The sequence below is a fragment of the Crinia signifera genome, chromosome 6 (assembly GCF_055691185.1).
Source record: "Crinia signifera chromosome 6, ASM5569118v1, whole genome shotgun sequence".
In the NCBI taxonomy this organism is placed as follows: Eukaryota; Metazoa; Chordata; class Amphibia; order Anura; family Myobatrachidae; genus Crinia; species Crinia signifera.
In genome coordinates, this window is record NC_139222.1 from 100,540,850 (window position 1) to 100,612,938 (window position 72,089).

Below are 72,089 nucleotides of genomic sequence, written 5' to 3' on the forward strand. Positions count from 1 at the left end.
ATCGGACCTTCATACGGGACTGGTGCTCCCCAGGGATGTGTCCTTTCCCCCCCTGCTCTTCTCCCCCTACACTAATGAGTGCATCTCGAGTGACCAGTCAGTAAAAATCATAAAATTTGCTCACGACACCACCATCATCGGCCTAATCAAGGAGGCAGATGAGTCTGCATACAGACGGGAAGTGGACAGACTTTCACAGTGGTGCGGCAGAAACAACCTGGACCTAAACCCCATCAAAACAGTCGAGATGATAGTAGACTTCAGTAGAAAACCAAATGTCAAGGTCCCACTGGTAATTTCCAACAGAGTGGTGTCATGGGTAGAGACCTTCAAATTCCTTGGGACAAAAATCTCTCGCAACCCCAGATGGGAGTCCAACATAACTTCCGTTGTCAAAAAGGCTCAACAGCCGCTGTTCTTTCTGAGGCAACTGAAAAAATTCAACATTCCGCAGGAGCTGCTGCAGCTCTTTTACACTGCTATCGTGGAGTCTGTTCTATGCTCCTCTATTACAATCTGGTATGGAGGGGCCAATGAATCTGACAAACGAAGCCTGCAAAGAGTGGTGAGGACAGCAGAGAAGATTATTGGGACGACCTCCCCCCTGTAAGGGAACAATACTAAAGTAGGTTCAAGAAGCGAGCTGTGAAGATCGTGGCGGACAAACTCCACCCTGGCCATAACTTGTTTGATATTCTCCCATCAGGTAGACGCTTCAGGTCCATTCCTGCCAAGTCATCAAGAACCGCAAAAAGCTTCTTCCCGTTAGCTATTCAGCTATTGAACAATGTACTCTAAGATACTGCTAATCTAAACACCTACATGCTCTGTCTAACCTTGCAAATCCTAACATGTGAATTGTCATTTGTATGCGCAACTGATGCAATGTATGTATGTCCTGTCATCCCTCGTGTACCATGCTTGAAGCTGCACTGTAACCACAAAAAAATTCCTAGTATACGAGAGTATACATGGCCAATAAAGTGATTCTGATTCTGATCTTCCCATGTCCTGTGGCTCCAGTGTCTTCTGCATTTGAGACAGCGGCGTAGCTTTGTTTGGGGCGCCCCCCCTCCCCGCCCGTCCGGCCGGCCCCCCGTGCCCCCTCCCCCCATTGCCGCATGCTTACCTGTCCGCGTGTCCCGGCTCCCCTCCTGGCTTCAATAAATTCTATGCAGACGGACCACGATAAAATGGCTGCCCCCATACCGCAGACAGTTTCAGAGAACAGTCTGCTTTATGGGGTGGCCATTTTATCGTGGTCCGTCTCCATAGCATTGATTGAAGCCAGGAGGGGAGCCGGGACGCGCGGACAGGTAAGCATGCGGGAGATGGGGGGCGGGGGGATTACTATAGCACCGCAGCCCCCCCTGCGCCCCCATATGCACAGCGCCCCCCCCCCCCGCGACCGCGCGGGCTGCGGTGCTATAGTTACGACACTGATTTGAGAGTCCAATCTATACTGTGTTATGTGCTTCATGTACCAATTTAGTGGTTGATCCTAGTAAATACGAAGGGTGCAATGTGACTTTTGTGCAGCATTTAAATGCCGGTAATTGCACCAATCCCATACTCTTCGTGGGCTGGTTAGTACCTGAATTTGCACAAAATTGCAACAGACTGTAAATGCTTTTGGGGAGGAAGCCGAGTCCTGAACCACTGTTTGTAATGTGGGGTACACACCAGGACGACCACCGTCGTTCACGACCGATAGACGACCATGGAACGATTTCCCTTGGACTTCCCGGGAGCTCCCAGGCAGTCCCCAGCAAACGATTAGCAAAAATTGTGTTTTTTTGCGGAACGATCTAGATCCGATCCCGATGCGCCCGCGATGGTCGTTAAGACGGTCGGATCGCTGGTTTTTGTTTTTTTTGCAAGAACACATGCGACCGTCGTCAGATGGGCCTTTGAAATTTGAATGAAGGGGCTGGACTAGCAGAGGGGGAGGACTAGCAGAGGGGGATAGGAATAGCAGCAGCCATTTTAAACCAGTGTATTTCTGCTTTGTTACTAGTGAGGCTTGGTTTATACCTGCTGAACGCTGGACATAGCTATTTACACATTACTTTGTTTTGCCTGCCATTACAAAGTGTCTTTTAACCCTGCACTATGGAGAATGCAGTGATGGGTAGTCACCAGCAACAGTACCTGCTCTATTATGCAGTTTTGAAGCTCAGGCGTCAGAGAGCCCAGCGCAGGAGAGAAAGATCATGCTGGACAAAGCAGTGGCTACTTCAGCGTCAGACTCGTTCGCACATGCCACTGCTCAGGGACATCAGGGAGAATAACCCAGACGATTTCCGTAACTTCTTGAGGATGGATGATGCCACATTCCAGGAATTGCTGCGTCTGGTGACTCCCCACATCGAGAAGCAGGATACCAAGTATCGCATGGCTATCCCTGCTGAGGAACGGCTGGTGGTCACCCTGAGGTTTCTGGCGACAGGACGGTCTCTTGCTGACCTAAAGTTTGGATCCCTCATCTCCCCGCAAGCTTTGGGCCTCATCATCCCGGAGACCTGCAAAGCCATTGTGAAGGTGCTGCAGTACCAGTATTGCAAGGTAAGGATGAAATATACACTGTACACTTTATTGTGCAAACAAAATATTTTTATTTATAATTTAGGCCTAGGACAGAAACAGGTTTTTTAGGCCTTTCATGGTTAAAACATGTAAAATAGTAAATAGATTGTGTCAACAAAAATATATTATAATACCATATATAAAAGATATTGTACAAAAACACACACTATATATAAAGATTTAAGTATGTATGACCCAGTTTAAACTTTCCCAATAAGTACAGGCTACTGTGTGGCAGAGGATGTCTGCCGCAGATAAGTAAAGGCTGCGGCCCACATGGCGCATGGCGCAGATGCAATGGCCCCCGCCCCATTGATGTGCGCCATACGCCATGTGAGCAGTGGCCATCACATACCTGCAGCTGAGACCATGTCTGCCGCACAGTACCCCATACTATTGGTAAAGACAAAAGGGCAATAAATGGAGTTTGCTATCCAGATTGAGGAGAATCCTGTTCTCCCTCTGGTAATGCAGGTACAGGTAGCAGCATATAAAAAAACAAAAAACACACTCTGGTAACTTCTGGAACAGGCACTTACAACAGTAGGGATAAGGTACTGTGTGGCAGAGGATGTCTGCTGCAGATATGTAAAGGCTGCGGCCCACATGGCGCATGGCGCAGATGCAATGGCCCCCGCCCCATTGATGTGCGCCATACACCATGTGAGCAGTGGCCATCACATACCTGCAGCTGAGACCATGTCTTCGGCACAGTACCCCATACTATTGGCAAAGAAAAAAGGGCAATAAATGGAGTTTGCTATCCAGATTGAGGAGAATCCTGTTCTCCCTCTGGTAATGCAGGTACAGGTAGCAGCATATATGTAGAAAACCAAGACAAAAGACACTCTGGTAACTTCTGGAACATGCCCTTACAACAGTAGGGATAAGGTACTGTGCGGCAGAGGATGTCTGCTGCAGATATGTAAAGGCTGCGGCCCACATGGCGCATGGCGCAGATGCAATGGCCCCCGCCCCATTGATGTGCGCCATACGCCATGTGAGCAGTGGCCATCACATACCTGCAGCCGAGACCATGTCTGCCGCACAGTACCCCATACTATTGGCAAAGAAAAAAGGGCAATAAATGGAGTTTGCTATCCAGATTGAGGAGAATCCTGTTCTCCCTCTGGTAATGCAGGTACAGGTAGCAGCATATAAATAAACAAAAATACACACTGTGGCCCTTGTGTGGCAGAGGATGTCTGCTGCAGATATGTAAAGGCTGCGGCCCACATGGCGCATGGCGCAGATGCAATGGTCCCGGCCCCATTGATGTGCGCCATACGCCATGTGAGCAGTGGCCATCACATACCTGCAGCTGAGACCATGTCGATGGTAAATGATAAAGTAGCCTATTTTTTAAGACAGATCCTCAAAAACAGGACACTCTGGATCTTCTATCAGTAAAGAACTGTAGAATTGACGGTACTGGGGGGGTTGAGAAGGCTGTGTAGGTGTTGACTGGGTATGTGTTGGAATTGTGCTCGACTGGCCTGCTACGGTGGCAGGCGGAGTAGGCACTGGTGATTCTAATGACAGTGGTGTGTCTGGTGCACTACCAATGCCAACTATTTTAGTGCCACTGTTGAGATACCCTAAACTGCCATTATACACCAACTCCATGCATAACTTTTCAAAAGTAAGTTGCTGGTCAGGAGCCATGTTGCGAACACACTCTGCCACATAAGTGAAGTAGTTGTCATGTTTGTCCGGGTTTCTTTGCAGGACTTGATGTGCCCGCATCATAAATTCTTCATGTGCCGCTGCTTCTCCTTTTTTTCCTTTGCCACGCATTTTTTTGGCACGGGGGAGTGGTGGAGTGGGTTCCAGGGTGGGTGGCGGAGTGCGTGCCGGAGTAGGAACTTCGTTAGATGTGCATGCATTATCAGATAGGACAGATAGGTCTGGGGTTGCAGGTGGGTAGTCACCAAGCTGTAAAAAAATTGAACATGTTTACTAATCAATTCTATTTACTTCTAATTTCAGTTCCCTACCAGCGTGAATGAATGGAAAGTCATCGCAGAGGAGTTTGAACAGCGATGGAACTTCCCAAATTGCGGTGGAGCCATTGATGGCAAACATGTCCGCATAGCCCAGCCTATCAATAGTGGTTCCTACTATTTTAATTACAAGGGCTATTTTAGCATTGTACTAATGGCTGTGGTGAATGCCAACTATGAGTTTATCTTCCTGGATGTAGGAAGGAATGGCCGTGCATCGGATGGTGGCACTTTCAAGGACACAAAGTTCTACGAAAGGCTCATAGCGAACACCCTTCACTTGCCGTCTGTCCAGGAAACTAAACAGGGGCTTAACTTTGTTTTTGTGGCTGACGAGGCTTTTGGCCTGCACGAGCATGTCATGAAGCCATATGCGCAAAGGGGCCTGAACCATGACAAAAGGATCTTTAACTACAGGCTATCCAGGGCACGGCGTGTTGTGGAAAATGCTTTTGGCATCCTGGCAAGCCGGTTTCGCATTTTTCACACTGCCATTAACCTGAGGGTGGACAAAATTGACTGGGTTGTCACGGCGTGCTGTGTCCTGCACAATTTGCTCCGCAGAAAAGCCACACAGCAAAGGGCTACAGGCACAGCACTCCAAGAAGACCAAGAACTGCCAGAGGAGGTAGTGCAGATATCCTCCTTGCAAACCCCAACACAACGCTACACAGGGAGTGCACGAGCCAAACAGGTGAGGGAAGAGTACATGGCCTACTTTAATGGGGAGGGCGCTGTGGATTGGCAGGAGGAATCAATTAGATAGCCAAAAAAATAGACTCACCGATGCAGACTGCGAATTCTCCTCCTCCTCCTGCGCCGCGACTTCTTGGTTTTCCTGTTCGACCATAAGGACTACTCCTGTCCTCATCGACTCCTGGCTGAGGGTGAATGTCAACCGGTCATAGTACCAGAGCGATGTTTGATACATCTCGTCGACTCCAGCACCAGACTTCTTTGCAGCCTCCATCTTCTTGTGTTCCTTTAAGAACACCGTGCGCATATTCTGGATGCGTTTCCTCACCCATTCAACATTGGCCTCTGGGTGAAATGGAAGACTGTAGCGTGCCAACTCCTCCAAGGCTTGGTTTCTTTTCATTTTGTTTGAATACTCCTTGGATTTGGTTCTCCACAGGCATTCGTGTGTACGATATTTTTCAATAAACCCTTCCAAAAACTCTTGTTCCTTTGCGTTGGACATTGGGACTGTAAAAAGATAAAACCATTTTAGTTGTTATAGTTATACCCATGTTTTGTTTCATATTTAAATTTTTATAGTTATAGTTACCAGTTTACCTAGTTCTTATGTTTTAAGTATTTAAAATGTTAATAAACTTTTATGAAAACCACTATACATTTTATTGTGCAGATTGCTATTCACACACACAGGTGAATGGGGCCTAGCAGAGAGGAGTGCTTGGAATACTGCAATGGTGGACAATGGTTTATGTATATATATCTATATATACACAAACACACACACACAGGTGAATGGGGCCTAGCAGAGAGGAGTGCATGGAATACTGCAATGGTGGACAATGGTTTATGTATATATATCTATATATACACAAACACACACACACAGGTGAATGGGGCCTAGCAGAGAGGAGTGCTTGGAATACTGCAATGGTGGACAATGGTTTATGTATATATATCTATATATACACAAACACACACACACAGGTGAATGGGGCCTAGCAGAGAGGAGTGCTTGGAATACTGCAATGGTGGACAATGGTTTATGTATATATATCTATATATACACAAACACACACACACAGGTGAATGGGGCCTAGCAGAGAGGAGTGCATGGAATACTGCAATGGTGGACAATGGTTTATGTATATATATCTATATATACACAAACACACACACACAGGTGAATGGGGCCTAGCAGAGAGGAGTGCTTGGAATACTGCAATGGTGGACAATGGTTTATGTATATATATCTATATATACACAAACACACACACACAGGTGAATGGGGCCTAGCAGAGAGGAGTGCTTGGAATACTGCAATGGTGGACATTGGTTATATGTATACACACAGACATGGGGCCCACCCAAAAAAAACAGTGACATGGTCGGGTGCACGGTTGCCAAACCAGTGCTTTATACACACTATATACATTGGTGGCAACAGTGGGCATGCATAGAAGAGCATTGGGAGTGCAAACATACCAGGTTGTTGTTCTGGGAGATGAGACAAGAAGGAGAGTCCAACTGCTGCGCCAGCGCTGTTTGCTATGTGGAAAAACATGGCGCCGGGGGAGTGTTTAGGAAATGCCACTCAAATAGGCTGGATCAAACGACGGACGCACCGACGGACGGACGACGGAGGCGGCAAAAAACACTCACGATCTGCATACGATTGACGGTCGGTCGGCCTGGGATTGACGGATCCTACCTGCAGCACGTAGGACCAAAGATGCGACCAAACGAGCGGCGTGAACGCGCATTTGATCGGAATCGGATCAAATAAATGTCAAAAACGCACGATAGTACATACAATCTGCATACAACCGGTCGGAATTGGATCTAAATTGACAGAATCGTGCCCTAGTCGTCCTGGTGTGTACCCAGCATTAGTGGTTTGCAGAATTTCAGTGTGAGAAACAGTCCCTGGAAGATAAGGAGTGCCGTTCTTTGTTCCATCACCAAGGACAATGTAGCTATCTTAGTAACATAGTAACATATTAATTAAGATTGAAAAAAAGATGTTAGTCCATCGAGTTCAACCTATTTGACTTGTAATTACTAACCCTAACCCTAATATGGGCTGCCAGGGAGCATGGCATCATGATCATATTATTGTGGTCCTTCCCCCGCCATGCAGTTCCATAAATCAGTCACTGTATTGGGGTGGGATGGGCTATGATTATGTAAATTTGCATTATCAGGTTCCTCTACCACCGACGCAGCTGGAGACGAGGGGGAGGTCTGGGGGACTTGCATTGACAGTGGGATATTTGTCCACCTTTCTGGGGTCCGAAAATGCAACCTGATTTATGGGAGCCTTCTGGTTATTCTGGGAGGATAGACAAGTATACCCTGATCTAACTTTAAGGAGATGAATGAACATGTATCTACAGCAGCTCCTATTTCTTGTAAACAACAACATCTTCTAGGAAAAATGTTACTTAATAATCAGAACACAGAAGGTCATCGCTGTGGACTGCATAAAAATGGAAGTTCTCTGTGGTAAAAACAATATATTAACATACACATAATAGAAAAGGATAAAAACTAGTAATTTAAATGTCACCGTGTATACCCTCCATCCCTGCACTTCACCTTTAATAGCGCCAATGTAAGAAAAATCAGCCTATACATTTTTCATTTAAAGGCAGAAATGTATTAAGCACTTTATAATAAGGCTGCAAACTACATAGGGAGTTGGATCCTCCAGGGTGTGTGCACTAGTGTCAAGTGCAAGCAAGCACTAGCAGCAGAAAAGATAATAAAATAAACTGGGCTGGGGGCGTTGTATTCTGGGATATGTAGTCCAGCGCACATCGTTACTGCCCTACAGACAATAAACAGAACTACCTATCCCAGAATCCTTTGCAATAGTCGCGTTTCACAGCAGCAGGAGGATAAAGCAACTTTTCAGTCATTTACTCATTTCCCTCCCTCATTTACTGTATTTCTTTATATTCTCTTTGCGCGTATAGTGTGCATATTGCTAGTCTGCTGCTGGCGGTAATTCTGCACGCTAAATTGCTTCAAGCCCTCCAGCTGGAGTAGAGCTACAAGTCTCAGCATGTCCTGCCCAACCCAGATGGAGCGCGTCATGTCATACACAGTAAGTGCAACATGTTTTAAAAAAAATGTGTTAAATATGTGTGTTTGTGTGTGATATATATATATATATATATATATATATATATATATATATATATATATATATATATATATATATATATATTGTGTATTTTATTTGTAGTTTAATTATTTTAAATCGGTAATTTTGTCTAATAATGCCATTGCGGTGAAGGGCTGGTCGTTTTATTGCATTTGCATGGGGACTACAACTCCCATAATTCAGCGTGTGCTGTGTGTGTTTTGTGTTCCCAGGGAGGGCAGAGGGGGGCGGGGCTGGGGCTGAGTACAAAGCTTACAGCAATGTGTTAGCAGCAGCAGCCTGTATTATATAGCCGACACAGCTCAGACAAGGAGCAGAGCTGCCTCTGTACAGCTGGTGTATGGGATCCCTTGCAATTGTTTCCCTCGGCTTGATACCTGCTGTACACAAAGTTCCACCAACTACCTCATCAGCCATTGCTTCAGCAACTAGTCCTTTAACTGTTGCTAGGTTTTTTTATTGTTATTATTTAAAAAATTGTCTCTATGTTTTATCTATCAGTCAGCCTATGCAGCTGAGTTAAAGCTCTGAGAAGAGGCACCTCTGTGACACTTTGGATGTGTAATACGTGTTTGTGAAGAGCAGCCACCATGCACACGGTGCAGAAAGATACTACTTTCACCAAGATTTTCGTCGGGGGGCTTCCCTATCACACTACGGACTCATCCCTCAGGAAATATTTTGAGGTCTTTGGGGATATTGATGAAGCTGTGGTCATTACCGACAGGCAGACTGGCAAATCCAGGGGATATGGTTTTGTAAGTATCTATGATGGAATTAGGAGCTGCTTCTGTTATTTCATGATTACTTCTGTACAGAGATGTTGGACATAGTTGAAGTGTCCATACAACCGGCAGCAGGAGGGGGTTGGTTTCCAGCAGGTGAGGAAAGTGGTCCAGCATTGGCCTCAGCTGGATTCATCTTTGCAGACAATTCCTCTACTGTGTAAAATGCAGCGACAAAATCCCCCAGTGCATGTATTGTCTCAGTGCTGTGTGTGATTGTAGCCGGTGCCCCACCAGCCTGTGCTCCAGTCCAAGGTCAGTGTTCCCTCTGCTGATGGACTGGCCTAGCTGCTTTGTGTCACTGTGCTAAAAACACAAGTTTTGTTGCTAGTCTACACAACAGGTAGTTTCATAAAGAAACATGTTTAGTGTGATAACATCTCTAGAGAGCTGAGAGTACTTGCTGGAATGGCCATTGTGTAATGTTAACGACTGGTGTGACACTTATGATGGACAATGCCGGTGAGCCACCTGTGTTGTTTAATCTCCGGCTGCCTTGGAACTTTCATTAATAAATCTCCAGTAGGGCAGAGTGGGAATTTTAGTCCTTAACTTGTCTTTGCCTGAGTCTATTAGATTTTGTACGCTTATGTTTTAGGCTCTGTTATTGGTTTTATACTATAGCTAGTACTGTGATATAGACGGGAACTGGAATATGCTTTATAGTAGATTTCACATGATGGGTATTCCTTCCCAAAAAACCGGGGGCGGCTTGGTTGCTATACCTAAAGCTAAGGTACTGTAGGCGAGCTGTACTAAGCTTGGAAAGTGATAAAATGGAGAGTGATAAACCATCAGCAAATCAGCTCTTCAATTCCATGTCACAGGCTGTGTTTGAAAAATGGCAGGTAGGAGCTGATTGGTGGTTTATCACTCCATTTTATCACTTTTCTAGCTTAGTACATCTGGCTCTGTATGTGTCCTGTGTGGTGTATTTATTTATTTAAAAAAAAAAAATTATAATTTTTTTTTTTTTTTCTCTATCTGTTGCAAGATTGTAAGCTTGCGAGCAGGGCCCTCCTACCTTTGTCTGTTTGTTACTACCCAGTTTGTTTCCAATTCTAAATCGCAACGGAATATGCTGGCTATATAAGAAACTGTAAATAGATCTACTCGTGGTGGCTGCCATGTGCTGTTCTCGGTTAATTAAAATATTATTCTTTTACATCTAAAGGCACATGATCCACAATAGAGACCCCTATAGAACTTCATGAAAAGTATTTTATTTTTATCTCCATTATTTAATATCTGAGGACTGTGAGCACATTCCTTTTGTGGTGTTTCTGTGTCCCTGCTACCTGAAATATTAATTTAATTTTATAAATGTCAGTTCCGCAACAGCTGAAGAGCAGCAGGTTAGGTTGTGTCACTGTTAGTTACTCTTGTAGCTGTTGCGGGTTGTCTCCTAGGTTAGTTACCCACGCACGACAGTACAAGTACAAAGCACTCTGTTCTTCTACTGTGGCCTGAACTCTGCCGTTTAATATTCAGCAATGCTGCAATCCTTGTCTAATACCAGAAAACATAAGACTTCACTAGTAAAGACCGGGTGATGCACTGAAATCAGTAGCTGACTTCATGCCAAACTGGCACAAATGGCTGTTGGATCATTTAAGATTCTAGAAGGGGAGAAAAAAACTTCTTAACAGGAATAATGGCAGAGCGTGCCAAACTTGGGGGCACATCCTGTTCTCTCTGGGATCAAATGGCATTGTCATGGAGCTCTAGCTGCAGTCTCTTGTTTTGCATCAATGGAGGTTTCCGTTGTACAACAAAAATAAGGTTTTGGGGTGTGCCGGGTTTTTTTTTTTCTTCTGTTCTCTTGTTAGCAAATAATTTTGATTGACTTCAAAACCATTTGCCGTCCTGGTCTAGAACTAAAATAACTTTAGAAATTTTAATGTTTGACATAATGCAGTCTCTAGTTGTGTGGTCCAGTAACTTTATTAAACAGCACAGGGTAACTCTCTGGCCAAAACTCAATATTTCGGTTTCAATTTAAAAAAAAAAAAGTTACAGAAATTAAGATTTAAATTTTTACAGAAGATCTGTAGGTTTTCATTGAGTTGGAAGGGTGAGGATAGTGTGAATGAGAACTTTAGGCCATATTTACAAAGCCTCAAAAATTTTAAGCGGCACTAATTATGTTTAAAACTGCTGAGCCTTAAACCGGATGTAAGTAGCGCTTTAAATTTTCAGCCCAAACTTATGGGAAGTGGCAGCTTCTAAAATATATCCCTTGAAGAGTGTGGAAACAACAAATGGAAAAAAGTTAGATAACTAGGTTATCTAATGGAGGCGTAGAAGCTGGAGTTGCTTTGTCAAGCTGCAGTCTAATACCCCTTTTACACCAAGGAATAACCCAGGTCAGCTTTGGTGTAAAAGGGGTCAACCCAGGTCAAGTAACACTGGTCTCCTTCCCAGGTCCTGACCAGGGTTGAACACTGGTTGGACCTGGGTCGTGGGCGGTGTAAATGGTCGCAACCCAGGTTGGGACATCTGGGTAGTGCTGAAAGGATACCAGAAGTGCTGGACGCCTTTCCACAGTGCGCTGCAGTGGCAAAAGACAGCAGCCAGGAAGGATACAGGCAGTGCACACAGAAATCATAATTGGATATTTGGATGCAGTATCATTTATATTATTAATATATATATATTTGGGGGGGGGGGGGGGACATGGGAGATTCGGTCTGCTGCTGCAGTGGAAGGGGCTGGGGAGAGCACATGGGTGATGCTGCACTTTTATAACGCTATGTGTGCTTGAGCAGTGAATAAAACTTTTAGAAAAATATTTTACTAAATAATCAAACCAACATTTTTCAGTGCTAACTTGTCATGTCTTTTAATTTTATTTTAAATCATTGAGGGAAAGTTGTATGGCAGTTTATCCTAAAATGGACATTTTTAATGTCATCCATAGGGAAAAGCAGTGCTGACCCAGGTTCAGTGTAAACGACGCAGACCTGGGTCACAGTGCTGTGTAAATGGGGTATGAAGCTGGGTCCAACCTTGGAAACTCCCATGTTCAAAGACCAGGGTCCAAAAAGGGATTTTGGTGTAAAAGGGGTATAATATAGGGGGTGTCACTCCCTAATAAAGGTACAAAAAAGTGGTGAATGCGCTTAGATTAGGTGAATAATAAGTATTGCCTTGTCAATAATAGTTAATAAAATAGCTCTGAAGTTAGATACCAGGCCGCCCCTTGAGGGGTTCTGGTATCTACCTACAGAGCTAAACATCAGTGAGGCAAGAACGGAAATCTGACACAATATATCAAAGCCAGCTGGTTCATCAATACGGTACAGTATGGACTTTTGAAATCCATCACTACCCTATTTTTAATCCTTCCTATTTTTCGATATTTTTTTTTTTCCCCCCATAATACTGGTTTTTATTAATGTGGAGTTTACATGTGTTTTACTGATTCCATGTAAAAAAAAAAAATATTTTTGTATTTTATTATTATTGACAAGGCAACACGTTATTATTCACCTAATCTAAGCGCAGTCACCACTTTTCTCTTTTTTATTCCTTGAAGTACCTTTTTTTTTAAGTGGGGGCTGAGGTTTTGAGAGGTCAAGACATTCCAAGGTCATCCGGTGAATTTTGTAGGAGTAGACTATTTATTGTTGAGATTGGAAGTTTCAGTTGGGGCTTTAGATTTTTTGAAGAGACCTGTAGGCAAGGGTCATACTTTTTGTACGTACATACTTATTCTGCAGTATAAAGGGTTGTTGGCTAGAGACTGCAGATGAGGGGGTTTATTGATCATTTCCCAGAGAGTTAGTTTTGTCATTGTCAACCTAGACATAAGGCTATAGATTGCTAACTTGGTGGTGTCTTGTGTGGACATATTGGAGATTATTCTTGATTTTTACCATTAAGGACCTATCCTGGGTGTGCTGATGATGAAGGGGATTGTGTTTATCAGGTGCCTCATGTACTGAGGGATGAAGGAATTTAGAGTCGGACACAGGAAGTAACGCCCTGATTAGTAGGTGGGCAGATTCGCTCATTGATTTGGATGCGAGCAGGCAGCTTGAAGCTTATGTAAGCTCAGTTAATGTGGAGCATTTGGTATAAAAGCCTGCTTTAGACTGTCTAGTAATGTGTCAACAGTGAGGAGAAAATAACCAATGATCATCTGCAGTAAACATGGAACTAAAGTGAGGAAAGTTAAAAAAGGGAAATGGGTTTGAAGCTATTAATAGGGATGGGCTTTTTTAAATATGCCTTTCTTGAAAATGCGAGATGTTGGAAAATGTCACCGCAGGAGCCAATGAGGTGGAAGAAGGACAATGCAGGAGGTCCAAATAGATTAGCTTTAGTTGTGGGGGCAGATGACGACAAAAGTAATGCCTGATATATCATATTATTGGTTCTGTATATTTTATGTAGTCTGCTTCAGTCACTGAAGGCTATTGGGATAGGTTGAAGGAAAACCAGCAGCAAACACTTTAGGCTTGTAAGTTCTTCACATTCTAATTAGAATGTTTAGCCAAACTGAGGTCAGAGCAATGCAGAACGTTGAGGTTTATAGTGGAAGAAATAAGTTTAAACTGAAGTTCTTCTGTTTGTGTTCTACAAACTGTTTAAGGTATGTTTTGTGAGAGCAGTGTCAGGCTGTGGTATGGTGCGGTGTGTGTCGTTTGGACGAGCAGCGGACTCTACCTGTTTTATTGGGCGATCACTTGGTGTGGTCAGGCAGAATTTATAACAATATGGGTATTGATATTCAGTCACAAAATCTGAAATATTTTAACCATTTTGGCTGAATTACTCCCTTTATATTTAATATATATAACAATTTCTATAAAACCTACGGTAGATCTTTTAGTGTTTTTTTTTTTTTGTTTTTTTTTACTGCAGTTCTGCTGATTTGGTGTGGGGTGACTGGAGTTTATAGTATAATGCACTCTATTTCTGGGTTCTCTCCAGTAACGGAAAGCATACATCCCATTTAAGTGATTTAACAAAACTGCAGTTTACAGTACTGTGAAATATGCACCTGCTCAAACTATAAATTAGCTATAGCTCCGTAGACTGCTTTTCCCTTCACTGGAATAGTACTGTAAATTCTAATAAAGCATAAGTTTGACAGCTTTGTATACAGCTGGCATTGCATGCATTGTTTTACTAGAATCAAGCTTCTAATTGGTTTAGAGAGTTTCTGGCCAGTTTTTACCACTGATTCAGCAAATTTCTTTAATTCTCCATTCCAGTTCTTCTAAAGCAAACCATTTTCAGTCTGTATGTTGGAATGTAACGGTCAGACGTTCAGGGTTTGATAAGGTGGCCAGTTTGATAACAACATGTAGTATATATTACTCCTGCTGCTAGTCTGCTCTGCTGAGTCACTCAATTGAAGCGCATTTCCACACATATGTCACTTATAAAGTTCTGTTTGAGTACGGGTGATACAGGGACTTATTTTCCCTATTTGTAGTGCGCGACCATGATTAGTTGGTAGTTTTCGTAGTGCACCCAGATAAGAATAGTCTAACGTGGAATGAGCACAATAGTCCGTAGTTTCTTGATTGTTCACACTATCTCATAAATAGTAATAACTATCTTCTTTTTTTTTTTTTGCAGGTTACAATGTCAGACAGAGCAGCTGCTGACCGAGCTTGTAAGGACCCAAACCCTATTATTGATGGCCGAAAAGCAAATGTTAACCTTGCTTACTTAGGTGCTAAGCCAAGGAGCCTTCAAAGTGGTAAGAAGCCCCCACCAGGTTTTTTTTTTTTTTTTTTTTTCAGGTAGCATGCAGTTATTAGGTGGTTGGCTCTCAAATGGAATTAATCATTGGGTGTCCATACGTTCCAGGAAACTTGGTATCCTATTAGCCATGGTAAAGTACTGAGGTTAATTACAGCATCCAGGGCTATCCAATTAGGCAAAAACAGGTGCTACTTGGATAGCCTATTTTTTTGTGTGTGTGTGTATATAATCTAATACTAGATTTTGAAAATGTTTTAATTGGATCCCCCCCCCCCCCCCCCCCCCCCCATGTATACAAACAGTAATGTATTAGGGGTGACAGGACCGGAACTTCTTTCTAGTGGGTGATTATACCATGTCCTCTACAAATAGTAAGGCAGCAGATTTACAGGCTAAAGGGGGGGGGGGGTATGCAATCTGGGATCACGGCTGTCGATCCCCGCCGACAGCCATGATGCTGACCCGTTAATGACAGCATTGAATAAGGAGCCGCCGCTATTTCCCACATCGGAAATAGCGGCAGAACATTGCATACCCCCCTTAATGTAGATTAATACACCAGGAACTCAACTGAGGGTAAGAGGCTATCAGGGAGATGTACTATAGCGGCCATTTTCGTGCTGCTGTAGATCTTCCTGCTTATCAAGGTTATGCAGGAAGGAATATCGCAGATTTGTGTTACTCGGCCTCTGAAGTGCACGAGGTAGAACTCCCCTCTCTGGTGATCCCTGGTAGGTAGAACCACACTAGGCTGATGTGCTGTATCTTACCTCCCGGCCAGCTCTACTGGGGATCCTTGTCCTTGCAAGATTTCCCATGTGCAGCCTTACCTCAAGAAGCCACTGCAGGTTTGTACACATACAACAGGTAATCCCTGCCGATGTTTGAAAAATAAAAAAAATAAGCCATAAAAGTGCACTTATTTTTTTTAATTATAACACATTCTTTTTCTACTACTGTACGGCCACAGTAGAATTTTTTTTTTTTTTTGCAATTTCTTTTGGTGAGCCTAATGCAACTTCAACATGAACTGAGACGAAGCATAGAGAGAAGGGCTACTGCAGCCTACTTGCACATTTGATGCCATGATACTGTAGTAGTAGCACTGGTATTGTCATATAGGTTAGATATTTATTAAACTGCTCTTGTTTCCATAGGTTTGACGATTGGTGTCCAACAGTTACATCCCGCCTTCATACAGAGACCCATTGGGTAAGCCTATCTATTTTGTATTTAGAGTAATTACAACTATATTAATGATTGTGTGTGTGGTTTATTTTCCTTATTTATCCCTCCCCCCCCCCCCCCCAAAAGTTGGGCACTGACTGCTTTCAATAGCTTAGGAGCGCGGTGGTTATTACTGTGTCACTGTCAGTCCACCTCTAATGTAGGGTACACACCAGGACGACCACCGTCGTTCACGACCGATAGACGACCATGGAACGATTTCCCTTGGACTTCCCGGGAGCTCCCAGGCAGTCCCCAGCAAACGATTAGCAAAAATTGTGTTTTTTTGCGGAACGATCTAGATCCGATCCCGATGCGCCCGCGATGGTCGTTAAGACGGTCGGATCGCTGGTTTTTGTTTTTTTTGCAAGAACACATGCGACCGTCGTCAGATGGGCCTTTGAAATTTGAATGACGGGGCTGGACTAGCAGAGGGGGGAGGACTAGCAGAGGGGGATAGGAATAGCAGCAGCCATTTTAAACCAGTGTATTTCTGCTTTGTTACTAGTGAGGCTTGGTTTATACCTGCTGGACATAGCTATTTACACATTACTTTGTTTTGCCTGCCATTACAAAGTGTCTTTTAACCCTGCACTATGGAGAATGCAGTGATGGGTAGTCACCAGCAACAGTACCTGCTCTATTATGCAGTTTTGAAGCTCAGGCGTCAGAGAGCCCAGCGCAGGAGAGAAAGATCATGCTGGACAAAGCAGTGGCTACTTCAGCGTCAGACTCGTTCGCACATGCCACTGCTCAGGGACATCAGGGAGAATAACCCAGACGATTTTCGTAACTTCTTGAGGATGGATGATGCCACATTCCAGGAATTGCTGCGTCTGGTGACTCCCCACATCGAGAAGCAGGATACCAAGTATCGCATGGCTATCCCTGCTGAGGAACGGCTGGTGGTGACCCTGAGGTTTCTGGCGACAGGACGGTCTCTTGCTGACCTAAAGTTTGGATCCCTCATCTCCCCGCAAGCTTTGGGCCTCATCATCCCGGAGACCTGCAAAGCCATTGTGAAGGTGCTGCAGTACCAGTATTGCAAGGTAAGGATGAAATATACACTGTACACTTTATTGTGCAAACAAAATATTTTTATTTATAATTTAGGCCTAGGACAGAAACAGGTTTTTTAGGCCTTTCATGGTTAAAACATGTAAAATAGTAAATAGATTGTGTCAACACAAATATATTATAATACCATATATAAAAGATATTGTACAAAAACACACACTATATATAAAGATTTAAGTATGTATGACCCAGTTTAAACTTTCCCACTAAGTACGGGCTACTGTGTGGCAGAGGATGTCTGCCGCAGATAAGTAAAGGCTGCGGCCCACATAGCGCATGGCGCAGATGCAATGGTCCCGGCCCCATTGATGTGCGCCATACGCCATGTGAGCAGTGGCCATCACATACCTGCAGCTGAGACCATGTCTGCCGCACAGTACCCCATACTATTTGCAAAGACAAAAGGGTAATAAATGGAGTTTGCTCTCCAGATTGAGGAGAATCCTGTTCTCCCTCTGGTAATGCAGGTACAGGTAGCAGCATATAAAAAGAAAAAAAAGACACTCTGGTAACTTCTGAAACAGGCCCTTACAACAGTAGGGATAAGGTACTGTGTGGCAGAGGATGTCTGCTGCAGATATGTAAAGGCTGCGGCCCACATGGCGCATGGCGCAGATGCAATGGTCCCGGCCCCATTGATGTGCGCCATACGCCATGTGAGCAGTGGCCATCACATACCTGCAGCTGAGACCATGTCTGCCGCACAGTACCCCATACTATTGGCAAAGACAAAAGGGCAATAAATGGAGTTTGCTATCCAGATTGAGGAGAATTCTGTTCTCCCTCTGGTAATGCAGGTACAGGTAGCAGCATATAAATAAACAAAAAAAACACACTCTGGTAACTTCTGGAACATGCCCTTACAACAGTAGGGATAGGTACTGTGCGGCAGAGGATGTCTGCTGCAGATATGTAAAGGCTGCGGCCCACATGGCGCATGGCGCAGATGCAATGGTCCCGGCCCCATTGATGTGCGCCATACGCCATGTGAGCAGTGGCCATCACATACCTGCAGCTGAGACCATGTCTGCCGCACAGTACCCCATACTATTGGCAAAGACAAAAGGGCAATAAATGGAGTTTGCTATCCAGATTGAGGAGAATCCTGTTCTCCCTCTGGTAATGCAGGTACAGGTAGCAGCATATAAATAAACAAAAATACACACTGTGGCCCTTGTGTGGCAGAGGATGTCTGCTGCAGATATGTAAAGGCTGCGGCCCACATGGCGCATGGCGCAGATGCAATGGTCCCGGCCCCATTGATGTGCGCCATACGCCATGTGAGCAGTGGCCATCACATACCTGCAGCTGAGACCATGTCGATGGTAAATGATAAAGTAGCCTATTTTTTAAGACAGATCCTCAAAAACAGGACACTCTGGATCTTCTATCAGTAAAGAACTGTAGAATTGACTGTACTTGGGGGGTTGAGAAGGCTGTGTAGGTGTTGACTGGGTATGTGTTGGAATTGTGCTCGACTGGCCTGCTACGGTGGCAGGCGGAGTAGGCACTGGTGATTCTAATGACAGTGGTGTGTCTGGTGCACTACCAATGCCAACTATTTTAGTGCCACTGTTGAGATACCCTAAACTGCCATTATACACCAACTCCATGCATAACTTTTCAAAAGTAAGTTGCTGGTCAGGAGCCATGTTGCGAACACACTCTGCCACATAAGTGAAGTAGTTGTCATGTTTGTCCGGGTTTCTTTGCAGGACTTGATGTGCCCGCATCATAAATTCTTCATGTGCCGCTGCTTCTCCTTTTTTTCCTTTGCCACGCATTTTTTTGGCACGGGGGAGTGGTGGAGTGGGTTCCAGGGTGGGTGGCGGAGTGCGTGCCGGAGTAGGAACTTCGTTCGATGTGCATGCATTCTCAGATAGGACAGATAGGTCTGGGGTTGCAGGTGGGTAGTCACCAAGCTGTAAAAAAATTGAACATGTTTACTAATCAATTCTATTTACTTCTAATTTCAGTTCCCTACCAGCGTGAATGAATGGAAAGTCATCGCAGAGGAGTTTGAACAGCGATGGAACTTCCCAAATTGCGGTGGAGCCATTGATGGCAAACATGTCCGCATAGCCCAGCCTATCAATAGTGGTTCCTACTATTTTAATTACAAGGGCTATTTTAGCATTGTACTAATGGCTGTTGTTAATGCGAACTATGAGTTTATCTTCCTGGATGTAGGAAGGAATGGCCGTGCATCGGATGGTGGCACTTTCAAGGACACAAAGTTCTACGAAAGGCTCATAGCGAACACCCTTCACTTGCCGTCTGTCCAGGAAACTAAACAGGGGCTTAACTTTGTTTTTGTGGCTGACGAGGCTTTTGGCCTGCACGAGCATGTCATGAAGCCATATGCGCAAAGGGGGTTGAACCATGACAAAAGGATCTTTAACTACAGGCTATCCAGGGCACGGCGTGTTGTGGAAAATGCTTTTGGCATCCTGGCAAGCCGGTTTCACATTTTCCACACTGCCATTAACCTGAGGGTGGACAAAATTGACTGGGTTGTCACGGCGTGCTGTGTCCTGCACAATTTGCTCCGCAGAAAAGCCACACAGCAAAGGGCTACAGGCACAGCACTCCAAGAAGACCAAGAACTGCCAGAGGAGGTAGTGCAGATATCCTCCTTGCAAACCCCAACACAACGCTACACAGGGAGTGCACGAGCCAAACAGGTGAGGGAAGAGTACATGGCCTACTTTAATGGGGAGGGCGCTGTGGATTGGCAGGAGGAATCAATTAGATAGCCAAAAAAATAGACTCACCGATGCAGACTGCGAATTCTCCTCCTCCTCCTGCGCCGTGACTTCTTGGTTTTCATGTTCTACCATAAGGACTACTCCTGTCCTCATCGACTCCTGGCTGAGGGTGAATGTCAACCGGTCATAGTACCAGAGCGATGTTTGATACATCTCGTCGACTCCAGCACCAGACTTCTTTGCAGCCTCCATCTTCTTGTGTTCCTTTAAGAACACCGTGCGCATATTCTGGATGCGTTTCCTCACCCATTCAACATTGGCCTCTGGATGAAATGGAAGACTGTAGCGTGCCAACTCCTCCAAGGCTTGGTTTCTTTTCATTTTGTTTGAATACTCCTTGGATTTTGTTCTCCACAGGCATTCGTGTGTACGATATTTTTCAATAAACCCTTCCAAAAACTCTTGTTCCTTTGCGTTGGACATTGGGACTGTAAAAAGATAAAACCATTTTAGTTGTTATAGTTATACCCATGTTTTGTTTCATATTTAAATTTTTATAGTTATAGTTACCAGTTTACCTAGTTCTTATGTTTTAAGTATTTAAAATGTTAATAAACTTTTATGAAAACCACTATACATTTTATTGTGCAGATTGCTATTCACACACACAGGTGAATGGGGCCTAGCAGAGAGGAGTGCATGGAATACTGCAATGGTGGACAATGGTTTATGTATATATATCTATATATACACAAACACACACACACACACAGGTGAATGGGGCCTAGCAGAGAGGAGTGCATGGAATACTGCAATGGTGGACAATGGTTTATGTATATATATCTATATATACACAAACACACACACACAGGTGAATGGGGCCTAGCAGAGAGGAGTGCATGGAATACTGCAATGGTGGACAATGGTTTATGTATATATATCTATATATACACAAACACACACACACACACAGGTGAATGGGGCCTAGCAGAGAGGAGTGCATGGAATACTGCAATGGTGGACAATGGTTTATGTATATATATCTATATATACACAAACACACACACACAGGTGAATGGGGCCTAGCAGAGAGGAGTGCATGGAATACTGCAATGGTGGACAATGGTTTATGTATATATATATCTATATATACACAAACACACACACACACACAGGTGAATGGGGCCTAGCAGAGAGGAGTGCTTGGAATACTGCAATGGTGGACACTGGTTATATGTATACACACACACATGGGGCCCACCCAAAAAAAACAGTGACATGGTCGGGTGCACGGTTGCCAAACCAGTGCTTTATACACACTATATACATTGGTGGCAACAGTGGGCATGCATAGAAGAGCATTGGGAGTGCAAACATACCAGGTTGTTGTTCTGGGAGATGAGACAAGAAGGAGAGTCCAACTGCTGCGCCAGCGCTGTTTGCTATGTGGAAAAACATGGCGCCGGGGGAGTGTTTAGGAAATGCCACTCAAATAGGCTGGATCAAACGACGGACGCACCGACGGACGGACGACGGAGGCGGCAAAAAACACTCACGATCTGCATACGATTGACGGTCGGTCGGCCTGGGATTGACGGATCCTACCTGCAGCACGTAGGACCAAAGATGCGACCAAACGAGCGGCGTGAACGCGCATTGGATCGGAATCGGATCAAATAAATGGCAAAAACACACGATAGTACACACAATCTGCATACAACCGGTCGGAATCGGATCTAAATTGACAGAATCGTGCCCTAGTCGTCCTGGTGTGTACCTAGCATTAGAGACTTGCTGACTGTGTAGTGCCTGGAGGTGGGGCTCTGCTTGACTTACTAACCACCCAACTCCATCACTGTAGGCTTGTGTCAAACACAATCCTGTTTTACCATTGGATGTAATTCTCAAATTATAGTAGACCATGACCTTTTTGTTTAAACAGGTGTTAGAATAATGTAATTGGTACAAATAGTAGCTGACTACCACAGAACTATGGGGGTTATTCTAGTTCACTCTTTCTGACAAAATCCTTCTTAGATGGACAAAACTGTGTGCACTGCAGGTGGGGCAGATGTTACTTGTGCAGAGAGAATGACATTTGGGTGGGGTTTTACTTCAAAGTGAGATCTATATTGCAGTGTAAAAATAAAGCAGTCAGTATTTACCCTGCACAGAAACAAAAAAATAACTCGCCCAAATCTAATTCTCTCTGCGCATGTTACATCTGCCCCCCCTGCAGTGCACATGGTTTTGTCCATCTAAGAAGGATTTTGTCAGAGAGAGTGAACTAGAATAAGGCCCTATGTAACACACTAATTAAAAAGTTAATTGAACCCTGGTTTGTCATGGTTATAATCTCTGTATTGGATTCTGAAAGAGGCTGGGTCTATGGGGTGCTTTTTTCAAACCGGTCCTTTTGCTTGTGTTGCAGGGGTTAAAGTTGCTATAAGAGGTCCTGTTAGGATTGTACAGGATATTGGTAACGCACACAGTGTGGTACTTTCTGAAATCCTACCTAGTCTGCCTAGGTATTTATCAGATTTCCTGTGACTGTAGGACCTCTGGTCTCGATGGCCTCAGATACTTGACATTTTGTTACGCTCCCCCGCAGTGCCTAAGCTTTTCTAATGGGATCGTGTTCAAATGAACCTGTTCCTGCCTGCAGACCATGCAGTCTCTGAAGACGCACAAGCCGTTGGAAATGATATCAGACAGATGTTCTCCGGGATCTCTCTCTGCCGCAGATAGTGCCCTATTGTCTGGCCTGTTTCAATAGCTTTTTGCTCCCCCTCCCCACCCAGCACACTAGAAAAGTCCTCTAATTGGACATGGCAGCTGTTCTAGAAAGCACTGGTGATCTCTGAAAACAAAGGGCCCAGTACAATGTCTCCATTTAACTCTTTCTGACTAGGTGCCCTCTCCAAAGCTGGCTTGTTTTTCCACACCTTGGGGAGCATAAAGGGGAAGTGTCTGACCAGTTATTACATGGTTAATTGTGCTGCCAGGCTATGGCGGGTTATTCCCAGCTGTTCTTGTGTATAATTTTTGGTTGTAAAGGGCTGGGTGTGCCTTTTACAAAGGGAATAATATATACACTGACACAATACAAAAAACACAGACTGACCTGGTGGGCTGCTGATGGAGACTGCAGACAAGAGCTGGAATCTGAAGGATGTATTTTGCAAAATCTGATTAACATAAACTATGTCAGATCATTTAGGTTAGTTATTTTTGTGTTAGAGTCCGGTAAACCTAAAAAGTCAAGTTGATTATAAAGAATCTCTTAATAAATATATATGTATATAAAATTCCATTTTCTGTTCAGAATTTGTAGAGCATAAGCTGCAAAACACTTAAAGGCAGAGCTGTTATATTGCCTTATTAACTTTACTACAAAGGGTGTTAAATGTTACTTCAGCATGAAATAGTCTGATAAATACTGAGAAACACTCCTGCTATCTGTATATTGTAAAGTTTTAGCATTCATTGGAAACATCTGTAATCATAAATGCATACAGATCACTGTACAGATTTCTTTTCAAGTATTTGGCTGTTCCGGTAAACTGTAATATTGAATAAATTCTATTAAGCAAATTAATATTTGAGTCGAGGTGCCCCTTTAAAGTTTATTAACATATTGGAATTTGTTACTTTGCCTTGATTATTTTGGGCCAATTGGTTACTTGTAGTTAGACCCAAGCCACTTACACACTAGGTCAGGGCTGGGCAGTTGCTTCCCTCCAGATGTTGAGGAACTACACATCCCAGCATGCCTTGCATCAGTTTCAGCATGGCCACATAGCAAAACTAATGCAAAGCATCCTGGGATGTGTAGTTCCTCAACATCTGGAGGGCCGGAATTGCCCAGCCCTGCACTAGGTGATATAATGAGTTTATTTTGGCACTTCTGTGCGCTGTCATATGACTCATCGTATCTCCCAGTGTGTACGCTCTGTCCAACGGCCGATGCGTGCTCCCCGCCTTTTCACAACCCCCTCTCCGTCATCTGTGCATGCACAGACGAGGAAGCTGATCTTAGCGAGGGCCACGCTGCAGAATTCAGCACCGTCCCCGCTCTCACATACCGTCACTCACCACTGTCCGCTTTGGCAAGTATGTACATGCCAAAGCCAGCTCCATCGGCGGTGGTGGGGATCGTACAGTTTGTACGCACCTTAATGAAATGTAAAACAAACACTGCTGCACAAACTATTTATAATACAATCTGAACAGGTTTTTTCAGTAAATGCAATTGTGGTATTGGCATGTGGCAGTTTTGAGTGCAATAATCATGGATATGGCACAATTACATCTTTAAGTGGTCCACCAAACTGGTCATGAGTGACTTGGATGTAGGAGCAAATGCAGCTCATGGGTAGATTTATTTCAGCATACACAAACTTCACCATGTGTGTATTTTTTTTTGTTTGTTTTTTTATTTATAATTTTTTTTATTATTGGAAGCAAAGCATATTTATAAAAACACATTAATGTACTGAAATCTGTGAGTATAATTATTTATTAAGCTTCTTACATAGAGCAGCATATTCTGTTGCGCTTTACAATAGGAGAAAGTGATATAACTAACTGGGTATTTACAGACAGTGAAAGGTATGAGGGCCCTGCTCGCAAGCTTACAATCTATAGGGAAATAGGCATTAATTCCACCAGAATGCAAAGGTTGCTGGTGTGCTGTATGTGAGTTTATATAGCACATGTGACAGGCTTATGCATAAGGGGGCATACACACAGGGCAATTTTAGCCTTATTTCTTTTGCGATCTGTCTAGATCACTTACAAATTAAGCACGGATTGCTCCATGTGTATACCCCCGAGCAATGGCGATGCATTTCCCTCTCACGTCGCCGTTGCTTGCTTGTATCTTGAGCATATGCATTCAAGATCTAGTTAAATCGCACTGCATGTGCACCAAGAAACTGAAGTTAGCACAGATCACTTAGCACCTATACACTTAGCACCTATATAGTGTGTGTGTGTGTGTGTGTGTGTGTGTGTATGTGTATATATAGGGTGATGTGTGCTAACTACATCGCTTAGCGCATACCGGCACATCGCCCCATGTGTACCGGGCTTAACATCCACTACCTCTGTGCATTTGTGAAGTCTCTACTACAGACTCGGGTAGGAAAAATATTTTTCTATCTAATTTTCCAGTTTAGTCAACCACTGGGACCGCTACATCTCTCTCCTGTTTTCTTAGTTCTTTTAAGCCATTTTATATTAAATTATAAGACCCATTTTATCAGCCGAACGATTATGGAAAATTGGGAACTGGATTTGGATTTAATATAGGGATCTTATGTTATCACTTAGGAATATCACAGTGTTTTAATGTGAAAGGTATTTAGCACCCCTTTGTTAGCCATTTGTTATTTCATATGCAAGTTCCTCACTAAATTAGGTTAAAGACGAGAGCTGGGTTTGTAGCACACAGCCGAGAAAGCACACAGATACTTACCCCACCCCTTGCATAGAACCTCAGTAAATACTTTTGTCTTATGCCAGGAGAAAGTTGCTCTCTATTTATAGAGCTGGCCAACTTCTGAACTTCTTGATCCTATCACGATTAAGGGATTCTGTTTTAATATCAAATGCTTGTTACTGTAACAAAATGCATGCAGTAAGTCTGTGTACTGCAAGTACAAGCCCTTGCTCATCTGTAGCATGTAAAGCCTGACAATGGCTTACATCGGGTTCAGCGACTCCTTTTAGAAATTGGACACAGATAATAAAGATGATGTACAGGGTAATTCATCCAGAATCTTTATTGTCTAAACAGATCGTATATCCCTGGGCGATTAACATAGTCCTGTGCAATACAAGTCCTCTCTGTTCCATCCACCTTGTTTTATCACCCTGCGTTTAATAACGGTTTTAGGAATTTCAAATCTACTTCTCCATTGTGATGGTTTACTCTGCAGAAGGCCAAGAAAGGAGAAGATGCTTTCTAGTGGTAGGTGCCACTTGCGTTGGCATGTCTCTTGTGTTTGATAGCTTTTTTTTCAAGTCTCTAGGTCTTTGTGCGTCAAACTTAAGACCATGAATGACTGTAAAGCAGAAATCGGCCAAGCAGCAGGAGCTGTGGAAAGTCTTGCAACACATAGCAAAGAACTATTGTAGCCCGATGTATAATTCCAAATTAATATGAACGGAAGAGGCGTCTTGATATTGTTTTTGCTAAATAAAGAGGACTGTTCCACGTACCAGGAGGCTTGTTCTCTAATCAAATTTGTGCAAAATGCATTGTATTAAACAGCAACCCCCTGTACACCTCAGCTCCTGAACATAATAGGTTAATATCTGGTTGCTATTGGCTACAACTTGCTTTGTAAAAAAAATTTTTTATCTGTTTATTAGTAATACCCCTTTTATACAGACTCAAAAACCCGGGTCATCGGCGGGTCAGACCCGGGTCTGCGGCGGTGTAAATGGGTCACGCCATGTCCCTTTACATGGGACTTCTACCCAGGTCCTGACCTGGGTAGAACACGGCTAGGACATGGGTAGAGGACGGTGTAAATGGGTACGCTGGGTCATCCGACCCGACTCCCATTTACATGAATGGGGGACGTCCAACCTGCGGGTTACAGCGTCCGCAGGGTGGACGAGGGGCACACACAGCCTGCGCTGCTGTCTGCTATACTCTGCAGACAGCAGCGTAGGCAGCAGAGGAGGTGAATGGATGCCTGTGTGCGGCATCCATTCACCTCCCGGATGACGGCTGGAGGGGTGCTCGGGGGCTGGGGACAGCCCAGCAGATTACCTTAGTGCTAGGCTTGCCCCCAGCGCAGCGGTCCGGGTCCCAGCGGCGGCGAACATCTCCAAGTGGGGGATGCGGCGGTGTAAAAGGGAGCAAGCGCCGGGTCGCACTCGGCTTAAGGCGGGGATCAAAAACCCGGGTGCGACTCGGCATTTTGGTGTAAAAGGGGTTTGTCTTTCACAACTATTTTCTTATTCTATGGATTAATCTACATGCAGATAAAGGTACTTGTGTAGTTTCATGGCGCCGTGCTACTTCCGGGTGTACGCTCGCCACGAAATATGTCCAAAAAAGTAACTTAACTCCATGCCAACATGGATAGTTCATACCTCCACTATCCATGTTGGCATGGAGTTGATTTTAAATAGCGTAGCGAGCCATCGAGCCCGCAGCGTGGGCGAGCGAAGCGAGCCCCACAAGGGGACTCAGACGCACAGCGCCATGCTGGCGCTGTGAAACTACACAAGTACCCAGATAAATTCCCCTAAGGGAAAAACAGCACTCACCAGGCTTATGAAACAAATGTCCAGCTTTATTCAAGCGGTTAAATTATGTAAGCCTGCCGACGTTTCGGTCCCACAGAGGACCATTCTCAAGGCAGCAGCAGTGTCAACAAATTCACCTTTCAAGAAAACAACCTAAGGGAGGGAACTGGGGACTGTTACCCAGATTAATCTACATGGAAATACTTGCATTACTGTCTCCCTTGATGGAAACAGCAATTCTGCAGACCAGACTTGGCCAACCTGTAGATCTCCAGCTGAAATTACACATATCGGCCATTGCCAGTGTATCATCAGTGCCTGCGGTTACTAGTAAATGGAGAAACCACATTCTCCTGAATAATGCATGTATCAGGTGCACATAGGGGAAATGTATCAAACTTTTAAAGTGTGCAGTTGCCAATTAAAACGAACTGCTATCATATTATAGACTGATCTTGATAAATGCTGATTAAAGCTGATTTGTTCATTTTATGCAACATCTCCACTTTTTAGAAGAGTTGATACATTTCCCCCATTGTTAAAGTGTACAGTATCGCATTGTGCTTGTGTGTTTTGAAGCTCAAAACTCAGCATGTATCCACACCCTGCATTGTGAGTGTTACCAGTCTGCTTCCTGCAGCCCCCTCTGCCTCTGATGTGTAAATAGGAGTATAATATCGGTGCCTTTCTCCAGCAGGGTGACAATCCATTTCTGCTATCAGGAAGTGATCTGGGTCATCTTCTGAGACAGCTGTGTCATAACAAACTGTGAACTAGGGGAGACCGTTGCAGGCAGCCCCTCCCCAGCCACCAATCTCCTCTACATGTGTTATGTAGTACACCAAAAGGTGCTTTCTGTAGCCACAAACCCTCCCCATCTTCCTTCCTGACAAGGATGGGAGATTAATGTCATCTGGGGTCATTAAATGACACCAAATGCAGAAAAACCTGAAGGGCTTAAATTTCTGATACTATGGGGGAAACTTACTAAGATGGGAGTTCTGCTTCAGATGAGATGTTGCTATGGGCAACCAATTAGATACTTTCTATTATCTTCTAGAAGGCGCTAAATAAATAAAGCCGATTCAGATTGGTTGCCCATGGCAGACCTCCCATCTTAGTAAATTTACTCCTGTGTTTTTTCTGTAAAGCACTTTGCAATCTTGTACATGACATATGTTGGAGGAGACAACCACCTTATGCCAGAGTCCTGAGCCAAGCCTTAACTAGAACTGTGAAAGTAAAAAGATGTACAGGTTCACTAATAACAAAGCGGGTCTCTGCTAGAACAGCATGAGTGGGCGGGGCTTCTGTTTCCATGTTCGCACTTACAGCAGTTAACTTTGTTTCAAAAATGAATATCTTGCATAATAGTTTTACTTTAATCCTTTCAGGTCCAACGTCTAGTCAGGCTTAGCAGCCCTAGCGCTAGTAGCAGATCCAGTGGTGAGCTACTTTAAAATAAGTACATTAACATCGTTCAACATTTGATGTAGAATGTTTTTAATAAAAAAAAAAGACAATTAATTTAAACCAAACCGTTTGAATTGCAAAATAAATAAATTGGACTAACGACTCCCGTGAGCAAATATTGTCAACACACTAGAGGATATGCACAAAAATATTGTTAACGGTGTTGTGCGTATCCGTAACGATCTAGTGTGTACGCAACTTTTTTACAGACTTTTTTTCCCAACCTCTGTTCTCGTACCACACAGTTTCAGTGATATCCATTAAATCAAAATACTTGAGGTACTAACTAAAGTCATCTGTGCACAAGTATTGATATCCTTAAATCCTGGACTGTGGTTGGGAATCCCTGGTCTAAAGTCTTTCTACAAATGTATGTTTTGTACTTTTCCTTTGATGATGAATGTCTCTGGCGTAATCATATTTTAAAAGATAAGACACTGTGGTGACCTGGAGTTAATTATTTCCTAACAGACACATTCTACAGATCCATGTCTGACCAGGAAAACATGAACTGTTCTACATGCTGACCACAATTTCTTTATCTCCTACCTTTTAGAAATAGCCTAATAAAGATCCACTAAATACTGATCATTACAAGTAGACATGACAAAAGTTGACACGTGAAAAGGTTGACATAAGTTGTTTCCCTTTTTTAGTGTTAATTTGTAGATGTTTAAGCACATGGACCCCCCAGTTTGTGTACCGCGTACCCTTGCAGGTCTCATTTTGCCCGCCATGCTTCAGGTGTCTTGCTGCGCTTGGCATACTCTAACTTTCCCAATTGTAGTTCACATGGATGGTATACTATGAAAGTATAGGTATACCACAAGTAAGAGTAAGCACATTAGCCAAATTGAGCTTTTTACTTGTGTCAGCCTATTGCCCATTTTCAGCCTAACCTAAAGTCTGGATTCAACCTGTTTTGGTAGTAAATATGAGTGAGAGCTGCCATTTATCAAGCCATAACCTTGGTGGCCATTGGGGCTGTGTAAGGGAGTATAAATCGGTGTGTCCCAAACTCCATTATAACAGTCAAGGCCTTGAGAAGCTCTATGCTTGAGCACCATTGAATTAATTAGTACATCAGTCAATTTGACTGGAATGGGGGAGTTTTAGAAACTGTGTACATACATCCAAAAAATAAAGGTTCTCCATTTACCAACAAGAAACCTTTTTGGAGTTGTGAATAAAAGTGCCACATGTATGGGGATTCCATGACCTATATTGTTTTTTGAACGTGATAATCGCATACAAGGTTTATTCCCCAGTCCACCCAACCCCCACTATACACTGCTGTGCTCCCTTGTTGGGGCTCTCCTTCCTGATAATGACTACACAGTATAGCTTTATCTGAAGTTCTGTTGGCATGCAGACTTCAAGCACATTTGTCCCTGTTTTACTACAAGGTTAAACTGATTATTTTCTACATCATGTAGGTGTTACACTGATTAGCAGGGGGCTTGCAGTATGTAATCTTAAAGAAGAAATACTGAAGCGAGACATCTGCTCTTTCATACTGGAATTGTAAACCATCCTAGAGCAATGGGCAGTGTGTACAAAGACTGCGGCTTTATAAGCAAGCATGTCTTTGCAGGATGTGGGGTTTGCGCCAAATGTGGGGGAGATCCTTTTACCGCTGCCCTATTCCAAAAACACATAATGTAGTAATACATATTCATGTTGCTTGTTCCCTACTTGTCTGCAAAGTGCATGGGAAAAGTTAGACGTTTACTAAGGATGTGGTTTTATATAACTAGTAAGATCTCCATCCTGGACAATCTCTGGCTGGTACGTTTTGGCCTCTGCCATTCACAAGATGTGGGAGGCTGGCTCGTTGGAGTAATATGTATATATCTGAAGAATAAAAGAATAAGCCAGTAGCTGAGGTGTGTGTGTGTGTGTGTGTGTGTGTGTGTGTGTGTGTGTGTGCGTGCGTGTTGTGGCAGTGATGGTCAATTATGGTATCTGTTAGTTGCTTAAGACTGGTTAAAACCATGACTTTATACTGACAAGATGTGCCCACAGCAGGAGAAATCATTTGATGGTTGGCGACCATCAGAATATTTCTGCTGGGCTTGCAAATATAAGTCAATGGAGACTGACTTATATTTGTGGGTTCCATGGGACGTCATGTGACCTGAGCCACCCGCCTCCGGCACACTGCGCCACTGCTGCATTTAAATGGGACGGACGCCAATGAAACTGCGGGTGGATGCATAACCGATTATGCACATACGCAGGGCTTCAACAACGTTCCCCGTGTGAACATGTGGTGGACCGATCAAATTAGAATGGGGGCCATTGTCTCCATGGCACTCTAACCAGTCCAGGTTTTAAGGCTATACATTCTTAAGCAAAGGTGACCTTAATATGTGCCTCAGTCAGTTCAACCAACCACTCTGCTCCTAACTGCCATTGCACAGCCTGTGTTTGAGAAATGACAGGAGCTGATTGGTTGGCACTTTGAGCCAAATCTATTAAGCCTTAATGAGGGATAAATAGCGATAAATTACCTGCCAATCAGCTCCCAACTGTCATTTTTCAAGCACATTATGTAACATGGCCGTAAGGAGCTGATTGGCTGGTACTTCATCACTCTCCACTTTATCACTTGTATTTCACCTATTATCTCTTTCCGCACTTTGATAAATCTGCCTCCAAGTTTGGGAAAGCTCTGTGGTGTGTGCTCGATCTCTATTTGCTGGTGGCATCTATACAGTAAATGAGTTGGCTGCTTGATGTGTGAATTGCTGTGTTGATAATTGTTGCTGCACAAAGTGTAACTTCCTTATTGTTATGAGATTAAAGTGACACCCTTAACTACCTCCTCCTGTAACGTGTAGGTGTTTTGTTGTGACAAAAGCCTCTGAGCACCTCTAATACCAAAAAGGTGTTAACTATTGTGTATGTGAAGATTCCCCGAGCTTCCCAGGTCTATTATCGAATTCATTTGCTACAGCACTGGGAAACACTGGGGTTGACTGTAGTATGATACTACAAGATGATTACCACTGAATATCCATGGGGAAATTAATTAATATATGCATATGTTGTACTTTAGCCGTTGGGTCTGTAATTATCTAATATTTGCAGTATCTGCACACTTAATTAACATAAATGACTAATGCTTGGTATACACTGGATGACGTGTTGGCAAGTGCATATAAACCTGCCGGGGGGGGGGCGGGCGGGGGGGCGGCAGGGGTATTCCGCAGCATGGCTCTCGCTAGCGATATCCACTGTCATCCTGCATGTCAGACAATGGAAAATTATGTAACTGGACAAATATTCTCTGAAAGGCGCTGTGGAATATGTGTGCGCTATATAAATAGGTGCATGGCCCATATTGCTCCCACTGGTTAACACCTGCCCCACACTAAAAACTGCTGCTACACCCCTGTGTAGCCACTTATATAGTGACTGTTGTGTTTACCCACAGCTACAGAACCTCACTTCTATCATCTTGTTTGCCACTTTATTCCCTTTTTATTAGCTATTTTTAGGCTTAAGTATTCTTTGCATTTCTACATCTGTGAGCTTGCGAGCAGGGCCCTCCTTCCTCTGTCGGTTTGTTTTATCACTCTTTCCAATTGTAAAACGCAAAGGCATATCCTGCGCTATAATAAGAAACTCTAAATAACTAAATACATGGCTTGTGTGTACTATTACCTTGTTCTCCCCCGCAGTCATTGTCCTGCTTTAGGATTCCTTAAGTGGCCTGCATCTGCATGGACACATATGGTCCCCTCCTCCACTTATCACACTGCATACATTAGAGCCAGAATAGATAATGGACCTTCTCAAACCCTGGATGGGCTACAGTGTGTGTGCAACTACTTTCCATATACGCCAACCAAAGATAAAGCTGTAGTGTAAACGTTTGGGCTCTATCCAACGCCCCCACCCTAACCTGCTATAATGCTAATCTGTGCCCTCAGGGCCAGTAACCGTTTGGAAATAGAAAGGTATTCTTTTACAATGGAGAAAAATAAGGGATGTTTAAGAAGGGTGCAGCATGTGAGTTATACACGCGGTCTCTTCTAGCAACCAATTCTAAGCGCAACTAGAAAAGACAAACTAGTTCTAATGCCTCACTTGAATGTTCTGGCGATCATCACGGCTGCGCCCAGAGATATTGTGTCTTTTGTGAGACATTATGCATGATATATTTCACCATTATAGTGAATCCATTTTCCAATTGAGAGTAATGGGCTCATACAGAAGGTGAACATTATACAGCTTATGAACTGAAACCCCTCAAGTTTTTTTATCTTGCCTTATATCCATAAAGTTTCCCAGACCCACAAAATATTTAATCCCCCCCCCCCCCTCCCCCTGTGGGAGAACATTATTAAAAGTGTGTATGCTATAATTGGTGTTACCTAGGCTGTAGCTACCAATCCGATTTTAGCTGTCATTTGTAGACTAGTTTTCTTGTGCACAAGCGTTCCTGTCACTCATTTGTCAGTGTTCAGGGAATATGCTTCGTTGTGACATAGGAAAACTGCAAATAGACAAGGAGAGGGTGGGGGGAGGGGTGTGGGTGTGATTACTACAGAAGACAAGTGTCACAGTCAGTGTTTATTGTAGCTGTAGCATCACATGCTGCCTGTACAATCAATGGGAACAGATGTATTAATCCTGAAGAGATAAAGTAGAAGGTGATAACGCGCTAGCCAATCAACTCCTAACTTTTCAATCATAGCTGATTGGTTGGTAAGTTATCACTTTCTACTTTATCTCAGGCTTAATACATCTGCCCCATTGTCCATAACCATAGGCGAATCTAGAATTATGGTAATGGGTGGTCCCAGATCTAGACATAATGGTAGGGGGACCTTTGCGCGGCGCAGCCGTGCGTCAAAAGGGGGCATGGCCTCATGGGAAGGAGGCGTGGCATCACAAAAAGGGGTGTGGTATTACATTTTAGACCATACACAGTAATGCCCATTACACATTTTAGCAAACTCCGTAATACCCATTACACATAAAGCCACACGGCGTAATGCCAATTACACATAAGGCCACACACCATAATGCCCATTACACATTGTGTCACACATCATGATGCCCATTACATACTATATAACAAACCGTAATGCCCATTACATATTTGCCACATAAGTGCTGCTTACCTACGTGCTCATTGCTAGGGGGTTCTTGCTTAATGGCACCATAGTACCCATTACACATGATGCAGCACACCATAGTACCCATTACACATGATGCCGCACACCATAGTACCCATTACACATGATGCCGCTCACCATAGTACCCATTACACATGATGCTGTACACATAATGTCCCTTACACATGATGCTGCACACATAATGCCCCTTACACATGATGCTGCACACCGTAATGCCCCTTACACATTAAGCCACACATTATGCGTAATGCCCCCACATACCGCCACTTGTAGCGTCCCTTAAGCAATGCCCCAAAAAGTGCCACTTACTGTAAATTTTAATATGAGCCTTCGCTGCTGCTGCAGGGAGAGATGGAGAGCGGTGCAGCTGCTTCTATGGGGAGAGGAGCAGAGCGCAGCGCAGAGCACGCTCCCACTGATTTCATTCAGCTAGTAGAAAGAATTTCTTTACGGTCAGAACAGTCAAACTCTGGAACTCTCTTCCCAGAGAGGTGGTAATGGCTGGCTCATTAAATGCGTTCAAGGCAAAGTTGGACAAACATTTACTGGAGAAAAACATCCATGGGTACAAATAAGAAATATAATTTGTCTGTAAAATACCAGAACCTACCAAATCAGCAATGGATATCTATACCAGGTTGAACTAGATGGACGCAAGTCTTTTTTTCAGCCTTACCTACTATGTAACTATGTAACTCCCCTCCTGGTGTCCCCTCTAGCCGAGTGGACATTTGAAATATGGTGCGCGCTGTTGTTGTGCGTGACGTCGGGGGAGCACGCCGGGCGCCGGCACCACAAGATTAAAGGGAGGGGGGGGCGGGCTGAGGTGAAAGCGGGGAGAAGAATTGGAGTGGAAGCTGCAGGGGGTGACAGTCATTGACAGCTGGGCAGAGAGCAGACTAGCACTGCAGGTCACTGTTTAAAATAATACCCCTTTCACAACAGAAAATGCAGGGATTTACCCGGGAATATGGTCCCAGGATCATGCAGGGACATTCCCAGGCTGACCCCTTATACACCAGCCTAGTCCCTGCATTTTCTGGTGTGAGGGGGAGAGACAACCACTCCCCTTTCCCTACCCCCCTTTAACCAACCAGCTATATCTTTGGAACCAACTGACCCATTTACATGAGACTAGTATCATATTGAAGAACTTTTAAGTTGGCTTCGAATGATGTTTGCCCTCAAAGAACATAAACAATCATGAAATTACATTTAAGAAATGAAAAAAAAAAAACGGTTTAACCTCAATATCCCTGGAACCAATTAACCCAGCCTGGTATCAGATTGAAGGCCCAGCGATTTGGGTTCGACTGAGATCAACCTCGAGCTTCAGTGATGCCGAAGGGGGAACTGGCAGCCGTTGAACTGGGTGGGGGTCGGAATTAGCGGGCCCCATGTTATCCTATAGAAAAAACGTTCCAGCTTTGCCTGTCTGTATCTCCAGTTCCCAGGGAGCTAGACACACGGGACTGGGCTCGTTGGAAAGCCCCTTCCCTCAGCTACAAAATGAGCTAATGGGTGGTCCTGTGCACCCCCGGACCACCCCCTAGATTCGCCTATGTCCATAACCTATATTTTGTATAAACCTTTTCAGTTCTTATTGAATTGGACAAGTCATCCACTTGGTTCTGAGCAGTTTCCAACTTGTAGTACCCATTATTTTATCTTTATGGCCTGGTCATCTGGGATGGCCCCAGCTCTTTGGCTAATCTGTTCCGTGCTCATCGCAGTACATCGTATTTCAGGAGATCTTGCAGAAGGTAGTGATATATTTTAATCAATTGAGTTTAATGAGAATAGGATCCCAATGTGGGGTGTGTTACAGCTCACAGGGAGTGTCTAGTTATGTCGGTGTTTCATGTGTCGACATTTTGCTTGTTTCAACCTTTTGTCAGTGCTGACCTATTGACTTTTTTTTAAGTTTTGGTGTCAGTGAATTGGCTGTCTGGGGGCCCTCGGGATCCTCCTGATGCAACTGCAAGCTCTAATGTGAAATAAAAATAGAAGATGCAAGTCCCCCAGCAGAACCGTGATGGGCAATAAAGCAGATGTCAGGCTTCCTGCGCCTAATTGATCAGGTTCCTAAATGCAGATATGTGTTTACATATGTGCATCTTCTGGATACACATGGACTTTCGCACACAGGAATTCCAGGTGTAAAAAGGTCTCCCCACTTGACAACATCCTTCTTGTGCCCTCCTGGCATATGAGAGCGCTCGCGGCTGAGGCATGCTGTATTCTCCTAGTTGAGTTCTTTATTTAGCAGTAACTTGTAATTGCCTCTTTGCTTACAGAACACTGGTTGCTATCTAACCAAAAATGAAACTGTGCCATGACCCTAGACAGTTGTGTATATTTGTTTCTATACTAATATTACCACTTATTTGGTGTGTGTGTGTGTGTGTGCAGATTGAGCCATCCTCATCTAGCCCTTTAATAGAATTAAGTGAGCCAGAGCTGTCGGACTTAATCCTTTGCTAATCCCCTACTGTATTGTTCTATGTATTGTATTGCAGCTGAGAACAACAGATAATAATAAGCCTTGTTGAGCTATGGCTCTCCAGAGAAGGCTAGATGAAGAAGGCTCCATCAGTACGTTTTGTGTAGGTGGATATAACAATACACTAGTAATATATACAGGGGCAATGATAGAATTTATAGAATAATGACCGCGCTCGAGACACTGCAGCCCTAGATACACCCCAAGACTCCTAAAATCCTGAATAAATATAGCAAACACAATGGGTGATCTTTAGGCGCTGTATCTTCCTATACAGGGGCAAATGTATCAAAGCTTGAAATGGGATAAAGTGGACATAGGAGTAGATTTGTTGCTACTTAATCTAACTACCATGACACAAAAATTATAAAATGGAGAGTGATACACAGCCAAATGGCTGTTCATTACTCTCCATTTTATACAATTTTTTTTTTTTTTTTTTTTAAGCTTGATACATCCGGCCCAATGTCTGACTTCCTATCATTTAAAAGGGGGTTAGTGCCTCTTTAACAATAACTGCTAATGTAACAATGACCCCACAAACACCCCTCACCCCCATGATTTTCTTTCTAAATCGAAAGTGATTATTCATATTAATGTGGTTTTTTTTTTTTCCTTCTTCACAGGCTGACACCACAGTACATCTACCCCTCCGCCTTTATCCAGCCAAGTGTGGTAATTCCTACGCAGATCCAGTCTCTGCAATCTCCGTACATAGATTACAACACTGCTACGCAAGCCTACACCCACTACACCACTGCTGCCTATGAACAGTATCCTTACGCAGCTTCGCCCACTGCTGGCTATGTGGGTTACGGATACACCAGCGCTGTCCAACAGCCAATGTCTGCTACAGCTACCGGAGTTCCTCCTACTGCGTACATCCAGTACCAGCCTACACAGCTCCAACCTGACCGGATGCAGTGAGAAGGGAACACTAGCTTTCTTGATTATAATTTTTTTTTTATTATTATTATTGACCTTGATACGATACAGCTCCAGTACAAGAACTATGTATTAACATGTGAAATGCAAAAGACTCGCTTAAGCTGCGCCCTTAAAATTTCAGTTGTATTAAGAGTAACATTGGAGCTGTTTTTGTGTTGTATTTTTTGGGCATCCTGAGAAAAGAATTTGCAGTGCGTACTAGTCCAAGGGGAATACTATCGGACTATTGCTCATGTACTCGACTATTTCTCTGCAAATAAAAGGAATATGCCTCGTCAGGAGGTACTCTTTACAAGCAAAAAAATGATATATATATTTTTTGTGGATATCGTATAAAAAAAAAAAACTAAAATGCTCAGTCATGCCTTATAGAAATAACAAATTTTTGAATATTTATTGCAACTTTTTTTTTTTTTTTTTCTGCGCTGTGAATTACTACATGAAGGTCTGGAGTAAATATCCACCTTGTTTCAATCTTCTTTCCTTTTTCTCTAAATTATTGTATTTTTTTTCTTTCTTTTGTTACTAGATAATTGCTGACACTTTTCAATATGCAAATGGCGGAGTTTGGACTTTTTTTACTCTCTGTGCTGACCCAGCATGGGAGTGTTTGAAAGCAGGAACCCCTGTAGTCGCAGCACTGTAATATTTTATTGTGTTTATTCAGTTCCGATAGGTATATTAAAAGAAAAAAACATTTGTATAACTGCTGAGATCTTTTCATTGCTGCAACATAGAGGGAAATGCAGTATTTTTAAAGACTAAGGAGATGCAGAACTCTGTGATTTCACTAGGGTGTGCTTCCAAATACAACAAATAGTAATAACATTTTATGTCTGCAGAATACGAGCTGCATTTACTGAGTAGCTGGATTCTGCGTGTCTGATCATTGCAGGGCAAACCATATCTTTTTCTTCATAGTAAACTCTCTCCCCCCCCCCCCCCCCCCCACAACTTGCTTCTAGGAGATTTTTCTTTTATAGATAAATAAAAAAACAACAACTGACCAATGCAGCGGACAGTCTGCCATTATTTTGTCACGTGACCGCACGTAATAATAAAAGCACATTGTGAAGCCTGTAATGAAGTATCCATTGTGTGCCTTTTAAGGGTCTTTGCAGAGAACTACGGTATCCCTAAAACTGAAAAAAAATTGTAGAAAAATGTACTCTTCCAATCTGTCATCTGTACCAGATATCTGGTGACAATTCACTTGTGTCACAGTATTGCACAAGGGGAATGGTGGGAAAAATAGATGTAGTGTTTTTAGGGATTGGTTGAGCATAGGACCTAAGGGGCTGGAAGCATAGCCAGTGGACTCCATGTTGCTCTGAAAATTCTTATTGCTTTTCTCTCTGTGCCTTAGCCTGACCATAAATGATCTGTGGTGGATTTAAGTGTTCTGGGGATTGAATTCTGAGACCACTGGGCTTGGTGTCTGGCAACTGTCTTGTTATGTAAGAGCTGGGAGAAATACCTATAAGGACCTATAGAAATACGAACTAGTACAAATGGATTTATTTTATTGCAGTCCTAGCACATGACTATTCGAGGATGGGGCTACGTAACTTTAAAAACTTTCTTACCGAACTATGCAATTGTATCTTTGCTGACATCTTTCAGTATAATGTTTTCATATCTGTTGGGTTATTTTGATTTCCTCTCTGAGCAGGTGCTATAAGGGATGGGTTATGCTGTAAGATACCTAGGAAGTGATTCCTGAGTGCCAAATTATTAAAATAAAAACCAGTGTCCCATGAAGTTGATGACCTATCAAGGGTGGGGGGCGGGGGTCCCCCCACTGGGATTTCATATGTTAATCCCATGTCGTTCACTCCTATAGTCTTTCAGCTCTGGTATGTGCATGCACCACAGATGCAGCCACCTCTCATCTCTTCCAGATCCGCCACACTCCAACTGATAAATGCCCTGATGTCCACTTCCCATTACCGCTCCCACCCCCAATCCAGCTATTGTACACAGTGAGTGTTAGAAACTCATTTTGCAGAAGCGCTCTTATTCACGCTAAAGGGGATTATTCTGGGAAGGAACAGCGAGTCTAGCAAGAACATTTTAAAAAATCAACAATTGATCTTTACAGTAGAAGGCTGGGAGAACAAAATTAATTAAAGAAGAGATTAGGATGGACTTACATTTTTTTTTTCCCCCACATAAAGTACCCGTACATTAAATCTACTACCTGCTAAGAATGGAAATTTGTTTTGAAGGTAAACGAGCCATAAACTATTGATAGTCTTAATGCTCAGTTTAGGTCCAATTTGCTTTCCAAATTCAGCATTGCTAGTAGTGCCACCTCTGAAACCTATCATAAAGCCCACTTCCTGGCCTGAACAGCCCTAAACTAGTTAATAACACGACTGGTCCAACCACTGTCCTGTAGAGCGGTGAGCCTTCCTTAATACATTAGGGACAGAACAACCGTTATGGCCAAATGTGTTGGTCATCCGTGAGGAATGCTGGGAAAACTCCCAGGTTCATTTACAAGTCATGGTTTTGCCTTTTTAAATGATTTAAAAAAAAAAACCTCAGAGTTCAGCCGGCTTCCCACACTGCTGCTGATCTCGGAGGCTATTGCGTTTGGCCATTGAAGTCCGTCTAAGCTACTAATGTTTTCTAAGGAAACCCTCCTTCCCCAAGACCTGCGGTAATCTCTTTCTAGGCTACCTTCTACAGCTGTGAGGGCATGTTGTTATGACCAGCTTATGTTCTAACACCAGGTATCTTATAGTTTGTTCTAATAGAATCACTGTCAAAAAGAAAATATTCTGAATTGCTATTTGAACTGTTCCCCCCCCCCCCTTTTATTTTTTATTTTTAAAGAGGTCAAGTTTAGTCTTTCCGCCATGTATTCATTGATGCTAATTTGAAACCATTGTTATACACATGTAAGTCATTTTATCCTCAACTATGACTTGAAAACCATTTCTAATTTTTTTTTTTTTTTTTAAAGAAAATAAAGTTTACTTTTGAATTTGTGGTATTTCTTCAGAGTTCACTGCAAATGTGCTGCTACGTCACCATCCCTCAGGAATGATACCACATTTCTATGTAGGTTAGGTACTCGGACTATGGAACTACAACATGTTTTCATTCATCCCTCGCATGTGCAGCTGGTCTTTATGTGTGCTTGTGCCACCTGGCATTGTGTTGGAGCACAAAAATGGTTGGCCAGCACTGCAATCCTGTTTATTTTTATAAATGTAGTCTCTCAAATTGGAAGTAGATGTAACCCCCCCCAAAAATGGAAACTGTGATCCATTACCACTTCGCTCCTCTCTCTCCCATCACAGTAAAATATGTGCTGCCTTTATTTTATGCCGTGTTGTGGGGTTAGTATGTGATGCGGACTACAGCAGCATCTCTTTTAAGGCTCCCTTGCTGCAGTGGGTGGTATATGGCCTTTTGTTTTGCAGTGAGAGACCTTGGGGTGTCCCTTGGAATCTCTGGGTGTGTCCCTGGGTGTCTGGGTGTGTCCCTGAGTGAATGGTGCCTATTAACCATTCATGTTTATTATTATTTATTATAATTTTATTTATAAGGCGCCACAGAGGTTTCACAGCACCATACAAAGTAACAGTACAGGGAGATAAAAATTAGTATTGCATTGAATAAATAAAAAAGATTGATTACAGGTAAAGAGTGCCACAGTTCAATACACCTTACAGCTTAAATATAAATAGTGAGTACTCAATCAACATACTACTAGAGTCTTGTGGCCAATGATGGAGATGAGTGTTTGAGTATGGGAGAGCTGTGAGTGAAATGTGAAGAGAAGAGGGCTTTGACAACAGGAGGGAAGAGGGCCCTGCTCTGAGGAGCTGTTTTCCAGGTCACCTGTGACTGTTGGCCATACACAGTACTCATGGGTGATGTAAACTGTGTGGGGTCCTTAAACAAGTATTCATGTCCTGTATCCCAAGATTGGGTGGTGTGTTTTCATTTCCACTTTATCGCTTCACCAGGCTTAATACATTTGCCTCATGAGCCAGATATACTAGGGGGCCTACACAATGGGCAACACTGCTGAGTGATTTAAGTACATGGTGCCCGCAGGTCTGAGACACCATAGAGGTGTCTCAGATTTGTGAGCGCTGAAGGGGTATGGGGGGCATCTGGGGACGGTCAGAATAAGGTCCCATGTATGCACCTTTTACATGTCCTCCAGACACTCCAGGTATGAGTGCTAAAAACATATGATTTATTTCCAGTTTCTTACATAGCGCAGCATATTCCGTTGCGCTTTACAATTGGAAACACGTATTAAACAAACTGGGTAGAAACAAGCTGACAGAGGTAGGAGGGCCCTGCTCGCAAGTTTACAATCTATAGGGATAATAGGAAGGATACATAAGGAGAGGATTCCTTGGCATAGCAGTCCCACAGATTACAAGACAGTCCTGATGGGATGCAATTAGATATAAATGTTACTGGAGGTTGTGTGGGGCTTCTGGAATATGATAAGCTTGCTGGAAGAGGTGAGTTTTGAAAGAGGCTAGAGGAGAGTCTTTGTGTGTGTGTGTGTGTGTGTGTGTGTGTGTGTGCGTGCGTGTGTGTTAGGGCATTCCATAAGGAGGGTGCTGCCCAACAAAAATCCTGCAAGTGTAAGTGGGAGCGAGTAATGAGTTTGGATGAGAGACCTAGATCTTGTGCAGAGCGGAGAGGTCGGGTGGGGATATATTTTGAGATAAGCGAAGAGATATAGGTCTGTATAGTCAGAGTGATGGCTTTGTATGTAAGTAGAAGTATTTTATCTTGAATGCGGTAATATACAGGTAACCAATGGAGGAACTGACAGAGCGGATCAGCAACGATGAACGTCTAGCCAGGAAGATATACATTGTATATGAGTTGTTGCCATCACCAGCTCCACCCTTCCGGGTGCTATGTACTTGTTGTAGCTATGAAAGCGAGCAGAACATTAACTCAAGGTACTGGGTACATCATAGAAAAGCCAGAATATCGTTTAGAATGTTGGCTCTTATTTGTAGATCACAGGGTTTCAGTAGGTTAGAGGTGCTGTGCGGAATTTACATCAATATTCTATGGAGGCATAGCATTAGTTTTGCTCAACATTAGCGCTCAGGGGAAAATCTACTAAGATGGGAGTTCTATTTCACATGGGATGTTGCTAAGGGAAACCAATCAAAATCTACTTGTTTAGCAAATAATAGTATCTGATAGCATGTGAAATAGAACTCCCATCTTAGTAAATTTCCCCCTCATGAAACTATTTCATAATAAAATAGTATACCGTTGACTCGTACACTTTCCAATAAAGCAAAGCTGGATCCAGGATTTTGACCTGCTCAATTTGTGAATATCCCTTGCATTTTAGGTTTGTTTGCTCTGTATTGTATTTGGGTTACTAGAATGCTCTCTGCATTGTAGAATTGTATCAAAGAATTAGCTCAGCAAATATACTACAGCTTGCTGACCGGACTTTTATCTGGAGCACCTGTAGCCGCAGTCACCTTGCCCTTACTGTAATATGGTGTGAAGTCTACTCCTAAAGGACCCCATACACTGACCCCATACATTCATTGTGACCAATCGGGCCGTTAAATCGGACCAAATCAGTTGTCCCTGACATTCCGTCGGGTGAGATGCGTGGTCCCGTGCGCGTTGGACCTGCTGGCCGTCCGACCGACCACCCGTCCTGTGACCGCCTGGCGAGATGGGCAGGAAGCAGGGACACATGCAATCCATCATAACAAATTGTGACTGATTGCATTCGTCCCTGCCTCCAGGAAGGTCCTGGGCGGCTCGCAGGGTATCTAGTGTCCGTACACTGCTGCGAGACATTGCAGGTGTGTATGGGCACCTTTAGTGTTTGGCATGCCTCACAGACAAGGGGCAGATGTGCTAAGCCTTGGAGAGAGATACAGTTCAGACTGACTTTTATTTCTGAAGGGGAGAGAAATCATTTGATTTCTCTCCCCTTTTGACAGCATGCAAAGGGATGTGTTCCACTCGCGAGGGGATGCTGGGGCGCTTACCCACTAGCTAGGCAGCGAGTCTGAATCGGGCCCAAAGTGTCAGACAATAATCTTCTACCTGCTATGTTACAGGCTGTGTTAAAAAAAAGTAATAATAATAATTACCGGAGCTGATTACTTTATTATGCTCCAAGGCTTAGTATATCAGTCGTTCCAGTATGGAAAGCAGTAGATTTGGTCTGACTATATGTCTCACTCTTCCAGGACTAGGTTACAGGTACAATCATCATTCTTTAATATATTAAGTCCTGGAACTTGCATGCTGGCAATTTCTGTGTAGGTTGATGCTGCTGTGTTAACTGCTAACACAGATGACAATGGGATTGGAAGGCAGACTTCCGTCGGGTGTGGTATAGGGCTCCGACAGTCATTAGCCCGACATCGGGATCCCGACTGGCCGGACTCAGACAGCATGGCGGGCGCAACAAAGCCCCTTGCGGGCTTGCTGCGCTTGCCATGTTGCGGGCACGGTGGCTCACTACGCTTGCCACCTATTCTATTCTCTCTCTATGGGGGTCGTGGACTCCCACGAGGGAGAATAGCCTGTTGCCACCGGAACCCGTCTGTCTGTGTTTTTACAGTCGGGATCCCGACGTCGGGTAAATGACTGTCGGGATCCCGTCCGGCACCCACTTCCGTCCTCCTATTCCCCCTTTAATTATTGTTACTTTGGATAGTAAAAATAATTGACTTGGTTATTGACTAATTTTTTTTTATTTTATAAGGAGAACCATATTAATATATTTTGCACCAAATTGCCAACTTTAAAATAACACTTTTATGAAGTTTGATAATTAATATTGATAATTCATATGGTTCCTTAATGTCAACCTTTTTGTATGGTTTGTAAACATTGAAAGTATTTACTTAAGCAGATGTGGAACTACCATTGGTGCAGCCCGTGCATTGCACCGGGACCCACTGCCATATGGCTTATTTTATAGTTGGAGTGTAGAAGGGGGGAACAAATGATATTATTGCACCTGGCTGGGCCAACCACTCAAAAGTTCCGTCACTGGTCATAAGATATGTTCATTTGTCAAAGGAAATTGCTTTACATCACAAAATGGCAGCCTCCACTGTGAGAGAAGTCAACAGTCCACTTTAGGTGAAGAGACAAATGTCATACAACAGGGACTGCTAGGTTTATTCCCTGGTTTAATGTAAGTCTTAAAATTTGTTAAATGTTTTACAACACCTATAAATATTCCCTTTTTTTGGCTCTAGCTCTTTCTAGATTATTAATTATGTTGATATCCAAATGCTTTCTTGCTTTTTACTCCAAGCCATTTTTGGAGTGCATGAACAATTAGGGGTCCCGGGTGGAAAATGCACACAACAAGGGGGTTATAAGGGATTTGAAAGGATATAGGAATTTGTTCCTGGAATAAAGTAGTTGTAAACAGTAATGTATTAGGAGCTAGGCTTGCTAAAACCAACTAATACATTAAGCGAATAGAAATGAAAACATTTACACAACTCGCCAATAAGAGGAAAATAACCAGAGATCATCCAGTTAGTGGCCTGTCATGTTTTAAGCCTGCACACATATTAGGTATAGTTATATATATATATATATATATTTTAATTTACTGGTTTCTATGCAGCTTATGATTCAAATATTCAGTGCATAGTAGGACTGGAAATTAATGGGAAATCACATGTATATATATGGTTATGCAGAGCTTTGTGTGCAGAGATTTCAGCCCAAGGCTACCTGTAAGATGGGTGTTGTTTTTGGAAGACAGTTTCTCCATCTCTTCTGACATATGACAGGGGGAAACTAATTTATAAATGAGTGGTTGAGTCAGTGGATGTTGTTTTAAACTGGATTAAAGAAAAACAAGAAGAAAAAGACGATATGAAGGGGGAAATTTACTAAAAGAAATGTGTAAAAAATAGGTGTAAAAATAGGTGTATTTGTACCCAGAAATACACTTATTTTTGACATTTTCTATCCCGAAAATACAGCAATTCATATTGATGTGCTATCAATACAAATTGCCATATTTTCGGGATAGAAAATGTCAAAAATAAGTGTATTTCTGGGTACAAATACACCTATTTTTACACCTATTTTTTACACATTTCCTTTAGTAAATTTACCCCGAAATGTAAGAAAAAAAATGCTTATCAAGGTTTTAAGAAAAAAAATGGCTCAGTTGACATTCAAAGGAATATGGAATCATTATCACATTGCGCTTTTGTTTACTCTGCCTTTATTTGTACTTCATTGTGATTCACTGCATCCATATTACATTTTACTTGTTTGTATATTAATTAATCCATCACGTTAAAGCCGAGTAGACACTAGACTAGAAATTTTAAAGGGTCCTTCTGAGCAATATCTTAAAATAAAAAAAACAACTATTGTGTACACTCAATATCATTAACAATGTGCGCATCTTTAACGTCAGTGTGTACACTCCCTATAATTTGACCAGTCGTTTAGTGTGTACGGGGCTTAAGTGTGGTTAATCGGTCTACTGCACCACACAAATTGAAATATGCCAGGGTTTGTATCCATACCTTGACAAATTGTTTATTATATCCCATATTTTAGTCTCCAATATTCTTATTTCTTATCACAACAAATAAGATGTTTAGAATGTATTAAAATGGCTTGCACAGGCGGGATCTCCAATAGCAGCCCGTCATTACAAAAACAAAACAGTATATTGATAACGTAAGCTGGGTACACACGAGTGACCACCAATTGTTCCAGTCTTACTGATGATTGAGTGTACACACACTGCAGTCTTGTATCATTTAGGCAAATGTGATTTAGTGTTGCTCTTGTACACTCTAGAAAATCCTTTGTGTCACTCCAGAGTTCTAGAGAGTGGCAAAAAGGTGACATTAAATCGGTCCGACATACAGTTTGTCATCTGGTTTGCCATACACACTGCAAAATAGGCACCAAATCACTAGCGATATCTCTAGGATTGATATGTAGCACATAAGCATGACACTGTTGCATGTAACTGCGGGAGCGCTGATTGAGCTATGTAGGCGATATGTCATTACGAAACAGCATATCATTCCAATGTTAAGCGATGTAGGTGTGCCAATATTGATCGATATAGGCAATATGTCATTGCAAAACAGCATATTGTGCCAATATTGTTTACAGCTGTGCACTATTTCTTTACTTCTGGAGGATGCCGGGAGAACATGACCTCCTTGACTGCATTAGTCAACTGAAGTTTGATGGAGGAGGGATAATGGTATGGGGCTGTTTTTCAGGGTTTGCGCTAGGCCCCTTATCGTCAGTGAAGGGCAATCTTCATGCTTCAACATACCAAGACATTTTGAACAATGCTATGCTTCCAAACTTTGTGACAATAGTTTGGGGAAGGTTCTCTTCTATCCAACACAACTGTGCCCCAGTGAACAAAGCAAAGACTATAAAGATATGGTTTAATAAACTTGCTGTGGAGGAACTGGACTTGCCTGCACAGAGCCCTAACCTCAACCCAATGGAGCATATTTGGAATGAACTGGAACGGTGATTGTGAGCCAGGTCTTCTCGTCCGACATTAGTGCCTGACCTTATAAATGCTCTACAGAATGAATGGGCAAAATTTCTCTCAGAAACACTCCAACGTCTTGTGGGAAGCTTCCAGGAAGAGTGTAGGCTGTAATAGTTGCAGAAGGGGAACCAACTCCGTATTAAAGTATATTTATTTAAATACAATGTCATTACAGTCCCTGTTGGTGTAATGGTCAGGTGTCTGAATAATTTTGTCCATATAGTATATGTTCAATGCAAAAATAATATATATATATATATATATACATATAGACGGGGTTGTAGCAAGGGCGGCACTCGGAGACTTCATAAAGATTTTAGATGCTTTATTGCATGAAAGTCAACACACCAACACTGTGTTTCGAGGACGAGCAGTAGCTCGAAACACAGTGTTGGTGTGTTGACTTTCATGCAATAAAGCATCTAAAATCTTTATGAAGTCTCCGAGTGCCGCCCTTGCTACAACCCCGTCTGTATCGCTTCAGTGCTGGGAAGGCACCTGAGCAAGCTGCTATCTGTTAACCTTTGGAGTGCCGGATCCTGTCGTTTCTATATATACATATATATATATATAGAAAGGATTTTTAAGGGCACTCCTTGAAAGTCTATGATATTGCCCCGGTGCCTCCTCGTGTGCTCCCGCACAAACGTATAGACAGAGATGGTAGTGGCACTCGTGGGTAATAAACCGAAACGTTGCTTGGACGATCTGTCTGTTGCTTTGTTCTTTACTGCAAGACCCACGAGTGCCACTACCATCTCTGTCTATATATATATATATATATATATATATACACACATATATATATATATACACACACACATTCTATATACCTTTGACTGTCTGTAAATACCCAGTTTGTTGTATTACTGCCTCCTATTGTAAAGTGTAATGGAATATGCTGCGCTATATAAGAAACTGTTAATACACACACACTTACAGAAGTTTATAGATAGCACTCAGAACTGGTCTAGAGGGACCAGAGGGCACATTGAATGTACAGGGCTCCAGTTCTGCTGTGTGACAATGGCCAGTGTGACTCATGAGATTGATCCATCTGCCACATGAAGAATCAGTGATCACTGGTGGGTCTCATCTCACGGGTCAGCAGCAGCAGCTGTGAATGCATCTTTTGATGCTACAGGCTGAGCGGTACCGGGTATCTTGTCCCCTATTGCAGGTGTTAGTAGGGCTCCTGAGATGTGCCCCAGAGCTCCATTGGAAGAGCTGCAGTCACACCTGGATTCCGCTGTGAACCGCACAGGTGCTGCTTTACATGCAGGTGCCCCTTCAGTGCTTGGTTCTCAGAGGCAGGTGACTCCATTGTCTCTGGCAGTTATGTCCCTTGCATTGCAGAGTCCTTTCCCTTGGGGGCATAGATCTCACGCTGCGCTCAGACGCAAACATCAGCGAGTAAACAGTACACACAAACAAGGACCAGTGATACATCGATACCATCAGCTTGTTAGAGCTGTGGAATAGATGCCTTAACATAAGATAACAGCTGGCTTTGTTAGGGATCTTTCACTGCTGAACCTGTGCGGATACAGCTACTTAATGTCTGGCATCTGCCATCTGTTAATCCTGGATTAACCCAGGGCAGTGGCTCACTTTCTGCTGTCATCAGATATAGCACATTGCCAGATCAGGGGACAATATGCCATTATTTCAGCAAAGTAATGGTTAAAAACAATCAACAACTAATCTATCGCCTGTCAGTTGTATCCAAATTTGTCTTAGAAAAAATACTACCATCTGCTGTTTTTATATCTGGAATATTCAGTAAAAGAGGAATCATTTTCTTAATGTGAAAGGGGCTCATGTACAAGGAACATAACATTCAGAATGCAGAGAATCAATATATATATATATATATATATATTTATATATATATATGGTACTTGTGTAGTTTCACGGCGCCAGTATGGCGCCGTGCGTCTGAGTCCCCTTGCGGGGCTCGCTTTGCTCGCCCACGCTGCAGGCTCGGTGGCTCGCTACGCTCGCCACGCTATTTAAAATCAACTCCATGCCAACATGGATAGTGGGGGTATGAACTATCCATGTTGGCATGGAGTCAAGTTACTTTTTTTTAACATAGTTTGTGGCGAGCGTAGAACCCGGAAGTAGCACGGCGCCATGAAACTACACAAGTACTATATATATATATATATATACTACACATATACTTACCATATTTGTATTCCCTTTAAGGGGGGCCTGCACACAATACTCTAACTTTCCTCCAGTCGACTTGGATAAACACCTCGATGTCTGCTCATGCTGTAATGACTGTATTTGATTTCTGGTAAATTAGAAAAAGCAGGATAGTAGCAATGGAAGCCCAGGATAGCATGAAGTCAGCACTAAACTGTGTTACTCTGACCATGCAGCTTCGGATACCATGGATTTGAAAGTATATTGCTGCAGTCTGGGATACTGGTAGGGCAACCAAACAGCATTTTCTATCTGCCTCCCAAGAAGATTCAAAGGTACCAGCCCAGAAGGCAGATGCCCTGTGGCTAGGGTTGCCACCTCATCCCTTTAAAACTGGAGACATATTAATTACACAGGTTCTGTGGCTGATTAAAAAAATACAGTTGGAATGAAGTCTGATGGCTGTTTAAAAAAAAAAAAAAAAAAACATTTGAAATTGAGTCTTGAAGTGAGCCAGCCACAGAACCTGTGTAATTAATGTCTCCAGTTTTAAAGGGATGAGGTGGCAACCCTACCTGTGGCCAAGCTCACCTCTGCTCGAAGGCCTCCATGAATCATGGGACACTGGGCATCTGCTCAGCATACCTATACTTACATACAATATCATACCTCCCAACAATCCTGATTTCAGCGGGACAGTCCCGATTACCGGGTCCTGTCCCGCTGTCCCACCCGCGGCCGGAGGTGTCCCGCTGGGGGGGGGGCAGTTCGGAGCCCCCGCAATTTGACAGAATAGACGGTGTACGCATGCGCACAGCGTCTATTCGCGGCCGAAAACGGGAACACGGCTCATTTGCATAAGCCACGCCCCTCGTTTGCATAAGCCGCGCCCCCTTTTGGGCTTTGCCGCGCGAGTGTCCCTATTTCTGCAGCCGGAAAGTTCTGAGGTATGCAATATGTATGTGGCTTTGTTTCATTAGGCATGTCAGGAGTGTGCGTCAATTTGTCCTATTTTACAAGTGAGGAAATGTGTACGCTCCATGGTTATGTCCTGATAAATAATCCCATATTAATGGCTACAGAACTATTACATTACTTCCTTTTTCTGTTGTGCTGCTAAATTCATGATAAACACTTTGGATGTTCCCTGTAGAAAAAAATCAGTTCTGTACATCACTGCATGATACATGTGCACCAAATTATATATATATATATATATATATATATATATATATACACACAGAGTATATATAAAATATATATTTTTTACAGTAATGTGACGTTCACATTTATAAATACCTGTGAATCCACTATTTTCTCTTCTAGATTTTCACTATGAAGTATCACAGCAAATACATAGTTGCAAACAAGTACCCCATACTGCATGCAGACAGCCATGCTAGTAACAATATTTAAAAATATTCCCAAAATATATTACTAATTTTATATAGACAAATTTAGCAGCAAGCATTTAAGCATAGACACACCCATATGCGGATGTAGACACACCCTTTGGGGAGAGTGTGACACGCCCCCTAGACAGCTTGATGCAATGCATCCTACTGTAATCTCCTAATTCTAGGTTTCAAAAGTAGGCAAGTATAGATGTACATATAAAATGTTCTTGTGCCCATTCGCTGGTATTGCCTTAAGGTGCCCATACACGTTACAATTATTGTATACAATATTGTATACAATATCGCATCTCTTAGCATCTCGGTTTTGTGATGAGAGTAAATTTAGTACAAAAAGTATGTGCAGCACCTACTTTTTGTACTAGATCTCATCGCAAAACCGAGATGCGATGAGATGCGATATTGTATACAATATTGTATACAATAATTGTAACGTGTATGGGCAGCTTTACTGGGATGTGCATATCCTTTGTTAATGTACGGTGCAGATTAGACATCAGAGTTTATCACAGATACACAAATCAATGACCCGGAGATAATTACTGGGGCACAGGGACATAAATTATACATATAACTCTGCATGGGGGATGACACTGCTAGCTCTGTGGAATGTATGGGAGGACTGCAATGACTAGACCTTGGGAAGATCTCAGATGGTGCCGGACATTAATGATGTCTGTAGTTACTCTCTTCTGCCAGCTCTGGGGTTAATGAATTCTCACTTACTAAAAATATAAATACAGACTTCCCCTGAAAAGGAAAGCACTAATCCATATAAAGCAGTCACTTTGTACATAAACCATCAATCAAACACTATTCCAATCTGGGAATCATGCAATGCATTGGTGAAGATAACCAAGAGGAGTTGTCTCACATGGGCCTGGTGTTTTGCCATTGGCGTGATGGCGTGATGTGAGTGATGTGGTGTTATGAATGCAAATATCTAATTGGTGGCTGTCACATTACTGTAGTACAAAAGTGGCAGCTGTAATCTGATTGCATGCCAGTTACAGTATATTTCCCGAGGCCCAGTTCTCATATTGCCTATATATAGGCTCTCCATAATATCCCTTTAATCCAGGAAATTTAAACAGACTCTATGGCTGGTTTAACTCAAGCCTGTATTTCACCTGGTTTTAATCAGCCACAAAACCTGTGTAAATCATACGTGTCCCGGATTAAAGAGATATTATGACAAACCTAAATACTGTATCACTAGGTTAATTTATCCAATAATAAGGAACTTGAAGGAACATTTAAGTTTAGATACATTTATAAAAACTATTGACTTTAAAACATTTTATCTCAGGTTTTTGCATCTATCACCAAAGTTCGATAGTTTTCACCATACTTGGGGCGGGATGTATTAAAATACATCGCCGCCCATCGCCGCCCCCCCGCCGCGATGCCGCCGCATATGTACTAACATATGGGGCTGGCATCGCGATGCGGTGACGGAGGCCCCCCCACGATACCTGGAATGTGGTGTCACCTCTCTGCCCCCTTCTGCATCCCTCACGCCGGGGACAGCTATGCAAGCTGTCCCCGGCGCCTCTTCCTCCCCCCTGCAGCCGGAAGGACGTCCGGCTGCGTCACTAGGGGGAGGAAGGTGTTACCTTCCGGGTCCAGGAGGACCTGGACCAGGTAAGAGAGGGAGGGGGAGAGGGGGGTCGGCGGGTTTTTCGGCGGAGGCGTCGGGCGGCGAAAAGAAGCCCATAGGCTTCTATAGGGTATCGCCACCCAAAGGTGGCGATACCCTACACTGCGGTGACGTGGCGGTCGGGTAATAGTACATAGGAAAATGCGGTAAAACAGGGGTTTTACCGCATTTTCCCTTCAGTACATCTCGCCCTTGATACTTTTGTAATTACCAATTTTTGGTCCTAATTCCGCATCTCTGCTTATGCTCATGCAATACAATAGCGTAGAGGCAAACACATTCTGATTATGGGTATGCTTACAATCGAATAGGGGGAAACTATAGTGTGAAGTGGTGATCTAATGTAGGCAAATCTCAGTAAGGGCAACACAAATGCATCATCACTAGAGTATCTGGGAACATGCATAGTCTACTGATAAATGCTCAGTTGCATGAACATCGGTATTGTGTACAAATCTGAATTAAGATCTAGGTCTTTTGGAAGTAGGTTTGATATCCGTTTCACATTTACCATAATTTGACTGCACACATACAGTGGCTGAAACCATTTTGTGTGTCCAAAATGTTCTATTCTATCAAAGAACATTAAATCGACTTTGGGAGTGTAGGCAGGTCCATGTGATGTCATGACATCAGAAGTTAGTCACACAATGCTCCTCTGGGAACAGTTTGGACTGCCGGGCCCTGGTGGGCCGCTAGGTCGCCTTATGGGAAATTCGCTGACATGGAACTACAGTGGGTAAGTATTCAAGAACTGGGTGCAAGTTGTGCATTGTTCGCCCCCTGGACTTACCTTGCACCTATTAAATATACACCACTGGGTCCACTATACTGTTCACTGGGATATACTCTTAGGGCAGAATGTAATGTGTTGTGAGCCTGGCGGCCGTGCAGGATGCTTGCTGAATTCAGGGGGTTTTCTTTAAAGGGGCAATCATTTACAAGGCATGGTTTTGCCTTGTAAATGATTACCCATTTAAAAAACCCCTCAGAGATTGTCTGGCATACTGCACGGCCACTGGACTTGCCATGCATTACATCCCGCCCTTACTGTATGTTGTGCTATGTTGACAAAAGGTAAATTGGGTCAGTAATTCATCTAATATCATTATGAATAGTGAAAATGTATAACAAATAGGCCCTAGTGTAATGGATATGTAATACACTAATGACAACTGTACCAGAGAACATAAACATGTTTGCAGAAAGTAATCCAACAGTAACATAGTGAAAGATGCTGAGTAAGAGGCTCTGTGTCCCATGCAATGTGATGTGGAGCTTTATCTTAACCCTGTCATGCTCGTCTTATCTCCCAGGCACACGAGTCAGACCTCCGCCTGGCTGGTTCCTGTTGTAGCACAGTACAGCTGATGATGACAGCTAAATATTACCAGTGCCTTGCTGATCTACATTATGTGGTGTCTGGGGTTATTAAGGCTCTCATTGAATCATTTCACAGCTCGGCTATCAGCATGAAATCAGGATTATGTTGGGTACAGTAATGAAAACTGGGCACAGACAGGAAGAGAAGGTCACCAGTCTGTTCTTTTTTTTTTTTTTTTTTTTTTTAGGAACAATAGAAGGCCAGAATTCTGGGATTTTAGATGTTTTTTTTTGTCAACTTGTGGAAAATAAAAATTGCAAAACCAGTCACGGCAGTTTGTTCATTCCAAATCCAAGTCCAGAAAAATAAATCAGAGCCGACTCAAAATTCTGCAAAATGGTCCCACTCACCTCTCTAAGGGGGGCATTTATCATTCAATATTTGCGACTACCGAAGGTGTTTTTGGGGGTTAGCCGCAATATTAAGTATCATAGAATGTAGCATTTTGGGTTGAAAGAGATGGGATCCTTGACCTGATCCCATAACAATTTGGTCAACGATACATGCAACACATGACCCCCCAGTATAGTGGCAAACGCAGGATTTTTAGAGGGGAGTTTCCAAATGTAATCTAAAATCTCCCACTTTGCAGCTTATTGAAGTAAGTATGCTTTTTATACACTGGATACTGTATGGAATACAGTACTGATATTTAACAGTACAGATGGTCTATAGAAGTGGTAGCCAACTCCAGTCCTCGAGAGCTACCAACAGTTCACATTTTCCTAGCTGCTGCAAATGTGCACTCATTACTGGCTGACACATTTTAAAAGATCCACAGGTGGAGCTAATTACTTCACTTGTGATTCTGTGAGGAGATCTGGAAAACATGAACTGTTGGTAGCTCTCGAGGACTGGAGTTGGCTACCCCAGGTCTATAGTATAGGCTCTTTCAAACATTTAAATAAGATAATTGGTCAGGAAAAGGTTAAACATATAATAAATAAATACATAAACATAATAGAACCAGTACTGCACTTTCTAAGCTCACAATCTCTCACTTCATGGGAAGGCTCCTGTCTCTTCTTCCTGGCAGCTACTCTCTGGTCCAGTGCAATGTTTGAGGGCTCAGATCCACACAAACAGTAAATGTGGTAGAAGAAGCTGGTACACTAGGCATGTGCAGCAGCTCTGCTCTGTCCCTTATGCTGGTCACACATCAGACCAACTTTCCTCCAACCATCCAACTAGCTGGTTGATTGGACTGGAAATCTGGTATTGTATGGGGGCATATGGCAATAAGCAATTTACTCACAAACTCAGGAGAATTGACAAAAACATTCAGTGAAATTGTTTAACTCAAACTTGTCCAACTACAGTACATTGGCCCTTATTCTGGTTGGTGCGGTAATATCCGCGTGCGTTTGTGCCGCCGATGTTTTGTGTCTGCGCATGTGCAGAGGCGTCTCTGCGCATGTGCGAGCGGGGCGTACGGCAAAATCCTGCATGAAATGTGAACACTCCGAACAGGGGGTGGAGAGGGGCGTGAAGGGCTATTTGGGCTCATTACCATATGCATACGCCCCGCGTTTCATGGGCGTTCCCATGCAAACGCTGGGCGTACGTATGGCAATGCGGCCGTGACGCACGTGTATGGGGCGGACATATGACATCGCCGGATGTCAGCTGCCCGCCCAGATCCCTGCTTTTGCACGGAAAAATGTCCGTGTGGTCTGAGGTTGCGGGAGCTGGTGGAACACTCGGTCCTGCATTCGATGGTCTGCGACCATCGAATGATGGGGGAGGTTCCCTGAGATGGAGGAGGCGTATTCCATGAAAAATACACGTGCGGTCCGTTCGGCCAGCATCTTACCGCGTACGGACGGAGTTGGCTATCCGTATGGAAGGCGGGGTTTCGCACGCACGGTCCTGGCCGCATATTCGGATCCGGCCGCACCGATCAGAATAAGGCCCACTGTCTGAGTGACAGTTGTTGTTAATTTTCCTATTTGGAAACAAATGACTTAATTACAAATTACATTTGCTCCTATACTGTACAACTAGTTGGATGGTTGGAGTAAAGTTGGTCTGATGTGTGGCCAGACCAATAATGTGCATGATGTGGTGGCGGCTCTATTGATCATATTATATACCAGTTCAAAATTTATGGCACTTGCCAAGAGGAGGGAGGTTTCCGGGCAGCCAGAAACCCCCCCCCCCCCTGCATTTACCTATGCCAGTAGACTGCTTTGCGACCTATAAAATGTAGACCTGTTTGTGCAGTCACACTTGAACGTCTGCACTGTAATGCTGCTTATGTACATAGCATAGGGTCTTTCTGTGCCTGGTTAGCCTGCACTGCAGTACAACAGGCGGAACCAGACAAAAAAAAATGTGTACAATTAATAGTGGAAAGTTATAAAGACTTTGTTAGATGCAAGTCACCTGGTTACTCTTGTGAGCAGAGTTACTTGTGTACATGGGGACACTAAGCAAATGTTACATCTAAAGTGAACATAGAAACTCCCTGCGGTTCTGCTTTCATTACTGTGGGATTAGTCACTTTCTTAATGTATGAGCAGTGATAGACTTCTAGAAGCTGTGGGGAATCTGAATGATTATAACAGTAAGTAGACCGGACCCATTTGACAGTAACAGTAGGAGTATTCCCCATATCTCTTGAAGTTTTCTCTTTTCCAAGCATGGCTGTGGAGAACATTGATGTCAGCAAATGGTTTCTCATACACCTATCGTTTCTTTACCAAATGATGCCAGTTATCGCTCAGGTTTCTTTTTACTAAGAGGGTAATTCTATTGAAGCTGGGATGTTGTCCATAGCAACCAATCAGATTCTACTTCTTACTTATTTAGCACCTTCTTGAAGATAATAGATAGAATCTGATTGGTTGCCTACAGTATAACAATATCCCATCTTCAATAGAACTTCCAATGTAGTAAAGGTTACGGGAAGCAGCTGTTACTCTTTGCACAGTACTCAGAAAGCTCCCTGCAAGCTAAAGTTTCACCAATAATAGGCGCCTATCCACGGCAGGTGTTGCCCGCCAACTACCGGAATGCCGCCTGAACTATTGTGCAAAGGAAGCGCTCACAAAGCAAATACCCTTATACACACACACAGTAGTGCAACAATGCACAGAATGATATCTAGAGATGCTGGCACAGGACAGGAGCAGCGATCCAGGAGCCGGCAGAGAAGAAGCACACCAGGGGACTGAGTGGCTATCAGGGGATCCAGGAAGCAGGGGACCAGAGTGCTCAATGCAGCACCCAGCAGTAGAACTATAAGCGCAATCTGCTTGAGCATGTGAATTAGCCGCCTTTTCCTGTTCGTCCGCACACTTACACCCATCCGCCCGTCATGTCTCGACAACGTCTGTGAATGCCCAGGTTTTACATTGCAGCTAAGAGGAAACCTGGTAGGTGGCTCCCGCGGACGTGACTGCAGGCGTAACAAGAACAATAGTAGTGTTTCCCGATCTTGAGTATTTTTACTTGAATTTTGCTTAGACATTCAACAATAACACACTCAGAAGGCTATCCAATTGCCTCAATAAAACATCGGGTGCTGTTTTTCCCAGTGCTTCACCAATATTTTTTAATCGGGCTATCCAATTAGATTGCTCCATAAAAGGCACATTTTTCGGCAACCACAGCCGTTTCACTCAAAATATGTGCCTTATTCAGACCTGTTCGTATGTAAGCCTAGCGAACATGTAAACGCCGCAAACAACCCCCGCCCCACCATGTGAATCCCCGCATTTGCATGTGAGGGAATGTGTACGCTGACACATCCCTCGCATGCGGCTGCACAAAGAAAAAATACTTTCATGGTCGCCGACCATCAAATAATTTTTTCCCATTTGCAAATAAAAGTAATTTTTTATTTCCAACGGAGTTGGCTGAAAAGGGGGCTGGCGTTGCCATCATGTGATGTCAGCCGCCGGCCCTGAGCAGGCATTGACCCACCAGTGCAAACACCTCAACCAGTGTGATGCTCATCGAAGGAATTTGCACAGAGTGTCTGCACATGCGCATACTTGTTTATTAGCACAATTAGAATAAGGCCCTATGTCAGGAATCATGAAGGAGTGCAGGATAGTGAAATGTTTCCCCCCTGTGGTTCTCAGTAGTGTACCACCCTAAGCAGAGCGATAAAAGAGATAATAAAGAGGTGACTATATACAAAGAATGGGAAACCTGGGATCATCTGCTAATATATGTGTAGTAGGCCATTAAAGGTTTATAGGTTATATGGGAGACAGACTAGAGGTTTTTGGATAACGTAAAAGAGATCTGGTAGGGGACATTCAATCCTGGGACACTTTTCTCTGTATCGAATCACTGGTGGTGCCCAGGGCGGATCCAGGAGAAAATGACAGGGGGGGGGGGGGCACCATGATAGGAGAGGGGATGGGAGGGTGGGTGTTAGTGGTGCCAATGTACATGCTAAGAGAGCGGTGAGAGAGATGAGAGCAGAGATAGGGCGGAAAATAGGCCCTGGCATTTAAAGTACACAGGCCCACATTGGCGACAAGAGCGAAGGATGTAGTTGTGTGCGCGCCGAAGGCGTGCTCCGGAAAATGGGGTGTTGTCACTCAAAAGGGGGCCTGTCTTTGAGTGTATTGTACCACACCATATACAACTTCTACACATTATGCAACAAAATACTAGACCCCATTATACTTGTCCCTTACACATGATGCCAAATGGATTGAGGCAAAATTCACATAATGCCACACGGATTGAGACAAAATGAACATAATGCTACACGAATTGAGCCAAAATTCACAATATGCTTAATAAACAGTGCCCATTACATGTTAAGCCATACACCATAATGTCCATTACGTATTATGCCAAACATCATAATGCCTATTAAAAAATATGCTACATAAGTGCTTCTTACCTACATGCTCATTGCCAAAGGTTCCATGCTCATTGCCAGGGGTTCTATGCTCGTTGACATGTGGGGTTACATGCTCATTGACAAAGGGGAATACATACTCGCGGTAACTGGGGGACAGCCGCCACCAGGCAGAAGTGACAGCCATTGACAGCCAGACAGAGAGCGGGGGGCTGCCTGGCTTTATTCAGAGCACTGCAGGTCCCGGCTATTTAAAATAATACCCCTTCCACAACAGGAAATGCAGGGATTTAGCTGGGAATATGGTCCCAGGATCATGCAGGGACATTCCCAGGTTGGCCCCTTTTACACCAGCCTAGAGCCTAGTCCCTGAATTTTCTGGTGTGAGGGGGAGAGGAAACCCCCCTTCCCTCTCCCCTTTTAACTGGCTATATCGTTTAACTGGCTATATCTTCGGAACCAACTGACCCATTTACAAGAGTATAATGTCATAAAACAGTGTCATATTGAAGAACTTTTGAGTGGGCTTCGAATGATTTTGGTTCTGTGAAACTGGGACATTTGTTTCGAGAGAAATCTGCCCTCAAAGAACATGAACAGCCATGAAATTACATTTCAGAAAAAAAAAAAATCGGTTTACCCGCAATATCTTTGGAACCAATTGACCCATATGGACCAGCCTCATATCAGATTAAAGGCCCAGCGATTTTGGTTCGAATGAGATCCACCACAAGCTTCTGTGAAGCTGGGGGGGAACTAGCAGCCGGCTGGCGGTATCTCTGGTTCCCAGAGGTCTGGCGACGCGAAGCCAGGCTTGTTGGAAAGCCCCGGTCCTCGGAAATGACAGGGGGAGCCCCCCCCCCCTAAATCCGTTCATGGGTGGTGCTTCATTAGTTTATTACTGTATTACACTATGATGCCCTATTTTTGTTTGTTCAACGATCTTCCTGGAGATTTGGCAGGAACTGCATGTGCTTCCCCTACAAGTTACTGAGCTGCCATAGCCCCACTTTCTGTCCTCAGCAAACACAGTTTGTCATCTTATTGTTGCATGTGGTTCCTAGATCTTTATCTATTAACAGTTTCTTATAAAGTGCAGCAAATTTTGTTGCACTATATACTAGGGAAGCCGGGATTCGGGATTGAAAAATGCTCATCCCGGGATTCCCAGGATTGGCTTTCCTAATAGAAAAACGCCATGGCTGCCCCGCATTTACTTACATGCAGGTGCAGCTGGGTTGCCGGGTGGGTGGATGGGTTGCCGGGTGGGTGGATGGGCGATCAGCTTCAGGAGCCAGGAGCCGGGTTGGGGGACAGGTGGTTCATGCTGCTGCTGGCTGGCTGGCGCGCTGGCTAGTTAGGCAGGTGGGCGAGCGGTGTGGCTTCATACTGCCGGGCGTGACCTGCCTGCACAGCGTGACATCTTATCTCGTCATGCTGAGAGGTCACGCTGCGCAGTGCTGCTCTGCCGGGTACCGGGAGAAGCCGGGCAGCATCTGAGCGGGTGCTCCGACGCTGCCCGGCATTAGACTGATCCCAAAATCCCGGCCTTTTGGGGCCAAATCCCAGGATCCCGCCGATCCCGATACCGGGATTGGCCACCCTACTATATGTCAATTTACTGTATATTGTACTTATGATATATTAGTTACTGTGTATACTACTTACAAGGTACTGCCGGAATGGTGTGCCACCTTAACCCTTTGAGTGCCACGGGAATTTGTCAAAATAGGTGTGAAAATTGGCAAGCAAATCTTTTTATTAAATGAGAATAATTGTAGTACAGGTTGAATATCCCTTATCCGAAATGCTCGGGACCACGAGCATTTTGGATGAGGTATTTTTACGGATTTTGGAATTTATTTTTTCAAACTTGCCTGGTTCCCTGTCAGTGCCCCGATTGTCCCCCTATGTCCACAGTCTACCCTGGCGTCCACGGCGGCCTTCGGAATCGTCTTCAGCGGCATTTCCAGTCGCAGGGGTGCATTGCACGATTGCGCAGATGGGACCGGAAGTGCAGCGGAAGAGAATTCTGAAGGCCACCCTGGACACCGGGGCATGATGTAAGTATGAAAAAAAAACATGTTTTTTGGAATATTTCTGATTTTGGAATATATGGGTTTGCAAAGGGGAGGGAGGGTATGGATCCGCACAGACTAGTACATGGTTTTTATTATCATGTGAAAAGCATCGAAAGAACCAATATGCTGGACTACTCCTATAACATCGAGGTAGTCTTGGATTGGTGGTGCGCCCAACACATTCAGTATTTGTAACTGAGTAAAGGGAGGTGTTTGCGAGAAGCAAACCAAAAGACAAATGTGCCTTTTTGGGCGCACTCTTTATTGTATAAATTAGATATGATTTTTACATTAAAACGTAACTTTTAATGGGCTTCTTATGCTAAAATATTGTGAGTATTCATGGCGGACTGAGGAAGCCCCAGGCGAAACGCGTCCCCGCCACCGCCAGCCGCCAACGCTAGGACCATCCTCTGCCTCTCACATCGCCAGACGCTGCTAGGACCATCCTCTGCCTCCCACACCGCAAGACGCTGCACCCTGCAGACGCTGTTCCCGGCTGAGAATTACAAGCGCAGACGGGAGGTAACCAGCGCCGCAACTCAGCTGAGCTTGCGAGCGCGATACACCGCACAGTCACACTCAGTGTGTTACACTGTTCCATCTAGTCTCCCCTTTCTCTGCGCTACAGTCTGCATTTAGAGTGCGTCCCTATATGCATTTAGATATTATGGTTGAGCATTGGTACTAACAGTGTGTCTATGTCGATTTGACTAATGATCTAACTCACATATGTTTTTGCACGTGCATGTGAGCGGAATTTAATTTCTACACACTGATAGCTAAAGTTTTGGGATTAACCCATTACTTTACATCTGGCAAAATTAGTGCCAACAGATGTAATCATCCTCCTTGCAGCATCTGGGAGATGGCCGGCAGTATAATTCTGCAGCAATTGGTTCAATATGATTCATTGATTGTCTCTTTGGTTTGTTAATTTTAATAGCAGTATATACTGTTTTCTTTTGGTTTCAAACTTGTGTGGTTACAGTGAAAACTCCAGACATCATAATATATGTATATGCCGTTTTGATATATAACTGTGTACTCATTGATTCTCCCTCTAAAACAGTTACTCAATATAAATACATACAAGTATCAGCAAATGTTTAAATGTAACATTTCTCAGGAGAAGGATACTTTCTGTCAGAACATATGCATAGAGGTTACACTGTATTCATTGTTGATATAAAGCACAGATCTATCACCAGAATAATAGATCATTGATTATAAACCATTGTACTTGCTATACCCCCTAGGGGATAATCTATCTAAACAAGGGAGTAATAACCGATCGGCTGACATCCAGTACACACGGGGAGATCCGTAGATGTGCTGGATTTCAACTTTCTAGAGAACAACAGCATTTATTATTTGCAGGTGATTATCATTGTTTAATTTACCTTTCAACAAAAAATTCTTTTCTTTTCATCCTCTCTATTTCAATCTTATCTCTAGCCTACTTTTATATCTTACAATTAAATGTCAGTTAGGCAGCCATTCATTTGGGACTCTCTCATCGGAGATTCGATGCTTGCAGATCTCTGAAAGCAGAAGCCCAATGAATCGGTCAACTGACTACTTAATACTGGGATTCACTCTTTTCAAAACACTCTCTCATCTACTCAGCCCGTAGTGTCTCCCTGCAATACTGAAAAGCACCAGGGGGACTCACGAAGCTGAAATCGAAAGCAGAAGTGTACTGTACCCTAACTCCATTACAACAACCAACCTGATAATCTCACTCAACACTCAGTCCAACAGGTTACCTATACCCCTTTATAGGCCATATTCCAGCAGTGCCTGGATGGGGCCAGTTCATTGACCAGAGAGGAGACTCCTGGTGAACTGACTGGCTGGTAATTTAGACGGGTGTATGAACAGCAGATACACAGGAGCCACCGGTTGGAGGAGTACTATTCACGGGGGTCTTTTTTCTTACAATTTTCCGTATATATTTCTCTATTGATCTCTTATGACCACTTAGGGATTTTTCCCGTCTTCATCTGTAATATTTTTATCACCCTCTAGTGATACCTCCCCTCCCCATCTGACCATAAGGGACAGCAAGTTATTTGGTGTTTCAATCTAATGAGCAAGAGTTATGGTCCGGGCTGAAGCGGCTGAGCCATCAGTTGATATCTTTGACATTCTTTGCTAAGGCAATTAATAATAACATTTACTATATCTTCTGATTGTATAACTAGAATAATTGGTATTATACCAATATGATTTCAAATATCACAGAAATACTATGATGGACATCAGGACAAGCTAGTAGCATAGTATGTCTCTTAAATGTTTGTTTGTCTATGTGGTATCTTAATGTTATATGTGATTTTTTTGGAAATTTTTTTGATTGGCAGTTAATTATGTATTAAAACGACTGACCATAAAATGATGAATACTCACAATATTTTAGCATAAGAAGCCCATTAAAAGTTACGTTTTAATGTAAAAATCATATCTAATTTATACAATAAAGAGTGCGCCCAAAAAGGCACATTTGTCTTTTGGTTTGCTTCTCGCAAACACCTCCCTTTACTTTGGAATATATGGATAAGGGAGACTCGACCTGTAATAATAACAGTAATAGGTGTGCTAAGCACATGCTCTTACCATTACTGACAGCAGGAATATACTACCAGAGGAGTAGCCTGACAATCAAAATAAACAGGGTTAATCTGGATTGATTTTTATAGTTAATGACATCTTCAGGCTCTCAGTTATCTCCAGTCATCATGGAGCCAGCACTGGGAGGAGGTGTGAGATAGAGAAGGATAATTCTTGAGGCATTGCATCCTCCTAGTGCCATTCTTGTTTGCCTGCTAAGCATTATGGGGCTGAATCAGTGCTGAGCACAATAATATCAGTATCGCTTCCACACTGCATGTATAGAACTAACGCCCCATATATAATATATCTTTAACGATATGAATAACAACGATAATGTTAATGATATATCGTTCATATTGTTAAGTGTGTATGCTCAATATCTCCCCCACTCGAGTAATGGGTGACATCACTGAATGATATCGCTAACGATATTGACTGGAGATATCATTTATATTAAGAATAAAATTGTGCACGTCTCAGTTTTAATAAACCAATACCGTATAGTAACCATGCAGTAGTAGAGATATTTATGGACGGTGTAATGGTTAGCATTACTGCCTCACAGCGCTGAGGTCATGGGTTCAATTCCTACCATGGTCCTAACTGTGTGTTGTTTGTATATTCTCCCCATACTTGCATAGGTTTCCTCCGGGTACTCCGGTTCCTCGCACAATCCAAAAATATACTGGTAGGTTAAACAAAGCAAACAGACACTATGCACACTCAGCGCCCTTGACCACACTATTCATCTCTTCCACCATTCTTTGCTGCCAAACCACTTGAGCAGTAGGCAACTATGCACTTGAGTAGCTTGTGTTAAGGTCCATACACACTATACAACATGCAGCAAAAAACAATAATCGATATATTTCAGTGACGTCACCGAGAGCCCTGCTGAACGTGCACTCATGGACGATATCATCAGATTGAGCGACATGTTCAGTTGATCAAGTTTATCGTTGACATCCATGGGAACGCGCATTGTTAATGGTATAGTGGGTATGCATGATGATATCATTAACGTACATATTATTATTTTTTTTAATTATTCCCAGCTTTTAACTGGGTGCCCCTTTTCTCTTTACTCACTCCCTGGTTCATCTTGCATGTGTTTCTTCTGTTTTAATGCATGATTTGCATTTTATATCTGTTATAATACTGACTGTTCAGTACAGCAGTGTTTTAGGGCATCTTACAGATGAAAGATGGTGATGATGATGCTTTATAAGGAGAGATGTGTACTTGACTTGGACATGGCAGTATTACACAATCTCGACAATCAGACCCCCAACAATAACTAATTTCTGTGCAGGGTAAATACTGGCTGCATAATTTTTACACTGCAATTTAGATTTCAGTTTCAACACACCCCACCCAAATGTAACTCTCTCTGCACATATTACATCTGCCCCACCTGCAGTGCACATGGTTTTCCCCATTTTGAGAATAAGTTTGTACTGTGATCAGTTCTGAATAAGGGCCATTAAGCAGTTTTTTTTAACTGAATGTTGTTGTGCATGACTCATCAACCACAATAACATTATATGTTTGAGTCACCGGATTTAAAGGCCAAGCTGATTAGACTGCAGGTGCATGTTGGCTACTTGGCTTTAAAAAAAAAATCTGCATATGCCCAAGCCTATCACTGTGTTATTGCAGTGACACATGGCCAATTTATCACCATCCACATCTAAGGATGTGGGGTTATAATATCCGCCCAGTTCGCAATTTGATAAGTGATAACATCGCACAGATGTATCAATTATTATACCCACGGACAGAGCTTGCAAGAAAGTGCAAATTCTCTCCACAGCCTTATTAGGGTTTTCTTTAAATAAAAACTACCTTGAATAATGGCTGTGCATTAGCTGCTGCCACCATTGCCGCTACCTTCGCCAATGATACCCCCTTCTTGTCACGATGAAACTTCCCTCACGCACGCATCACTTTACTGCACCAGGAGTCACAAGAGAAGCAGGGAGCCCCGGTAAACAGCAGTCCTCACTGGACCACCGTTCGGCAGTCCCTGGGTCGGTGAGTAAGATTTTTTGTTACTGCAGTGATTAACAAGCCTAGTAGCAGAGAAAGCCGTGCAGTGCAGGCATATTGCAGTGAGCCCTACAATTAGGCCAACTGAATCTGGCATCAGTATTACAGAGCTCACTGCAGTATTTTTGCAAGATCACATTTCCCCGATAAGGCGGTGGAATGGCATCGCAGGAACAGAGTTTTCTCGCAAGCTCTCTGCGGTGTACTCTATCTCATTGCAGATTGGCCTGATATTAACACAGCACATCCATAGATCCCCGTGGACCTGGATCAGCGGCGGTGTAAAAGGGGTCAACCCATATCCCTTTACACAAGACTTCTACCCAAGTTCCTGACCAGGGTAGAGCACGGGCAGGACCTGGGTAGAGGTCAGTGTAAACAGGTACACCGGGTTATCTGACCTGGGTCCAGTTATGAGCAATGGGGGAAGCCCAACCTCTGGACCGAAGCGTCCTGCGGTCAACATGGAGGTTGCTGTCTGCTGTACTCTGCAGACAGCAGCGGAGGCAGGGAGGAGGTGAATGGATATCTGAGAATGGATGCCGCGGGGTGATTGGCGGTCCCGGCGCTTGGAGATGATGTCATCTCCAAGCGCCGCCTGCCGTTTACACTGCATATCAGCAATGCAGTGTAAATGGTGCAAGTCCCGGATCCGACCTGGCTTGGAACCGTGTTCCAAATACAGGGTCAGATCCTGGATTTGGGTGTAAAATAAAAGTGGTATAAATAAGATCATAAAAACTATAAGAATGCCATCGGACAGTGGGAAATAACGTAATTACCATGAGCAGTACAACAGAAATGCAGAGAGAATTTAACACAGATGGTGATAAACTGCAGAAAAGCAGTACTGATAACCCCTGTATTATCATGTAATATACTGTATAAAGTCTTCTATGCATTTATAGCTAAAATTATAATAAAAAAGAAAATGTCAATGTTTTCAGCAACTTTATTCCTCTCTCATATACGAGCTGGTACTCTGAAAATTTGTTGCCTATTTGCATAGAAATGCAAAGTTCTACCTGTTCTCAGAGATTGCAGAGGCAGAAGAGACAGTAGCAATCAGCAGGTGTCTTCCACCTCTGCCATTCCCACTGCACCACAAGGAAATCAGGCTGCAAAGGTGAGACAGATGCACTTTTGTCATACTGATTTACATACGGTAGCTTTGCATGTGTAGGTAGCTATACTGTATTTCGGAGATTAATAGTAAAGGGAGAGACTGTATGAAGGGCACAGGCACATCAAATACAACTTGATCCTGGTTTATATTTTCAGTGTTTTAGTGAGTTCACAAATGCAAATCATACTTGTCTACCTGACCCTCTCCATGAGGGAGAAAATGCTCTGTTCCCAGACTTCCCTGGTAATGTATGATTGCCATCACCTGTGGTGAGCTAGGTAATTGATAAGAAACGTGTTTCACCACAGGTGCTGGCAATCATACATTACCAGGGAAGTCCAGGAACAGAGCATTTTCTCCCGCATGGAGAGGGTCAGGTAGGCAAGTATGGGGCAAATACACTTCCAATAAATCTATGGATACTGGTTCGTATATTAGTCCTGTGGCAAATATTATGCTTCGATGGAAATTGAGGGGGATTCAATACTGGTAATATGAAGTTCCAATCAATTTCCCAACAGTTAACCTGTTTAGTATGGGTGATGGCAGTCAAATAATTAAAAAAGAAGTCCAGGAACAGTGTTCTGTCCCTCCTGGAAAGGGCTGCGTTGAGAGGTATGTTATTGAGATGCTGTGGCATGTGACGGGGGAAAAGAGGAGCATTGCACAACCAAAGACATGTTGCCTCCATTTTGTGGGAGTACTGAAGACAGTTTTTGCATCTAATGACACAAATTCACTGGCCCCGGCTGCAGGCATTCTGAGTAACCTTAGGACTGCTTGGATTTCCGATGGCCCGCCCAATGTTCTTGACAAAAGATGACTCCAGCATCATGCGCACACCTTTTCAGATCTGCAGCTACCAAAGACGCAGCAGTAGTCACTCCACCGATCACCACTAGGCACTCCTGTGCCCATTTCCGAATCAGGGCCTTTGAGGCTGCATAATAAGCTTTGAGATAAACATGTATCAGTATTTGCTGTGGGCACAGGGACAGAAACTGTAGTTATTACCGTCACTAGGCAACCCAGCCTGAACTTTACTGCAGGGCTCGGATGGCTAGAGAGCGGCATGTGAAACCTGGCTGGAGAAGTGGAGTTTCATGCTTCACCAACTATCACCTCTTGTTTACAGGACATGACCCTATTCCAGCCTCCAACCATTCATCCAGATACGCTCTCCAAGTTATGGCATAACCTGGGGATAGCCAGCAGCATTATACTCCCATGGCACATATTCACTGTTATTTGCTATTGGTTAGAAAAAACAGGCAGTAACAGTTATTTATTTTTTTGTTAACCCTTTCAGGTCCAACGTCTAGTCAGGCTCAACAGCCCTTAAAAAAATGACAAGTCATTTAAACAATTAAACCAGACTATATGAATTGCATTAAGGATTTTTTCAAATTGAGCTGAAAATTCCCTGACAATCATACAGGAGACCGAGATTATAGATAGGGGTGTAGATTATTAGACAGACCGTGGGGGGTATTCAATCTGTGATGATATTCGCGACAGGTTTTGATATAAAAATGATAAGAATAATGCAAAGAAAAAGTTCTTTGTATTTGTCATATACTTTGCTGAGTAAACACTCTGGGTTAGATTAGGCTTGCCTACTTTTACTCTGCTTTTCGAACAACCATTGGTGCAGCAGGAGTTTAGGAAGATCTATGTTTGGGGGCGTGACCAGCATGATTGCGTCATCTTGGCCATGCCTTCCACGTGCAATACCAGTAATTACAGGCATTGCACATCAGATGGTGGTGGGGGGATCTGCAGTAATGCAGGATACTTGCCCACCTTTCTGGTGAGGCCGGGAGGCAGATCTGATTTTCGGGAGTATCCCGGCATTCCGGAAGGCTAGGCAGCCCTGTCTTAGACTGGAGTATGACAGGTTAGACTGCCTCACGGCACGTCACTGACAGAAAGGGATACTTTGCTGGAATAAAGCTCAATATCTACAAAACCTGAAATAAAATGATGTTAATCCTACACCAAGTCTGACCATACTTGCCTACTTTTGAAAACTAGTTTCAGGGAGATTAAAGTTGGTAGTAGAATTTTGCACAGCGCCCCATTGAGGAGGCGTATCATGCTTCACCCAAAGGGCGTGTCTAATTCCATATATGGAGAGATTGTAAATAGAGATTGTGAACGTGGCATCTAGAATCGTTGATGTGTACTGCTACATCTGAGAGGAATCTTTTAAAATTACTTAGACAAATGTAGATGAGCCCAAAGCAGATAGTAAGAGCTACTATACTTGGTAAAGTGCTGGGAAATGGTGCTGATGATTCAATGTAAATTTTTCTATCTCTCATTCCTTTTTTTCTCCAAAATGTAACAGTGTAATGTGGGCTAGGTGAAATGAGGGAGATTGCTAGACTAATGAGGGAGAGAGGGAGATTGCTGTTATTTCAGGGAGTCTCCTGCGCAATGCAGGAGGGTAGGCAACTATGAGTCTGACAATATATGCATACTACCATTTATACTGAAAGATATTTATAGTCTTGGCCAATTATTCCCAATATTCCTTATTTTGCAGTTTTTTTTCTCTGCATACCTTTTTATGAATGTATCTCTCTATTTATGTAGCATGTACATCTACCCTAGTAAATATAGATTAGCTGTAATAATAATAATAATAATAATAATAATAATAATACTGTAATTACAGGTACAAATGTTACATTGCAATTAGAGTGCATTGGATACAGGGCATGTTAGGGTTAAACAAGCTGACAGCACTAGGCCAGTGGAAAGAGTGAGCTCAACAATCAGTGTTTCCTTGCCAGCTCAGCCCATAACATTCGAACTGCAGTGTTTGAAGAGCATGGCAGCCGAAAGCTGGGCCTCTGCCAGGCCAGCACACACGGCTGCTCCACACATCCACATTTGGCCATGCAAGTATGAGAGCTGCAGAGAGGAGATAGTCATGTTCTGTGAGTAGGTGCTGCATGTCGACCTGATCTATTAACCCTTTCACCGCTGCATGGTCTCGTAGGGGAACTGAAAGTCAATTTAAGGGACCTTCAGTTATTTATATAGTGCACACATACAGGGCCGCCCAGGGGGGGAGTAGGTACTAATTACCCGGGCCCGAGCTTGCTGGAGGGACCTGGCTGGGGCCCTGGTTCAACCCCCCCCCCCCCTTCCCAGGCAGCAGAAGCAGCATGAGCTCACTGTATGAGCCTGTCAGCACAGAACATGCTGTAGGTGTGTGCTCTGCTGCTGAGCAGGATGGGGGTGATAACATTTCCCCCTCGACTGGTTTAGAGGGTATTCATTTTTTGGGTCCTGGCCACGCCTCCTGTGATTAGGCCACCCCACCAAAATTTTACCAGGGCCTGGCATACCTCTCGGCAGCCCTGCACACATATACCACAGCACAGAGAACATTTGGCCAATCACATAAGTGCCTTCTCCAGCTTACAATCTATGTTCCTTACCACATATACACGCACATGCATTACTGCTAGGGTTAATTTTGTTGGGAACCAATTCATCTACCGGTATATTTTAGTTTGTGGAAGGAAAACAGAGTACTTGGCGGAAACCCGCACAAGTACAGGGAGAATATACAAACTCCACACAGTTAGAGCCATAGCGGGAAGTGAACCCACAACCAGTGCTAACCATTACACAACCATTACACATTCCGTGCTGCCCATGTTAGGAGTTATTTATTTTATTGTTTTCTACAGGTATATATATATAGCTTTGATACAGATTTTTTAGTAAAATCGTAATAGTTGGCTCTGTTGTGCGCTCCTTCTTTTTCCTTGTGTATATATATATATATATATATATATATATATACCAATCCAGACGGTGGCACTCAGCAGAAATAACAGGATATCGACCAGGTAAGTAATCAATCAACGTTTCAAACTTTTATTTAGTTCTTCATCAGGAACTAAATAAAAGTTTGAAACATTGATTGATTACTTACCTGGTCGATATCCTGTTATTTCTGCTGAGTGCCGCCGTCTGGATTGGTGTATGTACCCTGAGGGGTCTTGGAGGGCACCGCAACAAGTATACCATGGGTCAAGGAAGTGCTGCTCTACATCTGGACTTTATATATGTACTGTATATATATATATATATATATATATATATATATGTTTTGCTGGGGCAGGACAAACCTACCAGGGCAGGTTTGTCCTGCCCCAGCAAAACCAACCACAGTGGGAAGCCCCCCCGCCCTCACCTCTGCTCCGGCATTAGTACGCCGGAGCTTCCCTGCCGCCGCTAGTGTCCCCGCTGCCTTAACCACCGGCCTGTCACATTCAGCAGTGATGTTGGCGGCAGGCTGGGGGATGGTCGCGGCGGCTCGGGAGGACTCGTGCCTGAGCGCTCCCGAGTCCCCCCGAGCCGCACAGAAAAAAACCCCGAGCCTGCCGCCGTCGTCACTGCTACTAAAAGTATGGCGGCAGGCGGGGGGAGCGGTGTTAGAAGGGCTCCAGCATGTGATTGCCAGAGCACAGGTGATGGAGGGTTGGGGGGGTGATTGGGGAGGGGGGCGATAGAGGTGCTGCGCCAGTGGTGCACACCTGGACACCACTGGCGCGCACCTATTTCATATTTGTGGTATGCCTGTAAATTTTCTGGGACAGCTCGCTGCGTCATACCACTCAATGGGTTAAGGCTTTTTTTCAAAACAGCTTAATAAAGGCTGAGACGTCAACCACCATACAGGCTACCTGCTTGTTTGTTATTTAAGTCCCGAGTGCAGCGGTTCCCTGTTCTTTATGCATTTACCCCTTCAGAGCTGCTGGGGATCACACTGAGGGCACAGGGCCAATATATCTTCGAACGGAGCTGAGTGACAGTTTTCTGGAACCTGTGATCCACAGTTTCTCTCTAATTTTTTTTACTGTGGACAGAAGAATGTTATCCAATTATCATAGAATATATCCACTAAAGCTCTATTGGACTGATTGTTAAATAGGGGTAGTTTACTGCAATAGTCATCACTTAGCTAGTGGATACCTCCATTTACGCATTAAGTAAGAGGATACATTGCGTTTGGATTGATTCATTGCCCCATATGAAGTCCTAAGGGACGAAACGCGTCGGGCCGCGGTTTCATGATGTATGTGGCATCTATAAGAATATGAAAGTGTGGATGAATTTCTATATTCTGGAAAACCTTCAATAAATGTCCATTTATTTTTAAAATCATTTTTTATCATTGTATGTATATAGCCACGGAGTGGTCATTTATTATAGCACACCTCTATTCCTCTTATTCCTCTTTCCATTCTTCTTCCATTTGTGCCTTTATTAACAGCAGGGCACTATAGGGGTGCTGCTTCTTTAAGCGCATTATTTGGGCCACAAATTTCTCTCTCTCTCTCTCTCTCTCTCTCTCTCTCTCTCTCTCTCTCTCTCTCTCTCTCTCTCTCTCTCTCTCTCTCTCTCTCTCTCTCTCTCTCTCTCTCTCTCTCTCTCTCTCTCTCTCTCTCTCTCTCTCTCTCTCTATATATATATATATATATATATATATATATATATATATATGTTAAGCTTTCGGAACGTTCTGATGAAGGAGTGAGGTCATGAGATCTGAGTTATTTAAGTCCAGTGAGTGCCACTTCAAGTCTGTTTGTTACATTCACATGTTGGTCGGCAATACATATTGTACTATCGTGAAGTGCCAGTATTTTCCTATGTTTATATATCCACTGACCACTAGACGCTATTCGACAGACCAAATTACAAATTTGTGTGCTAAAAGATGTTATAACTGAAAGTGAAAGCAATTTTTGTAGGGACACTGATCTATTTTAAACTTGCTGAATATGGAGGAAGGGAGCTGTGAAGAAAAAGATTGGAGGTAGGAGCAGATAGGGACAGGGGGTGGTGTGGAGAATTTGTAAGCTAGACATGGTCACAGCTCAAAGTGAAA

At 43.4% G+C, this 72,089-nt stretch overlaps 1 protein-coding gene across 1 annotated transcript; it reads left to right on the plus strand.

Moving 5' to 3' along the window:
- The first annotated feature begins 8,203 nt into the window (after window positions 1-8,203).
- Window positions 8,204-40,271, plus strand: RBM38 (RNA binding motif protein 38). Its single transcript, XM_083146550.1, has 5 exons — window positions 8,204-8,394; window positions 8,956-9,212; window positions 14,832-14,955; window positions 16,118-16,172; window positions 36,991-40,271. The coding sequence occupies exons 2-5, from the start codon at window positions 9,045-9,047 to the stop codon at window positions 37,289-37,291; spliced, it is 648 nt and encodes a 215-aa protein (XP_083002676.1). The 5' UTR covers window positions 8,204-8,394; window positions 8,956-9,044; the 3' UTR covers window positions 37,292-40,271.
- The last annotated feature ends 31,818 nt before the right edge of the window (window positions 40,272-72,089 follow it).

Coding starts and splice junctions, on each gene's coding strand:
- RBM38 (XM_083146550.1), top strand. CDS start 9,045: ATGCACACGGTGCAGAAAGATACTACTTTCACCAAGATTTTCGTCGGG. Junction 9,213..14,831: donor AATCCAGGGGATATGGTTTT/GTAAGTATCTAT, acceptor TTTTTTTTGCAG/GTTACAATGTCAGACAGAGC. Junction 14,956..16,117: donor GCCAAGGAGCCTTCAAAGTG/GTAAGAAGCCCC, acceptor TTGTTTCCATAG/GTTTGACGATTGGTGTCCAA.